This window comes from Ipomoea triloba, chromosome 1, assembly GCF_003576645.1.
Source record: "Ipomoea triloba cultivar NCNSP0323 chromosome 1, ASM357664v1".
Lineage (NCBI taxonomy): Eukaryota > Viridiplantae > Streptophyta > Magnoliopsida > Solanales > Convolvulaceae > Ipomoea > Ipomoea triloba.
The window spans coordinates 19,307,154-19,379,242 of NC_044916.1; the positions used below are offsets into that span (position 1 = coordinate 19,307,154).

The 72,089-nt window shown below is 37.8% G+C and overlaps 1 protein-coding gene, 3 long non-coding RNA genes and 1 pseudogene across 4 annotated transcripts; 3 read left to right on the forward strand and 2 right to left on the reverse strand.

Moving 5' to 3' along the window:
* Positions 1-36,649: 36,649 nt before the first annotated feature.
* Positions 36,650-37,287, reverse strand: LOC115999740. Its single transcript, XR_004094025.1, has 2 exons — positions 37,197-37,287; positions 36,650-36,804 (listed from the first exon to the last, which is right to left on the reverse strand). It is a non-coding gene; the product is annotated as an uncharacterized LOC115999740 (long non-coding RNA).
* Positions 37,288-43,560: 6,273 nt separating this feature from the next.
* On the reverse strand, positions 43,561-46,065 carry LOC116032861 (protein BUD31 homolog 2-like). Its single transcript, XM_031275607.1, has 4 exons — positions 45,922-46,065; positions 44,370-44,471; positions 44,088-44,275; positions 43,561-43,953 (listed from the first exon to the last, which is right to left on the reverse strand). Exons 2-4 carry the CDS (start codon positions 44,461-44,463, stop codon positions 43,798-43,800), a joined length of 438 nt encoding a protein of 145 aa, XP_031131467.1. The 5' UTR covers positions 44,464-44,471; positions 45,922-46,065; the 3' UTR covers positions 43,561-43,797.
* A 10,395-nt stretch (positions 46,066-56,460) lies between these two features.
* LOC116014928 lies at positions 56,461-58,932 on the forward strand. Its single transcript, XR_004097514.1, has 2 exons — positions 56,461-56,625; positions 58,658-58,932. It is a non-coding gene; the product is annotated as an uncharacterized LOC116014928 (long non-coding RNA).
* Positions 58,933-70,416: 11,484 nt separating this feature from the next.
* On the forward strand, positions 70,417-71,456 carry LOC116009944 (annotated as a pseudogene).
* A 20-nt stretch (positions 71,457-71,476) lies between these two features.
* LOC116014107 lies at positions 71,477-71,744 on the forward strand. Its single transcript, XR_004097343.1, has 2 exons — positions 71,477-71,578; positions 71,679-71,744. It is a non-coding gene; the product is annotated as an uncharacterized LOC116014107 (long non-coding RNA).
* Positions 71,745-72,089: the final 345 nt, after the last annotated feature.

Below are 72,089 nucleotides of genomic sequence, written 5' to 3' on the forward strand. Positions count from 1 at the left end.
TCTATTCCTGCTCGAATGTGTGGGGGATTGTTGGGTTTCCATTCAACCAGAATAATTGTTGAACCTTTTTTCTCAACCAAATAATTATTTTTGGAGTCCTAATTAAGCTCTTCAATTTGTGGCCTACAATAATTCCACCTCCACTATTTTTGCTCAAACTTGTGGCTGGAATTGGGAAGGCAGTTATTTCAGAAGCTATAAATACCTGTCTTCCCAGAGCATTCAAATCATCCAATTCAATTTCTTCTCTTCTCCTCTTCACTCTCATTTCTCTTTGGGTCTGAGCGCATTGAGTACGAAGTAATTGAGAATTATTTTGTAGCAATCCTGTGTTAGCCCGTCGAAAGTGACCGGTTCCCGGCAAATCACTTTTAAGGCAGTGCTTCGTACACGTCACAGTATTTCCTTTCTAGTCTCTTTCAAAGCCAGTCTACAGCAAACGTAGTATACACTACAACATTTTCTACGCCCAATTCCCAAGATAATCCACAAAATCTACTTCAAAATGATTTTAAATTAGTCTATTGTACGGGGGATTGGAGGTGCTGAATTTTGACTTCAATTTGGATAAAAATTCATATGTTTTCATTCCCATCCTAGATCCTCATGTTTTCTTCACTAATGGTTTATTCACTGGAATTGAAGTTGTAACCTGACTTTTCCATGATATCTAAACTCTCAAGGAGGTGATGTTATGGACTTTTTTTCTTTTTTTTTTCGTTTCTTTTCCTTTTTTTTTCTTTGGGTGAAGGTGTAGCAATAAATTCATCATATCGGTTGTGTTCTATCATCTACCATTTTATGAAGTAGACTTATGCAGTGGCTGAGATACTTTTACTTGACCCCACACTCAAATTTGGATGTTTATTGCATATACATATACTCCCTCTGTCCCATTTTACCTGTCCTATTTACTATTCATTGGTCAAACCAACTCTTTCTTCTTTGCTTATTTTCTTTAGTAATTTTTTATTATTTTTAAATTTAATTTGTGTTTAATAGTACTTTTAATGTAGTTTCTAAATACATAAATTTTATATATTAATGCTAAACTTAATATTATGAAAAATTGGATTAAAAATTACTTCAGTCAAGCATCGTTAAATGAACCAGACAACCATTTTGGGACGGAGGTAGTATATACTTTCAGAAATTTTCAAATTGATCCCACTAAAATAAATCTAATGGGTTCAACATATGTGTGCGTCTGTGTATGTATGTATGTATGTATGTATGTATATATATATATATATATATATATATATATATATATAAATTTTAATTCTTAAAACATAATAATAATAATAATAATAATAATAATAAATTAATTAATTACTCTTTTTTCACTTCATTGTGTGGCATGTCTCAATTCAACGAACTCATTTGCAGCCTTGTAGGTTTTCGATCATAATGGAAAGTTGATTCGTTTGGCTCAATTTTATCTCTTTGAATTTTCACCAATGGATATTTTGACACTTGATAGTCAACTTTAGATTACATCATTGATATATGCGCTAACTGGCCATTTTTTAATATCCAAAGGGGTTTGGTTCTCTTTATGAAAAACTAGTTGAGATAAAGAAAAATAATAGTGTATGTCCTTTACTTTTTTTTTTTTTTACTTGTGAAATTAACTTTAAAATTTCTGGCGGCGACTGTAACAGGGCGTTTGGTTGGGAGGAGGGAATTAGGGGGGAAAGAATTGTAATTCGGTGGAATTGCAATTTAGGGTGTGTTTGGTTCGCACATGGGAATCGGAATCGGAATGGGTATCAAATAATTGGTAATGGTAATGGGTTTTTGTGAAAGTATTTAACATGTTTGGTAGTTAGGTGGAATGGGAATGATTATTAATAGTTGAGGAAGAAAGTAGGAAGGGAGATGAAACCCTTATATAATAAGGGTATGGGTTTTATCATTAATGGGGTATTCCAAACCCATAGTAGCATTTACAAAACCTATAAACCAAACACAAGCAATCACTTTCATACCCATTACTTATGCCTAAACCCACCAACCAAACACACCCTCGATGAATAAAGTAGGAATTGAAATTACAGTGTTTGGTATGCAGAAATAGGAGTACAGTGGATTGAAAAGGTATGGGAGGAGGGGCAAAATTGTCTTTACACTAACGAATTGCCCCTCCTCTCCACCGAATTGCAATTTTGCAGAATTGCAATTCCCCTCCAACCAAACACTGTAGTTTGGGAATTCACTGAATCAATGATTGCAATTCCCCCCAAACTACGTCCAACCAAACAGGCCATAGGTGTTGAAAAAGCTTTTTCAACAATGAAAATAGTGAAGAATAGATAAAACAATCTAGTGGGAGATAATTTGATGAATGATTGTTTGGTTATTTTTATTAAAGAGATGTGTTTGATAGCGTTGATAGAGAAAAAATTATACAACATTTTCAAAGTATGAAAATGTGTCCTGAATTTACCCAAAAAAAAAAGAAGAAAGAAAACGTGTCGTGAATAATTGTAAAACGAAAATATTTATTTATAAATGTAACTTATACTTATATTTGTATATCATTGAGAGTAATATTAAATTTAGTATATTGACACAATTGAATTTGAATCCTGGCTTCGCCATTGGACTTATGCACTAGACTTAAGGTTTGTGATGATGAAGTACACTTGTGATTTTTTTGCTGCAATTGTACTTTTTTTTTTTTTAGTTTTGCAGTAGACTTATGTATTACTAACAACTTTTGCTCCACTATGCTATGAATGAATTATGGATTATTTATGCTATAAATGAATGTATGATGAGTGTATATGATTTTTTGAAGATGTAGAAGAAAAATAGATTTTATCTTTGTATTGTTCTATTAACAAGAAGAAAAAAGGAGGATTTTTAGTGGTTTATTAAATAATATGTTTTAAGGTTACTTTTAACATCATTTAAACATATTTGTTGACAGAAGACCAAAATAGTCATCATGTAATAATAATACTAAGACCAAAGGAACTGAGATTTAAAAAAAAAATAATAACACCTATAAATTTAAAAAAAAATATAAATTAACTCTCAATTAAAGAAAGCATCTAATCGCATCCAATTAGATACGGACTATATTATAGAAATATATAAACTGGTACAATTATTCAATCTTGCATCACGTACATGCACTTTCAATATTATAATATATATCATATATATACGCACACGTCACGGTTCATTATATATTCGGTGTAGTTGTAAGATAATGATAGACATGAAATATTTTATCAAAATTCAGAATTTCAGATATAGATTGAATGCTTAAATAAATATACTTGTCAACGGGAATGGATACATTTGGGGCTATGAGCTACTCCATCATATCCTCTTTTTTTTTTCTTTTGCAATTTATTATCAATTTACATGCATGTTAAATTTTATCCATAATATCACATGGAAAGTAAATATTAATGGATCATTTTAAAATATGAGTTGTTGATGGTTGATACCAAGCCTATTCTTTGTTAATTAAACTTATAAAAAACTTAATACTGATGAAAGGACCTCAAAGGATGATAAAACGCCCTCTCATGAGTTTTACGGTGACTGCATTTTTAGGGTTATCTCAAACTCGAGACTCCTGATTAAACTAGAAGAGATCAATGGCGGCATCTCATTCAAACTCCCATGGGTATATGGTGAAGATTATTAGAGATTTGTTAATTGGGATTGTATGTGCTACATCCATAAATAAACAAATACTTGCACTCATAATGACTAGCAGCAAACCTTGCATGAATCTTTATATCATCACCTTTCTTTTGATATGTATTTGTTTGACACCCCTCCTAAGGACATTTTAACTAGACTTTTTTTTTAATTATGTTAGATGCATGTTTGATTTAAATTTATTTAGCTTTTACCTCTTGTTGTCTTCTTCTATATGCAGTAAGAGAGAGAGAGAGAATGAATTTAAAGGGAAAAACAATATAATACGAATAGCAATGTCGTAGCATATTTATTTTTCATCATGTAAAATAGACAAATATATATATGGATGAAGTAGTTCTACTTTATGTTGGGATGAACACTATGAGGCGGTGATGATTCTTGTCCAAAACACTTCTTTGTCTTATGTTTGACATTGTGGTTTGGTTCCATTCTAATTTACCACTAAAACACAAAGTAGAGAAGATATGTGTCTGATTTGCAATTCAAAACAATATAGGCCGGACGTACAATGATTGGATCCATCAATTTGATATTTGAAACATATAACCATTTATGGGGCAAATTATTGTGTGAACCATGGTCCACATAGTGCTGTGTGAACCATAACAAAAAGTATATTTTTAATATAATAAGTGTATATTATTTGTGTACTAAATGTACATTATATTATACAATATAATGTACATTCAGTACACAAATAATGTACATTCTCTAAATACAATGTACATTATTTTTATATTGAATGTACATTATTTTTATACTGAATATACATTTTTTTAATAGTATAATCCACAGAACTGGGTGGACCATGATCCACACAATAATAATTGCATTTATGGCGACTGTAAAAGCTGAGATACATATACATATACATATATATATATATATATATATAAAATTTTGTGGGGAATCGTCTGTTTATCCCAACACACACACTCACACACACACACCCACACACACACACACACACGTTTGTATGTCTATATACTACTTTCATTTTATCACCATTAACATCTCTTCGTTTTAACTTTCCTTTTTCATCCCAATTCACCACGGAAAAATACAACTTTCATTTTATCACCATTAACATCTGAAGACACCACATTTGCAGATCGATTTCCCTGATTTCTATTATGAAGCTTTCGGAAATCCTTCTTCATGTGCCCCGGTCTTTGACAATAATGGCAAATAACTGTATTTGATTGCTATCCATGAGGGTCCCTACTGTGATAAGACAGTTTCACAGACTCCCCCTTAGATTTCTGGCTAACAAGGACGCTACTCGACTGGGGAGTATGAAAGGTCTCTGTGCGTAGTACTCTAGAGAACACATCATAAAGGGATTTGAGCTCCTCACTGGACAATACCTAGGACTTGGCTGGTTCTAGCCGAGGATGGAAACCAGCCAAAAAGCTCATGATAGCCATACGTTCTCTTTGTTTCTACTGTTCTTGTATATCCGATGTGATTGGCATTAACTCATTAAGGGCTTCATAAGTTTTTGTTGGTCCCGGTTAGTAAGGTGTGAGTTTAGAAGGGAGGGGGGCTTGAATAGACTCACAAGGATTTTGAAAACTTTTTCAAGAACGAACACTTGATAAGGTTGAACTTGACCAAAGATAAACGCAACGGAAAGAATAAGCTTTTTCATATTTTAATATGACTTTGCACGATTTTGTGATTATGAAAAGCTAGGTTTGCTTGAGTATGCAATGCAGTATGTAAGATAATAAGTAAAGAGAGAGAGAGATGTTTATAGTGGTTCAGCTGTTAACGAAGTCTACTCCCCTCTTCTTCACAACTTGTGAAGGTTTGCACTACTATCTCCTTTGGGAGTACAAAATCCTCTCCAAAATGTGTTCGTTTGATCACAAAGCCCGGCAACCACGCTTCAATAGGTTTTTCAACTCCTTCAAAGTTTACTCCGCCTCTTTCTACTTCTCCTAAGTAGAGATTGATTGAAAATGATTGAAGAGTTTCTCCAACTTGGAAATCTTGTCTTGAGCTTCTTGATTCAAAATTTGAGTAGCACAAGATCTCCTTTGAAAACTAGATTGAGAGTTTTAGCGTATGGATATTTTTCACACTATTTTTGAGCTTGTAATTGCTTTTTTCGTATATCAACCAACAGCTTCAAATGAAGAGAGCTTGGGTATTTATAGGCTGGAATTTTGATTTCGTTGGAAGGAAACCAAAATTCAAAACCTTTAACCAGTGTGTAATATCCGCTGGGTAAACTATGACCATTTGTGAATGTTAGTACTATCTAGTCGTTTGTCTACTTTAGTGTAGAGACATTTTGTCTTTTGTCTAACACAAAAGAATATATCATTTAATGCTCCTTGGGATCACAGCCTAGGATCCGTTTTGACATTCTAATCATCCCCAACCTCAAGGCTATGGACACGACAAAATTCCAGAGAATGTCCTTAGAGTCCTTGGGCCTTGGGTACTTGTTAGAGTGATTGACCTTATCATTATCTCATCATCTCCTCGAATTAATCATCTTGATTATTCGGTTTTAAGAGTTCGGCCCTTCCATTATTCGGCCTTGTACATCTTCAGTCTCCATGTCTTCGGTCTTCACGTCTTTGATCTTCAAGTCTTCGGCCTTGAGGGCATCTTACATCTTTGTCAAAAGGTTACTCTTGATCTTGTATGGACTTGTAAGAATGAATTCTTGATCAGGTCTTACTAAGAAGACAAGATAAAAGAAAAAGTTTGGGGGGGTCTCCTCTGACCTTTGGTTATCATCAAAATCAATGACCCGAACCATTTGGCTACTTGTATCCAAAAATGGATTTTATTAACATAGCCGAATAGTAGAGTTAAACAATACATAGTACGAGGAGTTATAATAACTGGATAAAAACTCACACACGCATAGGCCCCAAAAAATTGTCTTTTATTAATCATAATAAGCAAGAGTGCCTGATATAGAGAATTCAAAAACGAAAACTTAAGATCATATCTTCTCTTTGTCCTTGCTAGTCTTCTTGCGCTCGAGTCTTTCCTCTTCTTCAGCATCCCACAAATCAAGCATGTTGTTTATCTCCCTTCTGGCTTGAACCACATCCAATCCCTCGATCTTATATGCATACTTGTTTTTCTCATGAAGTATGAGATAGTTTTGGGTGGCTTTGCCAAGGTTTTTGCCTTTTATGATTCGTCTTTTCCACCACTTTATTTGCTCGGGTGTAGTCATTTCATCATAAAAGCTTTGACCGGTTGCTCCCATGATTCGTGTTATTAGCTGCATTTTCAAGTCATCTCTTTCAGTTATGCCTACACGGTTTCCATTTTCAATTTTCTTCTTGAACTATTCAAAGAGTTTCTGTCCATCTTGATGTTCTTTGAAAATTCTTTCATGGTCTTTTCTTTTCTCATGGATGCGCTCATTTTGATTCCTCAGGTACTAAGCTTTATCTCTGTCCGGTTTTTTTTTTCCAGAATGGTGGAATGTTGCATTCTTGAAATCATTTTCCACTCCCTTCTTCATACGGGACATAGTTAATCAATTTTCCATCAAGTACTCTTGTTGTTTCTGTCTTCGACCTTTTATGTCCTCGACCTTGACTAGTGGATCGTCCATGTCCTCGCTTCGAGGTTGATGGTGAAGAAGATGGGGCAGGCTTAAGTGCTAAGAACTCTTCTCTTTCAATAGTACGCTCACCACTTCCTAGTTCATGATCATCATACTCATCATCCCGATCTCTTCGACCTTGTCGTTCTTTGCAAGTACTCTTTTCCGCCTTGTTGGCTTCATAAGCGTCCATCAACAGATCAATCTTGTTGCTCAGTCGATTGATGCATATTTGAAGTTCTTTGAGGGTCCACTGTTGTTCAAGGATGTAAGAGCCCGTCTGATTTGAGTTATCGGTCACAATCTCCAACTTAACACAAGACATGTCGAGTCGTTCTTTGATAAAAGCATGCTTGAGTACCAAGTCTTGTTGAACTTTCTTGACCTCGGATAGTGTGTCTCGCAAAAATTCAAGGGAGGCCGAGTTCTCAAAGAGTGCTTTGTCAATTTTCTCTTCAAGGTTCGTGGTTTGTGCTACCACATGAGATTTAGAAGATCGTTTCCTCTGCTTCTTTAAGTCCTTCTTAATTTTAGCAATGGACTCGTTGCTAGATTGGAATTGTGTTGCCTAAGTCATCGCTATTCCCTGTATAGCAGTCATGAGTGTAGATAAAGCAGAAGCAGAATCAACAATTACCTTAGTTGAGTGGCTTGAGGCTTCGACAGGTTCAGTATGGCTATCACTGGGAGGTTGCTTGTAGCTTTTAGGGACAAGCAAATACCCGGAGTATTCCGAGGTTATCGATCCACAGGGAATGGTTGGTCAAGCACTAAATTACCCGGTGCCACTCTCGTGATCTACCCGAGTGTACCAACCCGCAAGTTATCTACACTCGTAGTCTACAAGCAAGGCTAGCCATAAAGATCCTAAGCAAATCAACATGCCCAAACTCAAGTTAATCCTACAAGTTGTGAAGAGGTAGCCTAAACTAACCTCTAGATTCCAACCCGCTCTCGCCAGTGAAGGAACCGTTTTGGCTAACCTCTATATTCCAACCCGCTCTCGCCAGTGAAGGAACCGAAGATTAGCCAAGAAATCCCCCTACAATTTATCAAGCTCTCGCATTGTATAAATCAATAGGTGTGGCAAGAGTGTTTTACCCATGCCCGATTCTCACCGTGACACAACAAACAGACAAGCATGCAATTGGATCAATTAATCACACACTTTCAATAACAAGTCTTGCACACAACAACTCATAGAAGCTAAACTAACAATTCATAATAAATGAAGAACGAACAATAATCTAGACATAAACATAATCCATAATCCAAATATAAATAAATTAAGAACAAGCATCTAGATATAAGACTTATTCAAGATAAATTAAGGAAAGGAGGGAAAGAAATTCTCATCGCTTTCTCCTCGATCCAACGCTTGAAGCTCGAAGTCTTGCATCATCCCTCTTCTTATTACAAAATAAATCATATTCTACTCCTACACTACTAAACAATCCTCACTTGGAGGTCTACATTTTTAAGGAGAAGAAAAGGATTTAAGAGGGAAATGGACTAAAACTAATATGAAAATTGGATGCTTGAAGAATGGAGAAATGAGGGGTATTTATAGTTGGGCAAAGGAAGGATAAAACTGGAATTTTGGAGTGCAGAATTCTTGCGCCTAGGCAATTTTTGCTCACTGGAAACTTTCGACGCGTCAAGCCCACCTCTCGACGTGTCGAAAGTGTGCACAATAATAGATTCAGAAATTCCACTACTTTTCCTTGATTTTGGCCAGAATGTGCTCCATGTTTCTTCCCATTTCTTTTCATTATTTTTGTCCCCTAAAATAATGCATGTGTTTGTCTTTTATGTTCCACTAACACCACTATCATTTCCTTTTGAATAATCCATCATTTCCATCTTTTGGTGCCTTCATCATGCTCTCCAATACCAATTGTTTTAACTTGTTTTGTCTTCATACAAATCAGCCCATCACCACGCCTAATTACATAAGATATGGCTTAATTATCATTAAATATAAGACAAAACTTCAAAACACTAATATTATGCTCCATTATGTATTCTTCGTCGACTTTGATCAATTATGAACATAATATTAATATTAAGTGGTAAATAATAATTTAAATATGGGGTATAAATATGATCAAATACGTGTTTATCAGAGGTGCTTTCATGTTTTCACCTCGGATCAATGTGAGATCGTTGTGGACAGCGGTGCCAATCAGGTTGTCTTCGCTCAAAGCCTTCCTTAAGGGCGAGTTCTTATGACTTGCACTGCAAGATGCTTCCAGATTTACATCTCGAGTGAAGCCAGAACTCATCCTTACATCAACATTAATAAGGTTCGTGGAAGAGATAATCAAATTTTCATCAATCATTAGAGCCAAGTCGTCGTGATTCGCACCGCGAGACGCTACCATGTCTTCGTCTCAGGCTGAACTCTGACTTATCTCATCAGTGACGTCCAATGGTTCGGTCATAATGACATCAATATCTTGTTCTTCAACTCCTCGGGATTCAGCATGAGCATCAGTTCTTTCATCCTTAGGACTTTCCTCGCTCTCATCGTGAGGATGATTGGGATCAGCTTCCTGATTAGCATCACTACTATCATCAGAGTTGCTAGAGCTCGAGGGATCAGAAGAATCATTAGGATTATCTTCTTTGGGTACATCTACTGGTGGATGAGTGGGATTGCCCGAAGGGTCATCATCGTCATCATCATCACTTCGGCTTCGAGGACTTGGATCATCACCACACTTCGAATCAGTCTCCACGAGTGTCTTGTCCTCGGCCACAACATTTAAATCTTCATGTTTCTGACTCGGGCCAACTCCAGGACGTTCTTCCCTGACGGAGGATTGAACTCTAGAGAGATTGCGAATCTTCGCAATACGTATGTCTTCGTACATTCTGTTCTCTCGAGGAGTTCAATGGCCAATATTCATATCCACATTTTTACCATATCTGAAGTTTCTTCCTTGTAACTTCTCAACATAGACTTAGTTTATTTCTTCTGGTCGAGTCGCTTTGAAGACAGATTTTGTGCCCATCCAGTCCAGTGCCCATTCTCCTTCTTCTTCGGCTATTTTGCTGATAGTTTCACCAATGACTCGTAGGCTAGACATGCGTCATTCTTGCCAATTATACATTCGCGCAAGTTCTCGGCGAAGAATTTCGTCATGAAAGGGAATATCTTCAAAGACTTCGTTGTGAGTAGGCATGTTTTCAAACAACTCTTCTTGAGCTAATTACTGAGCTAATGCGGCATCAGCATTAACTTGAAGTGCTATAGCATCAGCTGAAGCAGATGGTGCCTCGGGTGCCTCTGATGCCTCGGGCGTAGGAACTTGAGTTCCTTTAGTATTTGATTCTTGAATTTCCTCAATACGAGGAGTAGAGGATGGCAAAATCATTTGAAGTGGTTGAAAGTCAAATCTGCCAACAGAAGAGATTAACACCTGTGCCACACGAGGAGGTGCCATTGCATAAGCCCATCGTTGGATGTGTTCGGGCACTGCTTTGACGATGGCATTGCCCCAACCAACTTCATCTTCCCCCTCAGATGATTCCTCTATCATTGTGGAACTAGAATCCAAATCAACATAAACTGGAGGAGTTGGGGATTGTATCACAAGAGGTAGGGAGCCTTGAGAACTTGAGGTAGAGGGCTCAGGTATTGATGGCTCAACAGTTACTGGCTCGGGTACAAGAGGTTCAGGTGCAGATGGTTTCGGCTTCATGAACTGTGTGAGAGGTAGTTGATCATCCTCATCACTATCCTCTTGATTAATATTCACAAGGGGAGGAGGTAGAACTCTTGAGTGAGCATCGGTAAGAATTTGTCCTTGTTCCTCGACTGCTTGTAAGACAACAATTGGTTCATCAGATGAAGTCTTCTAGGTTTGAATCTTCTTGGACTTCTTCTTTGGCTTTTTCAACTACTTGGCATTTCTCTTCTTGGATTCTATTCTCTTCACCTCTGGTTCGTCTTCCTTTTCTGTTGATGGCTCGGGTGCTTTAGATGACGAAGCATCTTTAGAGACTATTGCCTTCGAGGACTTCCTTCTCTTTTTCTCAGGACTCTTTGAAGATTCAGAGTCATGAGACTTAGATGTTTCAACACTGTCTTTCTCAACAGAGTCCTTGGTGGATTTGGAGTCAGTTCTCTTCCCTTCAACCTTCTTGACTGCTTCAATCTCTTCAGCTTTTCTTTTGACATATCTTGGTGGGTTAGAACGCATGTGGTAATGGGTTCTATGGGTCGGTGTTCCAGAACGAAGCTTTACACCTTTGTTTCTCAAGATCTTGCTGATCATAAAGCCAAAGCCTAAGTCTTTAATGATCCAACCAGAGTCCTCATCTACTCCGGGCTTCACATTTTCCCTAAGGAAATTAAAATTGACTCTGGACCAATCCACTGGGTACTTTTCAATCAACGAACACAACATTTTCAGCTTTTTTGGGATATGTCATCGGTGCTAGATTGTTTGCTCTCAACTATTTTGTTCAGTATATCAATGGTGAACTCATAGTCCATTTTGAGAATCTTCTTTAAGGTACCATTGAGGGTTGAGCATGACCCTTAATGTCTTTAAGGTACCATTGAGGGTTGAGCATGACCCTTAATGTCCTTCCACAATCTCTTTTTGTTGTCCATGTGATAATCCTCTCCTCGAATCGAAAAATTGAAAGCTCTTCGAACATCTTCATGTGTAACCATCACATTGGTTCCATGAACCACTGACCTTATTCCATCAATGCCATTGTGTTAGGAACATCATGTAATAGGTTTTGATGATACCAACTGTTAAGTAAGAATCCCCAAGTCTCGATACATAGGCAAAACAATGTAAGTTCGATAAGTAAACTAAGAGCGAAAATACAACCGGGTAATTTGAGCTCAACTCGGGAAATATTTAAGCTTAAGGTAAACTTGTTTGAACAACTTAGAAGTTTTCGTGTTGTAAGCAAACAGATAGATCAGAAGCAGGCACGAGACAACTCTGGAGGAATAAGGGTCTACGAGACATCAACTAAGTCTCGAGACACAAGCCAAGTTCGAGAGGTAAGGACCTCTCGATATACCTATCGAGTTCGAGACGTAAAGAATATTCGAGAGATAGACCTCTCGATACATGGGATTGAAACATCAAGTGATCGAGACATCTTATATGGTCTCGATAAACCGGCACTTCTCCAAGAGGCTGAATGTTAGTCAACATGTGCAGACAAATACTCTAAGTTTGGAGAAGAAGAATATCATGGAGATAAAATATTGAAGAGGTGCTGAGCGGGAGGTTTCAAAATGGACGGAAGTGGATGACACGTCAGACCTCCACCACAAACGGTCAAGAAGTGCACCAATCCTGAAGTGGTCAGATTCCCCAAACAAGGAATGATGGGAACATAAAAAGAGTAACTTTATCCAAAAGAAGCAAGTGAAGCATGAGCTCAAGAAAGTGGAATATGGAATATTCACTACAAAACAAAAGGCTCAAGTTACAAGACCACTACTCCATGAAAAATGCTGAAATTGTGCAAAGACCCATGTTCGGCGTGGGAGACCAATTTCAAACGGAATAGTTTTCCCTCCAACGGAACTATTCTTCTACTCTCATATATAAGGACGTAAAGACACAGAAGAAAAAAGGGGTTGTGAAAGAGGTCAAGAGGTTAACAAGAGGTGTCTGATAAAAACGTTCCAGTGCAAAGTGCTTAACTTGGAATATCATCCTGATATTCAATACAGCGAGAGAACACATCTTAGTGTTCGAAGAGAGTTACAAAGCTAAACTGTCATACATCCAGAAGGTGACCAAAGCTGCTCTACATCAAAGTTGATTCAACGATAGCTTGTGGTCAGATTGGAGATTGTTACATTCAACTGTGACTATCAACAACGTCTTGCTTTGGATTAAGCAAGGGAGGTGGAGTATCCTGGCTGCTGTCCGAGCGAAAGAAACCTGAGGCTTGACGCGGGCTTGGTGATCAAAGGTCAAGCGCTCGAGAGGTGGAGTAACTGGAAGCGGGGAGAAAAACCTGAGGAGAGGCGGAGTAACCTGGCTGCTGTCCGAGCGAAAGAAACCTGAGGCTTGACGCGGGCTTGGTGATCAAAGGTCAAGTGCTCGAGAGGTGGAGTAACTGGAAGCGGGGCGAAAAACCTGAGGCTTGAGGCGGGCTTGGTGATCAAAGCTCAAGCGCTCGTTATTGTACTAGAAAGGGAAGTTTTTAGTGCAATCCTTCCAGGGAGTTTCTGGAAGAAGAGTGGAAGTAGGCGGGTTGGCCGAACCACTTAAAAATCTCTCTTGCATTTACTTTCTGTTTTTATCTCTCGCTAACTTCTCGATTGCACTGCATATAATCATACCTCTCGAACTAACCCAAACTCGTGCTAACTAAAAGGGGATAACATTTCCGCTGCGCATAAAACTTTGTCTTCACCTCGTGAGGTATCGAACCTAAACATCCTAAGTTCAATACACACGAGAGGTCGAAAAGATTTGCAAAATCTTATACAAGTCTATTCACCCCCCCTCTAGACTTGTACCCCATCCCCTTGGGACCAACAATTGGTATCAGAGCAAGTTCTCTGATCGATATAAACCTTTGTTTATATTGCCTAGAGATCCTTCTTTGAAAAATCTTCTTAAATATTTTCAAAGCACGAGATAATTTTTCAATATGGACAGCATGTTGTCGAGACATCTTCTTTTTGATCTTAGCAGGTTTGACGACTGGAAAACACGCATGCTTGCGTACTTATCAGCCCTCCATGATGAGATGGCCGAGGTTATAACTTCTGGACCAGTCAAGATCCTAATGGTTAATACTGCTGCAGTTCAAACCCAAGAAACACCAAAGTACATCCCAAAGCCTAGGGAAGAATGGACCAGTGATGATAGGAAGAGAAACAACCTGGACAATATTGCCAAGGATATTCTCTTCAGAGCTATAGACGAAACCATCTTCCCAAAAGTGAGGAAGTGCAAAACGGCAAAAGAGGTATGGGATACTTTGATGTTAATTGGTGAAGGTGACGAACAGGAAAAGGAAAACAAGCTCACCGTGGCCATGAAGAAGTTCGAAGACTTCAAGATGAAGCCAGGAGAGAGCATCGACAGCATGGAGTCTCGGTTCATGAAGCTCACAACCGAGATCAGTGACCTTGAAAAGGAGATCCCACAAAAGGAGCTGAACCTGAAGGTCTTACGTGGCCTCACTAAGGAGTGGGAAGTAAAGGTGATCACGATGAGAGATCACCGAGATCTGAAGGAAACCACAACAGACAAACTCTTCCGGGATCTCAAAGCCTTCGAGTTCGAGATGTTCCCAAGAGATGAGGACATTGTGGATCGACGAAACGTAGCACTTGTTGCTGAGCAACCATCCACATCTTCAAGGTTAGACTCTAATCCTATGAATGTTATGTCTGACGAACAGTTTGCTCTCTTTGTGAGAAAGTTCAGGAAATACATGAAGATGAATCAGGAGAGCAACAAAAGTTCACCTTCCTCCTCAAGAAGGAAAAATGAGAGATATCCATCCAGAAGGACGGAGGAGGAAAATCAGGGTCTATGCTACAACTGTAGAAGACCGGGACATTTCAAGGCCGAATGCCCTTACCCACTAGTAAGCAAGCATCAGGGCCAAGAAGGCAAGGATTCCAAGAGAATAGAGGAATCCAGGGAGAAGCCAACACAAGGTGGCTTCAAAGGATCATCAAAGACGTATCAGCGCAGGAAGGCGCTTGTTGCTGAAGAATTCGAGAGGACAATCGAGGAGTCCGAGACGTCGAGCTCCAGCGAAAGCAGCAGCAGCTCAGAGGATGAGAGGGGGCTCATCTGCTTATACACCGAGGAAGAGGAGAATCAATGCCTAATGGCCATTGACAACGAGGTAACCTCTACTCCTACATCTCGCTGCTCTACTTCTACCTCTCGTTGTTCTTCATTTAAAAGCGATGAGGACCCCTTCGAGATGTTGGAATCGCTCAGAAGGAACCTTAACATCGCCAATAGCACTCATGCTAGAGTGATGGATGAAAACAGCAAGCTAACTGCTGAAAGAGATATGCTTAAGAACGTCTCGAAAGAGAATTTGGAGCTGACTCTCAAAGTAAGTGAGTTAGAAGCCAAAGTAATCCTACTATCTGAAGAGTGCAAAGCTCGAGAGACGAGAGAGCTTAATCTTCGAAAGGTCATAGCATCATACACTAATTCCTCCAAAGCTATGGAGAAAATGGTGGTTGATCACAGACCTACAAGTGATAGAACCGGTCTAGGGTTCCATCAAGACCATCTCTCGAGAGATAAACAGACCAATGGTTTGGGAACTTCAAGAAATGGAGGATCTCAACCCAAACCAAATAAAGGTCATAAAGGACCAACAGAAAAGACCAGAGTAGCTATTCATAAACCGTCCCTATACACCAGCAATGGAAAGTATAGGAAAGCTACGAAGAATGGCCGGGTAAACAATATCGAGAGATCACCTTGCTATCTCTCGCAAGGCCATTCCAAGTACAAAAAGAGCTACACTCCATATAATGCACCTCAAGGCAAATATGGAAGGTCTGAGATCCACATAGTTAGGAACTCACGGATGGAGAAAGGAAGACTCTATCCATCTAGTGAGAATTGGTCATCAAATCACAAGTTCTGGAAGAAACCTCACTTTCAGCAATTTCACATGACCAAACAGCGTATGAAAGGCATGGTGCATAAGCCGGTCGAAAAGTCTCTACCTAAGTTGATTTATGCACCAAAGAGGCCTAAAACCTTTGCTAGCATTCCTTATAATTATCAAACGTACAATGGCTACATTGCGCCTAGGCCTGGAATAATGGGCACAAGGTATAAATGGATGCCTAAACTCACTAACCCACCAGGATCCAAAGTTTGGGTACCTAAACTTGCTTGATTTCCTTGCAGGACACCAGGGACGTGTGGTTCATTGACAGTGGATGTTCGAGACATATGACTGGAAATCTAACACTGCTTGAGAACATCCAACCTATCGAAGGTCCCTTGGTGACATTTGGCGACAACGAGAAGAAGGGACGCACAAAAGCTGTTGGTGAAATTCAAAAGAATGAGCTGGTTATTAAGGGAGTATCCTACGTTGAAGGGCTCAAGTTCAATCTCCTTAGTACAAGCCAGTTCTGTGACAAAGGCTACAAGGTTGTCTTCACCAAAAGCAAATGTCAGATTATGAACGAGGAATCTCTCGAAGTCGTCTTGGAAGCAGCAAGGAAAGGAAACATGTACATAGTGGATTGGAGGTCTGCAAAACCATCCCTATGTATGCTAGCAAGGAGCAAGGAAGACTTATGCTGGGATTGGCATAGTAAGCTTAGTCATCTGAACTTCAAGACTATCAACAAGCTTACTAAGAGGAACCTAGTGGAAGGACTGCCCAAAGTGACGTTTCGAAAGGATAAAATTTGTGAGGCATGTCAACGTTGCAAACAGATCAAATCCTCCTTCAAGAGCAAAGCCGAGACATCATCCACTAGACCATTAAGTCTTCTTCACATGGACTTATTTGGCCCAGTGGATCCACCCAGCATAAAGGGAAAGAAGTACACTCTTGTGGTAGTGGATGACTACACAAGATTCACTTGGACCGTGTTCTTAACCAAGAAAAGCGAGACAAAAATTGCCCTACCAAATCTCTTGAAACAAGTTCAAGTTGAAAAGGAAGTCTCGATACTAAAGATCCGGTCAGATCAAGGTGGAGAGTTCGTTAATCAAGTAATCGAGAGCTACTGCAACGAGAACGGAATTCATCATCAACTATCAGCTGCTCGAACACCTCAACAAAACGGGGTTGCTGAAAGAAGGAACAGAACTCTCAAAGAAGCCGCAAGGACCATGCTCTCGCAAGCCAACATATCACAAGGATTTTGGGCAGAAGCAATCAACACAGCGTGCTACACCCAAAATCGGTCCTTGATAGTAAAAGGAGTTGGAAAGACTCTATATGAGTTGTGGAATGGAAGAAAACCGAATGTAAGCCACTTCCACTCATTCGGGTGCAAATGCTATATTCACAACAATGGGAAGACTCAACGAAGAACTTTTGAAGAAAAGGCAGATGATGGAGTATTTCTGGGATACTCATCGACAAGCAAAGCACTCAGAGTCTTCAACAAGCGGAGTTTGGTGGTTGAAGAGTCCATACATGTTACCTTTGATGAAAGGGCATCAACAGATCAACCATCAAAGACAACGGAAGCTGCTGAGGAAGATCAGCCAGAGTCTATCGAGAGATCAAACTTACCTCTCGAAGACAAGCAGTCGATAGTTCGAGACGTAGCAGAACTCCAGTCAGAATCAGATGATGAAGAGTCTACCAAGAAGAAAGCGCCTGACTCAGTTGATCAAAACCAGATCATAGATGTTCAACCCATATCTCAACCTTCAATGGAAGTATCAACTGAGGAGCCGCAACCCGACCTAAGATGGCTGAGAAATCACCCTGCTGATCAAGTGATCGGAGATGTACGTGACAGAGTTCGAACCAGATCAGCTTACAGAGAAAGCATGTTTGCTTGTTTTCTATCTCAAATAGAGCCTAAGGTGATCGATGAGGCTCTAAGCGACGCAGATTGGGTGCAAGCAATGCAAGAGGAACTTCATCAGTTCGAGAGGAACGACGTTTGGGAACTAGTTCCGAGACCTCATCATCAGAATGTCATTGGTACAAAGTGGGTTTTCAGAAACAAGATGAATGAGGATGGAGTTATTGTTAGGAACAAGGCCAGACTTGTTGCCAAAGGCTACTGTCAGGAGGAAGGAATAGATTTTGATGAAACCTTCGCTCCAGTGGCACGTCTCGAAGCCATACGCATCTTTCTCGCATATGCCGCCTTCAAAGACTTTAAGGTATATCAAATGGATGTCAAGAGCGCTTTTCTGAACGGACTTCTCGAAGAAGAGGTGTACGTTGAACAACCTCCGGGTTTCTTGAAGGACGTGGGAGCTGACAAAGTATACAAATTAAAGAAGGCACTTTACGGCTTAAAACAAGCTCCGAGAGCTTGGTACGATACCTTATCCTCTTTTCTACTTCAGTGTGGGTTCACCAAAGGCCTAGTGGACAAAACATTGTTTAGAATTAAGGATGGGGATCACATCTTATTGGTGCAAATCTATGTGGACGATATCATTTTTGGTAGCACCAATCCAGACTTGTGCGAGAAATTCTCCAGTTTGATGAAAGGAAAGTTCGAGATGAGCATGATGGGAGAGCTCAACTACTTCCTTGGACTACAAGTAAGACAGCTTAAGGAAGGTATCTTCATCAACCAGGAGAAATACACCAAGGATCTGCTCAGGAAATACAACATAGAAGGGAAATCCTCAGTCAAAGTACCTATGGGAACCTCTCTACGTATCGATGTCGACAGCGAAGGTCGAGAGGTCGATCAAACCACTTATCGAGGTATCATCGGATCCCTTCTTTATTTAACTGCAAGTAGACCAGACATATCCTTTGCAGTAGGTGTATGTGCTAGATTTCAGGCAAGTCCTAAGGAAAGTCACCTAAATGCATCCAAAAAGATTCTTAGATATCTAAAGGGTACGCAGAGTGTTGGGCTCTGGTATTCGAAAGGTGGATCCTTCGAACTTATGGGTTACTCAGATGCGGACTTTGCCGGTTGTAAGATAGATCGAAAGAGCACATCAGGGACATGTCAGTTTCTAGGTGGAATACTTGTCTCATGGTTTAGCAAGAAACAGCATTCAATAGCTACAAGCACTGCTGAGGCAGAATATGTAGCAGCTGGAAGTTGTTGTGCTCAGATCTTATGGATGAAGCAACAGCTAATGGATTATGGTGTTGAGTGTAAGGAGGTTAAAATTATGTGTGACAATACAAGTGCTATTGCCATCACCCACAACCCAGTGTTACACTCCAGAACAAAGCATATTGATATTAAGTATCACTTCATCCGAGACCACGTTGAGAAAAAGGACATCACTTTGGAATATGTTGCAACGGAGGAGCAACTAGCAGATATTTTCACAAAAGCGTTATGTGAAAATAGATTCTCTCAACTAAGGTTAGAATTGGGAATGATAGAGTTGGGTTGAATGGTCAAATCTTATCTTCTTGTATTTAGTGCCATGAACTGTTTCGCATGTGAGGGGCGGTTTCATCAACTTTATGGCAGCTTTGGAGTTACACAAGCATTGAATGGTCATTCATATTGCATCCCGTGACTCAACAGTGGTAACCCTATTGGGCTATAAATAAGAGGGTTTCTTTCAGAAGTTCATACCATCAACTTCCCATGGAGAAAAAGAAAGGAAAAGATGATGTTCCATTCTTTTATAGAGGAAAGAAACCGGCAGTCAAGTCCAAAGATTTTCAAGGAGAAAACTATCCAGAATCAACGAAGGGTGAACAGATTACGGAGCTTCCTGATAATCCAAGCAAGAATCCTATTCCCATCCAAGGTGAATGGATCCCCAAATACGAGGAGATCCACAACGATGGGATACTGGAATCGGGAGAAGAGTCCTGCACAAGAGGGACTCCTACTGCTGCACATTCTGGAAAAGGGCCTTCCTCAACCAAATGGAGAACCAAGGGAAACAGAGAGGAAGACCAGTTGGGACTTTCTGAGGTCTGCAGCAGCCAAAGGGATGATCATACCTAATCCAAAGACATTAAGAGGATTAGCGATGAAGATGGTCACTCCCAACTATAGTAAGCAGCTCCGGAGAGAAGAACAAGAAAAGGGAATAGCCACCCCCAGTTCTGTTATTAGACAAATAGGACTTTAGATGGCTAGTTCCTGCCTTAACGATAGATTCCTATTAGGCTGACCAAGGCCAAACAAAAGTTTCTAGGGAATTTAATAGGATATTGATTCATATGTAATGTATCTGGAAATCACTAAATGAACTTAAGGATATGTTCCAAGTGATATCTTTTAAATGAATCAAACTTGTTTCTCTCGCAATCTGTGTTCGAAAGGTAGTTCGAGAGGTCACCCGATCAGTTTGTCTACATACATTATGTCTCGAAGAAGGGTAGTTCGAGAGGTCACTTCGAAAGATAACAAACTGATATCTCTGAAAGGAGGAATAAGGAGGGTTAGGGATCAAAGGGAAGATCCCTAACCAGATCAAGATGGAGGAATAAGGAGGGTTAGGGATCAATCACTCAGGGGGAAGATCCTTAACCAGATCAAGACGGAAGAATAAGGAGGTTTAGGGATCAATCACTCAGGGGGAAGATCCTTAAACTCATGAGGAAGATCATTCACCTTCGAAAGGTGAATTTGATAAGCTCAACGGATATATGAGGTGGAACGGCTATCTTTGGACATAAATGCTAGCCACGTGGTCATCGGTTACTGACGGTTTTTCGCACTTAAGGGCATTATCTTGATTAGTGGGAGCATGCTTATTTTTAAAATATCAATACTCCACTGTCTCAAAGCTTAAACCGTTCTATACTTTACCGAAATACCCTTACCAAAATACCTTATAAGCTGACCGTTATCAGGGGTATTTCTGACTTCTTACATCTTTTAAATCAACCGGGATCCTTCCACGGGTCAAACTCTCAACCCTACCCATATATCCAACCCGAATCCGCCTAATATAAAAGCAAAATCCTTCTTCTTTACCCGGATTCAAACTCAAAACCATATACCCAAAATCCCCAAATCCTTAGACGCTGTACACATTCCCTCCAAAACACACAAACTTTCTTCAATGGCGTCTGAATCATCATCTTCTTCATCTTCATCATCATCCTCCAGTGCATACCAGAGAGAGCTAGACCACATACGCTCTCAGATTAAACAAGTCAAGGCGGGAAGCATCCTTGACAAAGATGGCTTCATCACCCACTCGCCAAATCCAACAATGGCGGAGAGAGTCCTGAAGAAATTTGAGAAGGCAGGACTAATGCGGTACATGACGCATGACTACCGAACCATTCATGACCTCGACTACACAGAATGGTTCGCTCATACCAAGGTCACGAAGGGCAAGATTGAAAGCCACTTCAACGAAATAGCCATAACAATCTCTGTGGGTGATTTACGAGCAGCATTCGACTTTGCTACGTCGGAGGAGGCAGTCAAGCACCTATCGGACTACAACATGGATAAGCAGGAGTTTTGGGACAAAATCCGATTGGAGACTGCACCACCCAGAGCATCCTCTGCCCTCCGCAGATTTCATTTGAAGGAGAGGTTTGCCCTAGCCGCCGAGCTCATCATAAAATTCATCCTCGGCAAGGTGTCCGGAACAGACGAAGTCAATCTGGACACTCTGAAAATCCTCCACGCCATCTGGAACAACAACAAGTTGGACTGGGCTCACATCATCTTCGACTGCCTCAAACACCAAGTGCAGAGCTCAGTTTCCAACTCCGACCTGACAATCTACAAAAAGGTTGGTTTTGGCTTTGTTGTTCAATTTCTATTGAGACTGAAGGGCTTCGAACTGAGGGAAGGGCGAGAGGTTCATCGGAATACCTATATGGGTAGAACGAAACCTCAAGCTAAGGCAAAAGGTGCTAAGGATGCATCTTCACCCTCAAAGCCTAAGGGAAGGGGCAAAAGGAAAGCCCCAGCTAAGGAGAAGCGCTCTGATGACGAGCTTTTGGACACCCCAGTCAAGAGGGTTGAATTGAAAAGGAAGGCCAAGAGGACCAAGACTGCTGCTGTCACCCAGGTTCGAGAGGTGACACCGTCCGTTATACAAGTACCATTTGAGGACAGGGCACAAGCCCAGGGGGAACCTCAGGCTACACTGGCCACTGAGGTTGAGAGAGTGCCCCCTACCAAGTCCCTGTCAGGAACTTTAAATGTTGATATACTTGCTGTTGATGGTGCTGAGGACGGTGATGAATCTGTTGGTTTGCCTCAAGAGGAGGCTCGAGAAGTTGAAGGTACTGGGATCAGTGATCCAGTACAGGGTATTGTTGAGGAACCACGACAGGTGGTTCGAGAGGTAGATATTCCAGCAGCTGAAGATCTAGATTGTGTGGTGGCTGCTGATGGTCAGGGCACTGTGGTCAGGAACCCAGTGCAAGCTTTTCTGAATGACGGGTTGACACATGATCTCTCGGTTGTTCGAGAGATAACTGAACAAGCTGTGGAGTGTGCATCAGCAACAGAAATCCTACCTGCTGACTCTGATGAGCTGAATGCTGAAATCACATCTCGACTGAATCAAAGTGTTGAGAATGTATCGAGTTTGGACGACTTCTCCAGAGTACTTCGTTGGATCAACTGGAGAACAGGTCCCTTTGATCAATTGATCTCAAGAGCAGCAGAGATGGAGGCTGAGGAACGATTTGCACTAAACTGGTTAGATCTCACTGAAATCCCAGCCGACGAGCTTCAAAACCGTGCCCATGAGATGCAAGTAATCAGGAGTAATCTTGGTCGATCTGACAAAGGAAAGGGCATAGCTGTTGATGCACAAGAAGATGAAGCCGAGCCTGAAGAAGATCCTGAACTAGATGCTCAATTTCGAGAGGATATCAGGTTTGCCACAGCACTATCCTTGGGACAAAGTGTAGAACACACGAGAGGTCCAGGAGAGACCTCTGGGGTTGCCCGAAATGATGCTGACACTCCTACTCCAACTGCAGCAATCCCCTTGTCCCAAGTGAGTGAATCTGCTCTAGAAGACCAGGTAGCTTCGAGAGGTGAATCCGAGACCTCTGAGGCACAAGAGGTGGCACCTAACTCTGTATTACTACTGCCACCACCTGAGTCCACACCCTCGAATGCAACAGATGAAGCTCAGACAGTTCGAGAGGGTGAAATTCTGTTGCTCCAACTCCCAGGCTTTCCCATCGATATGGTTAATAGGGAAAGGTGGAGTGCACCAATTGCTCCTGAAATAATAGATATTCCAGATTCACCAGAGCATACTGAAGTGCAAACAAGTGAGCAACAAGAGCAGAATGAGGAGAACCCTGCTGGTTCGAGAGTTGAGGTTCAAGAAGGTGGAAACCAGGAAGCACCTGCCGATGAATCAACTCCTCCAGTAGATGATCACGTTCCCAGTACTGGTTCGAGAGGTAGTGTTGAGGGGGAACCTCAATCAGATGGAAACCGGGAAGCATCTGATACAGAGACTCCCACCTTGGCCATTCCTATCTTACCAGCAGCTGAAGCTGAGGCTCCAGGTTCGAGAGGTGAAGAGCAAGAAGTGATCCATCCCTCAGGTGGAAACCGGGAAGCACCTGATATGGAGCTACCTTCGAGCTCTGATCCCAGTGTCCCTGCTGAACCTCAGGAAGTCAGTCGAGAGGTGGAATCACGAATGCAAGTCATGGGTGGAAATCTGGAAGCACCCAAGTCCCCTGCAACGAAAGGTACATCTCGATCCTCATCTCCTACTTCTGACTATGATCAACAGGCCGAAGAAGTCTTCATTGGCGAAGTGCGTCAATTCATGGCTGATCAATCTCAGAAGATGGCTCAGCTCGAAAGAATACTCGCTGTGGTCCGCAATGCTGCAATGCCTGCTGATGGCACAAGTGAATCCCAAGGCCGTCATGCCGAACTTCTCGAACAGGCGATATGGGCTGAGGATGCAGCACGGAAAGCTACTGATGAAGCCGCTGTAGCTCGAGCAGAGGCTGCAAGTGCGAGGGCTGAATTAGCCGAGATGCGAGCAGAGCTGCGAGCCTTCCAATATTCCAGTGAACTTCGACAGGATGTGATGAAGGCCATACTCGATGACCTGTCGAACCAAGTCCCTGCCCAACTTCAAGCTATTTTCGAAGGTATGTCCACCCTCCTCTCCCGTACTGATGATGCCAACAAGGGGGAAAATAAAGAGAAAAAGAAGGGGGATACAACGGGCAGGAAAAGGGCAGCAAGTGAACCAGCTGGACCACCTCCAAAAATACCAAGAATCATGAGCAAAGCAGTGGAGGGTGCCAAACAGGCAGAAAACCTAAGGGTCCAGCGTACACTGGAAATGGAGAGAAGGAGAGAAGAGGACAGAGAAAGAAGAAGAAAAAGACAAGAACGACAGTCAGAAGAAGAAAGGAAGATAGATCTTCTCATGACAAACTTTAAGTTTGGGAACAGAGAAGACACTGAACAAATTCTGACTCTGGAGATATTCAAGCTTCTGAAAATCACTGGAATATCAACACACAGCAACATGTCTCCAGAAGAATGCATTGCTTGGTGGAAAGATGGAGTAATTGATGGTGAGTTCGTGGGGGAAGACTCCAGGAACTACAGGCATCTAGATGTCACAGATGAATACTTAAGCCTGGTAAATCCGAAAGACCCCATCAAGACACGAGAAGCCATTAACAAGAAAAGGAAAGGCAACAAGAAGTAAGCTCTCGTGGTCCAAACTCCATCTTATTTCAATGTATTGATACTTATGTTGTTCTTGGTCTTATTTCTTTAAATCTTTTCCACTAAACTCTGTTATGTAAACATTCCCTTAATCTTAATACATATATCTTCTGCTGGGGGTGTTGCGTGAGTTTACTTATTCATGTTTAGTAGAATTGTTGTCAAACTTACCATATGCGCTGAAAATAAAATCAATGCTTTTTCTTTTTCAAATCAGCCATATAAGTAAGTATAAGTGTTGGCATCATCAAAAAGGGGGAAATTGTTAGGAACATCATGTAATAGGTTTTGATGATACCAACTGTTAAGTAAGAATCCCCAAGTCTCGATACATAGGCAAAACAATGTAAGTTCGATAAGTAAGCTAAGAGCGAAAATACAACCGCGTAATTTGAGCTCAACTCGGGAAATATTTAAGCTTAAGGTAAACTTGTTTGAACAACTTAGAAGTTTTCGTGTTGTAAGCAAACAGATAGATCAGAAGCAGGCACGAGACAACTCTGGAGGAATAAGGGTCTACGAGACATCAACTAAGTCTCGAGAGACAAGCCAAGTTCGAGAGGTAAGGACCTCTCGATATACCTATCGAGTTCGAGACGTAAAGAATATTCGAGAGATAGCCCTCTCGATACATGCGATTGAAACATCAAGTGATCGAGACATCTTATATGGTCTCGATAAACCGGCACTTCTCCAAGAGGCTGAATGTTAGTCAACATGTGCAGACAAATACTCTAAGTTTGGAGAAGAAGAATATCATGGAGATAAAATATTGAAGAGGTGCTGAGCGGGAGGTTTCAAAATGGACGGAAGTGGATGACACGTCAGACCTCCACCACAAACGGTCAAGAAGTGCACCAATCCTGAAGTGGTCAGATTCCCCAAACAAGGAATGATGGGAACATAAAAAGAGTAACTTTATCCAAAAGAAGCAAGTGAAGCATGAGCTCAAGAAAGTGGAATATGGAATATTCACTACAAAACAAAAGGCTCAAGTTACAAGACCACTACTCCATGAAATATGCTGAAAATATGCAAGACCCATGATCAGCATGGGAGACAAATTTCAAACGGAATAATTTTCCCTCCAACGGAATTATTCCTCTACTCTCATATATAAGGACGTAAAGACACAGAAGAAACAGGGGTTTGTGTGAAAGAGGTCAAGAGGTTAACAAGAGGTGTCTGATAAAAACGTTCCAGTGCAAAGTGCTTAACTTGGGATATCATCCTGATATTCAATACAGCGAGAGAACACATCTTAGTGTTCGAAGAGAGTTACAAAGCTAAACTGTTATACATCCAGAAGGTGACCAAAGCTGCTCTACATCAAGGCTGATTCAACGATAGCTTGTGGTCAGATTGGAGATTGTTACATTCAACAGTGACTATCAACAACATCTTGCTTTGGATTAAGCGAGGGAGGCGGAGTATCCTGGCAGCTGTCCGAGCGAAAGAAACCTGAGGCTTGACGCCGGCTTGGTGATCAAAGGTCAAGCGCTCGAGAGGCGGAGTAACTGGAAGCGGGGTGAAAAACCTGAGGAGAGGTGGAGTATCCTGGCTGCTGTCCGAGCGAAAGAAACCTGAGGCTTGACGCGGGCTTGGTGATCAAAGGTCAAGTGCTCGAGAGGTGGAGTAACTGGAAGCGGGGTGAAAAACCTGAGGCTTGAGGCGGGCTTGGTGATCAAAGCTCAAGCGCTCGTTATTGTACTAGAAAGGGAAGTTTTTAGTGCAATCCTTCCAGGGAGTTTCTGGAAGAAGAGTGGAAGTAGGCGGGTTGGCCGAACCACTTAAAAATCTCTCTTGCACTTACTTTCTGCTTTTATCTCTCGCTAACTTCTCGATTGCACTGCATATAATCATACCTCTCGAACTAACCCAAACTCGTGCTAACTAAAAGGGGATAACATTTCCGCTGCGCATAAAACTTTGTCTTCACCTCGTGAGGTATCGAACCTAAACATCCTAAGTTCAATACACACGAGAGGTCGAAAAGATTTGCAAAATCTTATACAAGTCTATTCACCCCCCCTCTAGACTTGTACCCCATCCCCTTGGGACCAACACATTGGTGGAATGCAGACTGGCATTTATGTAAAACTGGGTAACATCTATAGAATACCAAGCTTTGTGTGGAAATGTCACAAACTTATACAAGTTTTCATCCTTGAGACATTGTACTATCATCTCTCCAAACTTTCTGTTAACAACCTTTGCCAAAAATCCATTAGCATCAAGAATAGAACTTGCTTTTACCATCCTATTCTTGGGATTTTGTCCTTCTAACCAGTGTAGAAAAAAGTTAAAGATTTTGACGTCACTACATGGACGAACGATCACACGAGGTGGCACATAGGTTGGTTTCTTTGGTGGTGCCACTGGTTTTTCAAACTCCGGAACTTTAGGGGTATCATCGGATGAAGAATCTAATTTTCCTTCAATGTCCACCATTGATGGTTATGGAAGATGTTTGGGTTGGGATGGAAACTTTGGGAGGAAGAAAGGGTTTGAGAGGATATGAGGGATGTGAGAGTTGTGAGGGTAAAAGTGAAAAGGTTATGGTACGATGAGGGTTTTATATGACTGAGTGTGGGTCGGGTTACCTTAACGGGTTCGGGTAGAGTTAATATATAAGGGACAAACTCCATTAATGCCCCTAATAAAAAGGGCAAATAAGGTATGAGTCCTTATTGACCGGCATGACCCCAAATGACACTTCTTCTATATTGTGAAAATGACATTTAATGCGGAGAGAGAGTGTACTCATTACTTCACCTTTTCCATAAATGCACGTCCTTTCATCTCTGACGGTTCGTTAGTTCAAGGTGATAGTAGAGCGCATGCTTCGATCTTCACACGAATTAAAAGACGACACGTGTTAGCACACGATCCCACTTTCACTTGTGATAAACAGTCACCAACTCTTCATTCATCAACTCGATGTATTACACAAGTCAGTCTTCGGGTAAAGATAGCCTGAGTTGATAATTAACTCTTCGTTGAAATGTTAAGGCTTCGGTCATAGTAAGAGCTCGACCTAGCCTTTGTGACATATATGATTTGACAAAGATCATCTCCTCTTCCTTTCTTCATAAAATCAATCCTTGATATCATTCATCCATAAGTCTTCGTGCCGTTTTCAGTACTCGATTAAGAGGTAATACATTATGAGTCCTCGTGAATATTAGGGTTCATATTTCACGTCTTGTGATCCGAAAACTCTATTGCACTGAAAATAGGCGTTTTCACTGAGATATAGATTTAAGGGTTTGGTATATCTCTAGGATATCAAATGAAGATATAAGACACAGACAAAGAGAACTTTCATTTCATTGACGAACGGTGACGAGACACAAGATACAAATATCATTCAGAAAGAAACCTAAAACACCCAGGCTGACTTCCACCTCGAGGAGTAAAATTATTCCCTCGCCCTGGCCCTTGCCTTAGCATGCTTGCTGTTTGCAGTAGAGATCAAGCTTTGGCCTTGACTGCTCTCCGGTGTAGGAGGGCTTTCAACAGGTCTAGCACTGAGGGTGATGTCCTCGTGGAAGCGATACCACTCCCTGGTATCTTGATCGCAGTTGGGAGGCCTTAGGGCGTATCCGGGTTAGTTCTCCTGGACAGAAGAGTCACTGAGAATCTCATAAGGCTATTCCTCAGGCATATCTTCAAGATACCTCAAATAGTCCTCATCGTAGTCTTCAACGCGAGGTTGATCTTGTCTTGGGGGAGAGGGGAGTCCCTGAGCACCTGCATGGTTCTCTTGGTACCAGCGCTGGATTTCAGACCATTTTCCCTCACTTGAAAGATTTGAGAGCGTGGGAGAGCGCAGTGGTACTAAGTCTTGGTCATGCCATTGTTCAGTTGTGACTTGAGCCGGAGCATGTGACTCATCTGGTGGTGGAACAAGTCTAGTGGAATAAAATCCTGGTACTGAAAAGGTAGGTTGCCGTGGGGTTTCTTCAGAGTCAGACATATCCATCGGAAAGTCTGAGGTGTCTCCTTTAAGGGGTTGGCTCCTCGAAGCTCTCAGCTTGTTGAGCTTTTCCTCTCATGCCTTCATCATTAGGCAAAAAGAGAGCCTTTTCTTGACTGGTTTCTCGTCAGAGCTGGTTTTCTTACCCTTGCCTTTGTCCATACCTGCAATAGAAAACGACACAAGAAAGAAAGGAGTTAGGGATACATCCTTCCTCCTTGGACGTGATCTATTTATAGAGGAGTTTGAGGAGTTCTGATTGGTTGCTTTGAATTTGATAAGACTATTCAATGCACAAGCATCCAAAACGCTTTGATCTTATCACAATCAATATCTGTGATCTCTGAAATTTATAATATGATTTATTGCTTCACGCAACTGAGATAATGAAACGTCTCTTCAGTGCATAAGGATTCGTCCTTAATTCATTTCTAGAGAAAGGGGGGGGGGGGTTTAATAGACTCACAAGGATTCTGAAAACTTTTTCAAGAATGAACCCTTGATAAGGTTGAACTTGACCAAAGATAAACGCAGCGGAAAGAATAAGCTTTTTTCATATTTTAATATTACTTTGCACGATTTTGTGATTATGAAAAGTTAGGTTTGGTTGAGTATGCAATGCAGTACGTAAGATAATAAGTAAAGAGAGAGAGAGATTTTTATAGTGGTTCGGCTATTAACTAAGCCTACTCCACTCTTCTTCACAACTTGTGAAGGTATGCACTATTATCTCCTTTGATAGTACAAAATCCTCTCCAAAACGTGCTCCTTTGATCACAAAGCCCGGCAGCCATGCTTCAATAGGTTTTTCAACTCCTTCAAAGTTTACTCCGCCTCTTTCTACTTCTCCTAAGTAGAGATTGGTTGAAAATGGTTGAAAAGTTTCTCCAACTTGAAAATCTTGTCTTGAGCTTCTTGATTCAAAACTTGAGTAGCACACGATCTCCTTTGAAAACTAGATTGAGAGTTTTAGCGTATGGATATTTTTCACACTATTTTTGAGCTTGTAATTGCTTTTTCGTATATCAACCAACAGCTTCAAATGAAAAGAGCTTGGGTATTTATAGGCATGAATTTTGATTCCGTTGGAAGGAAACCAAAATTCAAAACCTTTAACCAGTGTGTAATATCCGTTGGGTAAACTATGACCATTTGTGAATGTTAGTACGTTCTAGCCGTTTGTCTACTTTAGTGTAGAGACATTTTGTCTTTTGTCTAACACAAAAGAATATATCATTTAATGCTCCTTGGGATCACAGCCTAGGATCCGTTTTGACATTCTAATCATCCCCAACCTCAAGGCTATGGACAAGACAAAATTCCAGAGAATGTCGTTAGAGTCCTTGGGCCTTGGGTACTTGTGAGAGTGATTGACCTTATCATTATCTCATCATCTCCTCGAATTAATCATCTTGATTATTCGGTTTTAAGAGTTCGGCCCTTCCATTATTCAGCCTTGTACATCTTCAGTCTCCATGTCTTCGGTCTTCACGTCTTTGATCTTCAAGTCTTCGGCCTTGTGGGCATCTTACATCTTTGTCAAAAGGTTACTCTTGATCTTGTATGGACTCGTAAGAATGAATTCTTGATCAGGTCTTACTAAGAAGACAAGATAAAAGAAAAAGTTTGGGGGGTTTCCTCTGACCTTTGGTATGATCAAAATCAATGACCCGGGGTTCCTAAAAGTTTTTTTGAATTCCATAAAATAAGTCTGAGAGATTTGTCAAGCATTTCAATTCGACAAAACGCCTTATAAGCATCATAAATTCGAATAATGTTGTCTTTACCCGAATACAAAAACTTGAGATAATCTAATAGCTCTTTGACAGTTTCACAGTGACTAACAAAACCAAAAATCTCATAATCAGTTGAGTTCCGTATTTAAAATAAATAACTTAGCATCATCACGCAACCAAATTTATTTTTCCTTTTCATCCTAAGGTGGGTTGTCAGTCTTATGAACATCTTTGTCAATACTAAGCAGATATATTTTAATGGTTCGTTTCCATTCCGAGTGATTTGAGTTGATTTGTTTGTGTTCTGTGATTCTTGCATTAACTGGAAGAATATCATATATACACAACTATAGACTTATTCTCAATCATTATGCAACGCAAAAAATCAAACAGCCTAAATAGTAACCACACAGATCAAACAAACTGTAGGCAGTAAACAACCACACTGTCAACCCAAAAATAATACAGAGAGATATTACTGGGACCTCTAATACCAAAATCGAGTCTAGAAACGTGTTGAGGATGGTCGGACGAAGCTGGGAAAGAGAGCCGGAATCGATATCAGCGTCGAAGCAACGTTCACGCGCAGGCGGGTGGGATTCCGGCGAGGTATGGTCGCAGTACGTGAGAGCTACGCTCCGGGCAAACGTCCTTCAAACTTCGCAGACCGGCCAAATGGCGGCCGGCGACTCCAATGGTGCGGAAGGTGATGACAAGCGGCCAATGAAACCTCCGACCCAAGCTTCTGCCGTGTGCGCGCAGAAGAAGAAGAAAGAAACAAAAAGAAAACAAAAAAACTGATTTTTTTTCCTTCAAACCTAGAGCTCTTGATACCATGTTAAATGGAGAACTCCATATTTTCATATATTGCAAACACAAGAGTACACTTATACACTAAGATATATACTAACTAAGGATCAGAATTAAATCCTTAAGAATATGCACAGTAATCTCCTAATATTATGATGAATATACTCCTACCATATATAATGTCTAACAAGATATAAGAGTAGCTTTTATCGCACAATTTTCTCCCATGCATAAATAGGACTGGTTATATAATTTTCCGAAGAAAAAGAAAAAAAAAACCAAAAAAAGTCATATTCCTGATTTATATCACGTTAGTGATGATTCTGCAGGCTGTTGAGGTGCACCTAGTGAAGGATATGCATGCTTCAATTCTTTTGTGCAGCTATGTACCTTAGTGAGGCTGTCTGTCATCAACAAGATAGCAAGAAAGGTTATCTGATACTCCTTTTTCTTGACTGACTGACTGTCTTGTTGCCATGCATCTTCCTTAGCTTTTCCAAAGTTTTAGTTGGAACCATCATTAATTATATTATCCATCATTTTACTGCTTTAATATAAAGTAATCCATCAAATAACACATACATATATTATTATTATTACTAGTATTTTTGCCCGTGCGTTGCACGGAATGGGTTTGCTATAATATTTTAATAATATTTGGATCGATATACAATTATATAAATTATAACATCAAATATTATATAGCGCAATTGGTGAAATTTGTTGGACCAATTATGTTTTCTGATGCTTTCCTTACTTGAATTAGAGCAAATAATTGTCCAATTACCCGTTCGATGCACATATAATTTTTTATTATATATTTAGATAATAAAAATAAAGATAAAATTATAAAAAAAATTAATAATGAACATGTACATTTATTTGATTATAAGATTAGTGCAAAAATATTACTCAATTAATTGAATAATATATGACTTGTTTGTCTACAATTATCTTAAAAAGATCAATATGTAAAATGACTTATGTAATTATATTATTACTAAAATAAATATGGGAAAAATTAGAAATAATTTAATTATAATTATTATAAAAATAAATTCAACGACCAATGTTTAGTTTAATTAACATAATAATTATTAGGCAATTATTAATAGTCAATTACGCTAATATATGTGTAATTATACTTTTAAAACTTAAGTATATTCATGTTCACTATATCACATTTAGTTTTTTCTTCCTCCTTAATATTTGAATGAATTAATTGTAATTATTATAAATAATCTAACAACCCATGTTTAATTAATTTTTTTAAGTTTAAATAATTTAAAGTTTTCAAAAGGAAAATGTAATTAACTTTTTTAAAAGTTTTTTAAAAATAATTTTCAGTCAATTAGTAATGTCCTTTTCCTTTTCAATTTGCCTAATTTTCATTTCTTTTTTCTTTAGAATCTTTTTATATTTTCAATCAATTAGTAAAATCAGTTTTCTTTTTCATTTTATCTTTACTATTGTTTGGGCGGGAATTTCACAAAGGATTATTTTATATTTATTAATAGTAGTATAGATAAGTATTTCAATTATTATTATTAGAGTAAATAATAATTAATAAATTATTCTTTCTTATAAAATTAGGCCAAATTTGTTTTCATTATTCTCACAATTATGATGGTTTAATTATTTTCATAATTTGGTAAATAAAATTTTGTTACCAATTAAAATTTATTAATTTTTTTACCAATTAATCAATAATATTAGTTTGTGTAGTATATAACAGCTCCAGTATAGAACAAAATTTTAAGAAGAATTTACCAATTAGCTTATTGCTATCCACTCCTCCAGGAGCATTTAACGATCCAAAATCTTTGAATTTGAACATGTGTTTGTAAATGGATGCAAGTTCTCTAAGGAAGATCATGAGATTTAAAAAAAACAAAAAAAAAAAAAACCCAAGCAAAAAGCTGAAAAAACTTTTTTTTTTTTTTTAAAAAGGCAGCATACTAACAACATAAAAAATGCATAACAATAAATACAAAATTAAAAAAAATATGACCAAACATGACCATGATTTTATTCCTATTAAATAAAACAATATACAATTGAACAATATTACATAATAAAACAATATCTTCACCGCAGCAACAGAATTTGCAGATTTGAAAGTAGAGAAGTCTAGAATAATTGCACTGCGTTCTGCGTTTCTCTTCTAAAGTTCACAATATAGGATTAGGGGTTTATATAAGGTTTATCTTATTACGATATAGAATTGTAGTATGATAGGAATTGTAATGTAGAATTGTGAATAGAATTGTAGTATGATAGGAATTGTAATGTAGAATTGTGATTAGAATTGTAGTATGATAGGAATTGTAATGTAGAATTGTGATACAATAGGAATTGTAATGTAGAATTGTACAACGAATAGGAAAATAGGAAATAATCACATCCTAAATATTGTAGGACTGTTTTGGGCAGGCAACTTAAAGTGAGAATTTTGTTCTTATATATAGTAGTCTTATTACGATAAAATTGTACTATGATAGGAATTGTAATGTAGAATTGTGATACAATAGGAATTGTAAGGTAGAATTGTACAACGAATAGGAAAATAGGAAATAATCGCATCCTAAATATTGTAGGACTGTTTTGGGCGGGAAGCTTAAAGTGATGATTTTGTTTTTATATGTAGTATAGATTATAACAATGTACTAATCCTAATGCATAATAATGGTATGATGTTATAGGATTTCGTGATTTAATATTATTGTACTTTTAATATTATTTGATTGTTTTAATTGTTTTAATGTACAATATTTTGGACGAGAAAAAGGATTTCGTTTTGGAGGATTTTGTTTATATATATATATATATATATATATATATATATGTAGATTATAACAATGTAATAATCCTAATGCATAACAATGTTTTGATGTTATAGGATTTCGTGTTTTAATATTATTGTACTTTTAATATTATTTTATTGTTTTTATTGTTTTAATGTACAATATTTTGGGCGGGAAATAGGATTTCTTTTTGGAGGATTTTTTATATATATATATATATATATATATATATATATATATATATATATATATATATATATATATATATATTATAACAATGTACTAATCCTAATGTATAACAATGTTTTGATGTTATAGAATTTCTTGTTTTAATATTATTGTACTTTTAATATTATTTTATTGTTTCAATTTCTTTAATGTACAATATTTTGGGCGGGAAATAGGATTTGGTTTTGGAGGATTTTGTTTTTATAAGTACTAGTATTTACACCCGTGCGATGCACGGAATGGGTTTGTTATAATATATTAAGAATATTTGAATGGATATACAATTATTTAAATTATAACATCAAAATATTATATAGTGCAAGTGAAGATATGAGTTGGGTCATTTATGTTTGTTGATGTTACCATTGCTTGAATTCGAGTAAATAATTGCTCAAATTAATAGCTAATGTGTAGATGTAGGCATGCGGTGTTGTAACTTTAGAGATTTTATATATCATTGNTACTAGTATTTACACCCGTGCGATGCACGGAATGGGTTTGTTATAATATATTAAGAATATTTGAATGGATATACAATTATTTAAATTATAACATCAAAATATTATATAGTGCAAGTGAAGATATGAGTTGGGTCATTTATGTTTGTTGATGTTACCATTGCTTGAATTCGAGTAAATAATTGCTCAAATTAATAGCTAATGTGTAGATGTAGGCATGCGGTGTTGTAACTTTAGAGATTTTATATATCATTGTTAGGAATTTTTAGAAATTGGCCCAATTATATAAATTATAACATCGAATATGAGTATGAATAAGTGTATAAATGCAATTATAGTATGAGTCTTCCTTGCATGCAACAATTATCACAAAAATTTAGTGTTCTAAAATAAGTGTATAAATGCAATAGGTAGATAATTTACATTGCATCATATTCATTAATTTAATTACTTTTTGGTTAGTTATTGCAAGATCTTGAGGTACACTTATATTTTGATATTCAGTAAGTATAACTATATTAGAGAAAAATTTACATGGGAATAATGGGATAATCAGTTGAGTAATTGTTGGTTGACCGTAGAGCGTTGTGTTGCAAGTTAAAACTGAGGATATTGTTTTTATTAATTGTATAGATTGCATTGCAAAGAAATATATATACTGAATTATTATCATTAGTAATTCTAGTCTAGAATTGTATTACGAATAGGAACGTAGGGAAGAATATATTTTATTAGGAATTCTATTTTAATTTACAATTATATTAGGGATAGGGATTGTATTACCATATTTTACAATATTACGCAAACCATAATATTATAGCATTATCTAGTCAAAATAATATACATAAATAAGTAAGTAGCTTGAATTTAGGATTACCTTTGTTCTAACACAATACTCCCTCTCTCCCATTTTACCTGTCATATTTACTATTCATTGGTCAAACCAACTACTTATTGTTTGCTTATTTTGTTTAATATTTTTTAAATTTAATTTTTTGTGTTTAATGGTATTTTTAATGTACTTTCTTAATATATAAATTTTATATACTAATACTAAACTTAACATTATGAAAAATTGATTTAAAAATAACTTCAGTCAAGTCTCGTTAACCGAATCAGACACATAAAAAGGTATCATAACATTACAACAATACTTATAAACTTTTATCTATCTAGTAAGTTGCTCGTGCGTTGCACAGTATAAATTTTGGTAAAGATTTGTTAATGGTAAAGAATAAACATTGAAATTGGGAATGGAACAAAAGTCAAAAAGATTTGTTAATGGTAAAGAATAAACATTGAAATATAAGTTACATTTATTATTAAAAACAAACAATTGGAAAATTACAAATTATTAAAGATCTCATGATATAGAACATTAGTGGTTGTTGAAAAAGTTGTCATTGAGTCATTTACAATTAATATTTTTAAGCCATTGGAATTGTTAATCCGAGATGCAGCAACGTACAACTGGTCATGCACAAAAACAAATTTCTTTAGTAACAATCCTACATGTGACAATGTTTGACCCTGACTTTTGTTAATGGTCATTGCATATGATAACACCAAACGAAATTGTTTTCGTTGAAACTTGAAGGGCAACCTTGGGTATGAAGGTGACTTGACATTTGTGGAATTAAAACTTTTGTTCCTTTGTTAGCACCAGTCATTATCTCGGCCTCTATAATTGATTAATCTAACTTTCACCAAAACTTAAACACCTCTATAAAATAAATAAGAAATTCAAATATAATCAAACTATTCTAACATAATACAAATAATTAAATTCAATATTTATTTAAATTTAAACTATTAAAGATGGTTTAAAAGATAATTTAAACACATATTATTTCCAAAAAATTATTAATCTAAATTAAATGTATAATAATAATCTAAATTAAAAAAAATGCTATACATTCACCCAAATACAGCATAGCCCTACCCATCTTCTCTGCTGCCCACACCCCTTCTCCTCACTCGGGGTCTCCGCCCCTCCTTCGGCGTCTCCGACTCTCAGCCTCGGCGGACTCATCTTCTCTCTCTACCTCGCAGCCTCTCCGGTTACGGTTGTCCACCAAGGCGCCTTCGGCTCTCTGCTCTAAGCGCTTTCAAGTTCGAAGCTCCTCTCTCATCACACCTCTGTGGCAATCCATCGAACAGGTTCTTCTCTTCCAGTTTAGCAAATTCCTTTACCAATGTCAGAAAATAAGTTTAAATTTATATGGCGTCTTTCTTCCCTTCTGGTTTTCAATTCTTTGTGTTGGCAGTTTTCAGGTTAATCACAGAATATATATTAAAAAATTAATTATAAAATATAGGACTTTGATATTTTATTAATCCCATTTGTATAAATTTCGTAATAATGTTTGCTAAATTGCTACTCACTATACTGCATACTAATTATTTCCGGGAATCTTGGAATTTCTCAATTTTGATTGCGTTTGGGTGTCTATATATGACTATGAATATGAATATATATAATAATATAAATATACATAATTTGTAACTCAAATTTTAAAACATTTTAATCTGAATGCAAACACAGTATAAAAATAAGGTTGGGTTTATGTGAAACATACCAATGGTTTTTCAGACGTGATTGTTAGAGCCTCCTCTACATTCTACGCCTTCTCCTCTGCCGCCGCCGCGAAAATACACGAATGGTTCTTCTACATCTCTGAGCCATGAGCCATTTTTTCTGATCATGAACTCCAACTGGTAGCTATCTTGTGAATTATGAGGGCTTATTTATAGTGTTGTGTAGTATTATAGAAGCTTTATGTATATTTAATGTTAGTCTTGAAAATTGTATAAGTCATTTCAAATTTAAATTTATTGTCTTGTAATTATGGTTTAAGTATACGAAAAGCCAACTTGATTGAGATTGTAAATAAAAAATCTGATATTCAAATAATCTTTCAAATTTCAATATATTTAAATCTCAATGTAATTAATGAGATAGTAAATAAAATCTGATTGTTTTGTTTGTTGCAGTAAATGTGAACACAATAAATTATACAAATCTATCAAATTGCTTCTTCATTTTGCTTTCACACTTTGGAGGAAAAATTTGTGGCTAGGATTTTGCTTTATTATAGTTAAGATTATTGAAAACATCTTTGTAGACGACATTGGAAGTCGCAACACAATCTTGTCCATCCTCGTCTACCGCTAACACCTTTAGGCCATTAGGATGACTGACTCGGGAGAAAGCCACATACAATTGACCGTGACTAAACACCGGTTTTTTTAGCAATAACCCAACGTGAGTTAGTGTTTGGCATTGGCTTTTGTTTATAGTCATGGCATATGCAAGCATCAACGGGAATTGTTTACGTTGGAACTTGAAGGGCAATCGCGTATCAGAAGGACTAAGAGACATTCGGGGGATAAGAACTTTGGTCCCTCCATGTGTCCCATTAACTATTCTTGCTTCGACAATGTGATCTGCCAATCTTGTGATAATGAGTCGCGTTCCGTTACAAAGACCAAGAGAGTGGTCTATGTTCCGCAATAACATAACAGGTGCACCGACCTTTAATGTCAATGAATGATTAGGAAGACCCGACAATCTCAAACTATTTAAGTATTCAGGAGTGTGCACTTCTGATAGATTTTCACCGCCTGATTCTGCCTTACACAAAGAGTCACAACTTAAATATGTTCGTTCTTCTGCAGTATTCATGTCGCGCATGTACTAATTAATTTGATCACCGACATCTAAAGTCGGCGAGAGGATCGCTCGGCCTTCTAGCTGCGACTCATCAAGCATGTCATATCTCGAGCTTGGGAATGTGCTCTCAACTATAGTTGTTATGGGATCGTGTCCACACTTCAACAAAAACCTTGCCGGAATATCGATATCAGATGAACCATTGTTTACAACCCCTGCAATCCCATCTCCGATGTCTGCAATCCATTTTGAAAACCAATCAACTGTATGTCTATCTTCCTCTGAAGCTAAGGTCCGTAGTCTCAAGTTCTTGGTCAGCCTTAATACCTTGCAATTTGTCCACAGGTATGAAGAATTAATAGTTACTCCGACAACTTTTGGTCTTGTTGCTTTCAGAATAACAGGTATGATCTGTCTAAAATCGCCGCCCAAAACTACTGTCTTTCCACCAAAAGTCTTTTCAACACTACCCGGTATGGCGAACCTCAATATGTCCCTCATGGTTTTGTCCAAAGCCTCAAAACAGTATTTATGCGTCATCGGTGTTTCATCCCATATTATCAATTTGCTCCTTATTATAAGCTCAGCAAGGTCACTACCTTGAGATATATTGCACGTGGAATCTTCGTTCAAAGAAAGTGGTATAGCAAATCTGGAATGCTCCGTTCTGCCTCCCGGCAACAATAAAGATGTTATTCCATTGGAAGCAACATTTAAAACAATATCAACGCGGCTCTTTATCTTTGATGATAACGTTCTCCACACGAACATCTTGTCTGTTCCTCCGTAACCATACACAAAGAATAATCCACCTCCATTCGAATCAATATCATTCATCACAGAGTCGTAAACATTCTTTTGTTCATCGGTCAATTGTGTTACCAATGTCCCATGCTTTGTCTTCAAAGATTCCTTGTCATACGGCAACTCTTCGGCTATCAACATGTTTTCACTCAAACTCATGCTACTTTCGTCTGGAATTGACATTTCTAGAAAGTCTTTCAAGCTTTTTACCCACGAAGATAGCAAATTCTCCAACTCTATCATAGCAAACTGTTTTTTTATCTAAATCCGATAACATCAACTCTTAAAAGGCAAAAAAATAAAAGAAACAAAAACAAATAACAAATTAGTTTATTTATAAATAATGAAAAGAAAATAACAAAGTCGAATAAATAGATTGGAGCTCGATATACCTGGATTTTGCAAGACACGTTGACGTTGAACATGTGCATCCTCGGCAAGAAAGTCCCAAACGGCATTCCAAACTACTTCTGGCTTACTGAGTGAACTTGAAGTGAGAATCGTAACAAATAACCTTCGCAAAGCATACGTGGATGCCCAGTAACTCGAATCAATAATGTCATCAATGTACTCCTTGTCATCATCTAATAATCCATATTCATAACACGCAACCCTAAACAAATTATGAATGACTCCTGCAACAGTGCGAATATCTTCATGGCTAAAAGGTCCGCGTACCAAATTTAAAAGACATCTAAGATAGTATAACTCTCCACACCCTGGCGGAACATAGAACAATCGTCGTATGGAGGATCTTAAACCGACTTCATGACAGAAATGAGACATTGTACTACCGAGTAAGTTTGGTTACATATGGTGGTTGTAAATAGTAAGCAGTTATCAAATTAATGTCACCTTACAATTGCTTCATTTTCTTCTTTTTTAGTATTTATTGTTTTAATATTACTGTACTTTTAATATTATTTTATTGTTTTAATTGTTTTAATGTACAATATTTTGGGCGAGAAATAGGATTTCGTTTTAGAGGATTTTGTTTTTATAAGTATTATTATTATAACAATGTACTAATCCTAATGTATAACAATGTTTTGATATTATAGGATTTCGTGTTTTAATATTATTGTACTTTTAATATTATTTTATTGCTTTAATTGTTTTAATGTACAATATTTTGGGCGGGAAATATGATTTCATTTTAGAGGATTTTGTTTTTATAAGTATTATAACAATGTACAAATCCTAATGTATAACAATGTTTTTATGTTATAGGATTTCGTGTTTTAATATTATTGTACTTTTAATATTATTTTATTGTTTTAATTGTTTTAATGTACAATATTTTGGGCGGGAAATAGGATTTCGTTTTGGAGAATTTTGTTTATATATATATTTTTAGATTATTATAACAATGTACTAATCCTAATGCATAACAATGTTTTGATGTTATAGGATTTTGTGTTTTAATATTATTGTACTTTTAATATTATTTTATTGTTTGAATTGTTTTAATGTACAATATTTTGGGCGGGAAATAGGATTTCGTTTTGGAAGATTTTGTTTTTATATATATTATATTATATATAAATTAATATTATTTTATTGTTTTAATTGTTTTAATGTCCAATATTTTGAGCGGGAAATAAGATTTCGTTTTGAAAGATTTTGTTTATATATATATATATAGATTATTATCACTGCTCGTGCATAATTGATTCTGTTGTGTAAATTAGGGGTTCAAGTGTGCTTATTATTTTTGTAAGGTCCTGAATATGATCGATATATACAGACATACAGTAGTATAAGTTTGATTTATCATATTGATCGGTCTCCTCAATCTAGCTTTTCATAATCCTTGGTATATATTGAGTGTAAAATAAGTGAGGTTTTTGGCCGGCGGGAAGATGAGTGCGCGGTTGTTATGCCATTTACCGACCCGGGTCCATGTTAACCATTTTAGAATTTTATATTCACAATTTCATAACTCTATATTTAACCGTATAAAACAATTTTTTAATCTATATAACAAAATTGTGAATATTAAGTAATGTAATTTTGTATATTAAGATCTAAAATTGTGAATATAGAGTATAAAAGTGTGAACATAAAGTTTTAAAATTGTAAACATAGAATTCTAAAATTGTGAACATAGACCCGAATCCATAGCATAATTTTCCATGAGCCCGTGAAAATAAATAAATACTACGTAATTGTTTTATGAAAATAATTAAATAGCAATAGTATAGTAGGCGACAACAATTAGCTAATTAAGGGTATGCATATACGACATTTGTTTCGTGCTCTACTTGTCTTGCCACAGTAAGTTCCACTATATATATATATATATATATATATATATATATATATATATATATATATATATATATATATATATATATATATATATATATATATACACACAGAGAAAATTACACTTTTGATTCTATGATTATAGAGGTCTTGTTAATTTGTTAATTGCAAGACTTTAAAAACTAACAAATTAATTCCCTAACTATGCATTTTAACAAATTTGGTCCTCCGGTCAAATTACCGGCCAGATTTGACCGAAAAACGTAACTCATTTTAAATTACTTATAGGAATAAGGTTTAAATTGGTCACTGAACGTAACTTGAAAATTCAATTAGGCTACTGAACCAAAAAAAAGTGTAATTAAGTCACTGAATCATCCAAATGTCCATCCATTTAACCAGGTTACTTGCTTACATGGACGGTGAATTGACATTTTAAAATAATTTTTAATAATAAATTATTAAAATAAAAAAATTAAAATAATTTAAAATTTTAAAATAAGAAAAAAAAAACACACACACACCACAATAAAGCAAAAGTTTTTTTGTGAAAGAAGTTGAGTTTCGGTAGTAGTAGTAGTAGTAATAATAATAATAATAATAATAAATTAAATTAAATTTGATCCATGCACAGGTTTCCTATCAAGGTGGTAAGGGTATTATTAAAGGGGGAGGGGGTGGCCGCAGGTGTGTTTTTTTTAATTATTTTAATTTTTATTTTAATAGTTTATTATTAAAATTTATTTTAGAATAACAACTCACCGTCCACGTAAGCAAGTAACCTGAGAAAATGCATGGTAACTTGCTATCCGGTGAAATTGCATACATTTAGAGTGTTCATGGACCTAATTACACTTTTTTTTGGTTCAATGGCCTAATTACACTTTCAATTTACGTTTCGTGATCAATTTGAGCCTTATTCCTTACTTATATGTGAGCGCAAAACGGTCCTTTTACGAGTTCTTCTTCCTTGTGAATGAGGAATTGATCCAGTGACGCTGATTTGGTTTTAAAAACCATGAATTATGAGGAGCAGAAGTGGCAGGAGGGATCAGTAATGTCGACTTTCGAGATGCTTCAAGAAATCTCCCCGTACATAAAATTCGCGCATTTCATCGCGAACCAAGCCATCCTGGAAGCACCCAGAACCGCAAAGAGGTTCATATAATTGATTTCAACATCATGGAAGGGATCCAATGGCCGCGGGATCACCGCCACGGTTGTAGAGAGCCAGAGCTGGGCTCATACTCAACAAACAGGGAAGAGGCGTAAAGAATTATTGGGATGCATTAATTAAGTAGTTGAGAATGGTCTAACATAATTTGCAGGAAATTAAGCACTGATAATGGGAAGGAGATGGGGAATTGGAGCAAGTTGCAAATCAGAATTGGAACATCTTTATCAAAAGGCTTGGTGTCACGGTGGAACTGTACTGTTCCCATGTCTCCGGAGCAGAACACCGGTTCCATGGTTTCTTCCGTTTTCTCGAATTCATTCGCAAACTCCATTAGGTGTACAATTTTTTCGTAACAGGGAATTCCCCATTCACAAGGAAGAAGAAGACCTCGTAAATGACAATTTTACCCTCACATATAAGTAATTTTTAAATAGGTTTCGTTTTTCCGGCCAAATCTGACCGGACCGGACCGGAGGACCAAATGTGTTAATAAATGCATAGTTAGGAGACTAATTTGTTAGTTTTTAAAATCAAGTGTTGCAATTAACAAAACCCCTATAGTTATAGGACCAAAAGTACAATTTATGATAGACTTTGAATTAGTAGTGGCATCTATCGATCATTATTATATTGTGTTGATCAGATCGAGTTGATCTTATTGTTAAGCCTCGATCAGCTCAAGCAGAAGCTAGCCTAGCTAGCTAGCTTGCTTGTGCTTCCATTGATGATGATGATGATGATAATAATAATAATAATAATAATAATAATAATAATAATAATAATAATAATAATAATAACTACTGCAGCACCACCGAGAGTGTATCATTGTGTTTGCATTGATATCGATCTCAACTTGTGGTTTCTTAAAAATGCAAATGCAAATGCATATATGGTGATATATTTTAAATTACTCAATCCTCGATCTCTTTCACACAAATAAATTAAAGTGCGGACATACGTTTCAAGACTACTTTGGAGATATGAATAACGAACGGCCTTCAATATCAATTGATATCTCATGTGAGACAGAAGGCCGGCTACTTGAAGGGCCTAAAGTGGAATTAACACTTCCCATATTTTCATAAGTTATACTCCGTAATAAACATCTTTAGACACAGAAATACAGTAATATAATAGTGCAGATCGAGTTGCAATAAACAAGTTACAGTTTCAACATTGGCTTAACTGAAGGTTGGCATAGTCAGGTAGCAGATAAAGAAGCACTGGATTACTCACTCAATAAGAAAGAAGCACTCAATCAATCTCCACTAGCACAACCTTTGCAACCGCAATGCACACATTCTATAACCTTCTCTTCCCTTAGATGCTTAGGGACTCTGCAAACACATGTGGTTTGGAAGTTGTGATCCCGAGGTTGCATGCACCTCAAACAACACAGCCTTTCATAGCCAGGCTGCAATAAGCAAACAAAAAACCAGTTAGAAGAAGAATTCATCATCTTTCCCCCTGTATGTATCATCTTTAGCCCAAAATTTTAATATATTATTCACATAACCACATAGCAAATGCAGTCTGATCCAACCACACCTTTTTCCACTTCGCGATTAAATTACGGTCTGCATAACCCTGATCCAAGCAGAACTCAAATAATTCCTTAGAGATCTCCTTCCTCCTGTGGTAAAGGTCGAAAATGTAGCGGCTCTTCTGATGACAAATTTTAAAGATAGGCCACAAAGCCTCACACTTTCTTTTCCCATCATGCGGGTCATTCTCCGCTGTTCCCAAAAAATTACAAATAAATTAATAATACTGCTTTTCAAACTTTAAAAGATCAATGTCAAACACAATAGGAAAATTCAAAGATCAAACCTTCTCTCATCTTGGCTTGTAGTTCATTTAGAGTAGGCTCAATCAATTCCCATCCCTCTGGGTACCTGACACGGTTTGTCTTCACCTTTGGCATGCTTTTATCTGCAATTTTTAAGTGCCTGAGCATTAGAGAACATGGCATATTTACATGCAAGCTAAGATCTGTATTCTGTGTCATTTGAGAGTATTTATTTTATTTTGTCTTTAAAATAATAAAAGGCTTTGCATGACTGAGTAGCAAAGAATAATTCATGACACAAGTATCATATCCAAGAGAAGATCCTTCTGAGATCAATAAGGCACGCCTTGAAGATGTCACATTCACCACATTAAGTATAAGCAATCACCCAATACACAACAATGCAACTGAGTTACAATGCTACATTTTCAAAATTGGCAATAAAGAAAAACTGAAAGTTGGCAAAGCTATTGTAAAATCAACTGATTCAATAGGAAAGTTCCTAAGGGAGAAAGGCATGAGGCTCCACTGTTTTTCTGTATCTATATTAGATTGACTGGTTAAGTCTAGATCAGGTTTTGAATATCAATATGAAGGAAGAAGACTAAGAATACATGCCATCCCAATGGAGATTATAAACTTTGAACCATGATGGAGGAAGTTGGCAGGTCAAAAATGCAAAGCACATGCATCATTGAAGGGAAGTGTGCATGAAGGATAGTTTAACAAATATATGCAACTAACACCGCATTGATTAACATAGCATCTCTGACTTCAAAAAAATTGTCCTTATTTTTCAAGTTTCTTGATAGCATTAAGGAGCAGAGAATTAACCCAAAGAGTGATTTTATTTTCAAAAAAATTTCATTAACTATTGGAAAGCAATGGAAGCTAGGACATAAACATTCAAAAAAGCATCAGTGAATTAGCAATATCCATTAGTAAATTACATGCTATTTCAACCCCATGGAGAAAACTACACAGTTTTTCAGAGAGAGAGAGCTCAATATGGCACTAAAAAGGACTCCAAATCCACAGCACACAAATATATACACTACATACTGTATAATAATTGCTAGACAAGGCCATATTCAATGCAATCTTTAAGCAAACAAACAAGAACCACTAACCTATCCACAAATACAGAGTGGACATAAGGAAAGAAAGAAAAAAGGATTAATCAGAACAAAGCATGTATGATATAAACTTCATTTCAGTGAAACATTAACATTCCAAATTCTGCTCACCTAATGATTTGACTCAATAATCATCAAATTCTTCACCTAAAGAGCAGTATCCTCTACATAAATGTTCAAAACCTCAAACCCAATAAAGAAAGCAAAATTGCTATTCAAAGTCTTGAAAATTGCATAAAGTAAAAGCATGAAAATTCCAGCCTTCACGATGTAGAAAACTAGAAATACCAGATGTAGAAAAATCCCAATGCCAATGATACGGTCAATCACAGATATTAGAATAATTAGAAGTAGAATTTGGAAGCTTCTTTTCAAGCTCATAAATCCCATCTTTTCAAGAATCAAGAACATGAATACTGATAAATCATAGGTGCTAAGAGCCTAAGAAACACCCTACCTTGAATTTGGAAGTAAGACCTTATCGGCAGTCGCAGGGGAGGAGGAATCTTCCGTCTTCGTCGTCGGCTGAAGCTGCTCGCAGATTCGCAGGGGAGGGAGGGACTGCGAGAGGCGGTGTGATTTTTGAAATTAGAACTTTAGGTTTTAGATTTTGGGGATTTGAATGTTACTCCGTAATATACTACTCCGTAACATATTATTATTATTATTATTATTATTATTATTATTATTATTATTATTATACTAATATTTCCACCCGTGCGTTGCACGGAATGAATTTGTTATAATATGTGAATAATATTTATATTGTAATACAATTGTGTAAACCGTAATATAAAATATATATAATGTAATTGGAGAATTGAGTTTAATTCATTGTGTTTTGTGATGTTATTATTGCTTGAATATGAACAAATTTTTTTTTTTCAAATAACTTGAATATGAACAAATAATTACCAATTAATAACAAACATGTAGATATACACATTAGGTGTTGATACATTAAACAATTTGCATATCAATGTTTAGGATTTGTATTAATTGGTTTAATTACTTCGTTGTGTAGCAACTCAATTATAGAAATTATATGTACGCAAGATATATGTTTTATATAGATATATATAGCATATGTACCGACAATGTATAGCATACCCAAAAAGCCTTCACGTTGCTTCACATGCTGATATGTACCGACAATCATAGTACATGTTAATTTCATCAACCACATCACCATTGCGTCCATTTGTAGAACTACTCATGAACTCTGCCGTGACCCTATCATTTCCCTTGTTCACGTATTTGAACAAATATTTAATAGATCTGGATTGGTTGCACCATTCAACGTTAATATGTGCGCGATATTTTAGGAGCATATGTTTATTATGCGCAACAACATAACGATTATCAAGTTCGATTCCATTCCCAACGATTATACGCCCATTATCACGCCTTCTGTAGATCGGGTAACTATCTTTATCCAAACACGTATGAGTAACATATTTTTTTTGGAAAAAACTTTGAACATTTACCATTTATCATACAGGGCGAATCCTTCCGAAGTTGTCCACACGGTCCGTGCAACATGAATTCGTCGACTACATCATGGTACTCAGTGTCAGCATCTGGGTTAGGAATTTCAGCTGAAATAATAGCATCAATCTCGGCTGCGAAATTAGCCCTATTTATTGTTTTGGCAAATAGCAATATGTGTGCGTGGGGAAGTCCTCTCTTTTGGAATTCAATAGTGTAGATAACTGAAAATAAAATAAATAAAAATGAAGATTAAAGTTTATACATTTAACTTAGATTTAATTAAGACAAATGCAAATATGTATGATAATGAAATACCTCCACATATGTCGCCAAACAGCTTTTGTGTTTTGATGTCTTCAATCATAGTATCAAGTTTCATTTTAAACACGCGACAAATAATATCTGGTCTATCCTCTGGTTTAAGGCCACGATGGGCAACATACCGCTCAATCTCAGGCCACTTCGGGTTGCAAGTGAATGTTATGTACAAATGTGGATAACCGATTTGTCTGCATATTGCCATTGCATCTTGATAGTTCTAAATCATATACTTGGCTCCACCTCTGAATGATGATGGTAGTATAATTCTTTTACCCCGACCGATAGGATCTAATTCTCCCCTTGTTAATGCATCGCTCAATCCTTGATAAGCTTCACAACGCAAAGCCTTCTGATGAGTTCTAATGTAGATCAATCGTGCAGATTCAATCATTGTATATGCATCAACAAAGTATTGTTGAAATAACCTCCTAGAATATAATAATGTATGGTTTTCATTTACTCTCTCATATATATAGAATGAGAAATACTCTTTAGGACTAATTCTTTTCCTACCACCATGAAGTCCTTAGTGTCATGCATTAGAGAATGAAATATCTTCACGGTAACCATCTTCACCGTATGGGAACAACAAAGGATACTGTAGCGGCAGATACGCAGGGTTTAATTGGTTTATTCTCTTCAACTGCCCAGTCTTGCTCTGTATCAATATGTCTAGATCACCCATTGATGGGTCCAGATCCCCGACAATAAGTGCAGCTACCTCATTAGCACTTGGTAAATTATATGTCCTTCCATCTTTGCTCCGTCTGCCAATTAAATTCATCTTAACCTCAACAACTGGGTTAGATTGGATCTCGGTTCTTGCCATTCTGAAACATTTAACCAAAACATTATTTTGGTCCAACATGTTTTTTAATTTTTCCACAATATCTTCGCGGATATCACCTGAGTTATTATCTCGTCTGCATAAGAAAAAAACAGGACTAAATAAATAATATTTGAATATCTTTATGGATAACGAATGAAAGTTAAAATGAATTTCTTAAGAAAACATACCTGACAGAATTGATGCGCATGTTAACCTCATTATTTGTGTCGTAAATATATAGTTGCGCAAATTTTGGGGTAGACCCTTCTCCTGGAACTAAACTTCCAATGCAGTGATAATTTTAACCACTAATTCTAAATACCGGAGGTGCGTTACCAGTGTTGATTGACCTATCCACTCTACCACCTACAGATGTGAAGCAAAACATGTTGTTATACCTTCGAATATTATTGAGGAAGTGTGTGCTCTGTTTAGTATGACCAAAGTATAAGTTCTGTAGCACAGGAGGAGGATCCTTCATGCGAGGTAATTGTATCTTGCCCTCGTAACAACACTTTGTGTATTTCGGCAATCCGCGTGTAACATTTTGATTTGAGCGCTCTTGGCGCCAAAATAAGGCACCACAATAATTACATGAATGAGAAACATCTCCAAGGTCGAAATACGAATCTAGTAACATAAATAATTTATAATTAACATATATTATTTGTGTTGCGTAAAAAATTAACAGAAGGAAGTTTTGTAATTTAAAATAAATAATTATCATATCCATTATTGTGAGATGCAACTTGTTCGTAATCCGAGTTTAAATTCCTGACATCTGTTCTTGATGACACCTTATTGGAATTTCTCACAGTTGACAACAAAGCGCGATTACATTGAGGATCCAATGTTCTTTCCACTTTTAAAAAACATAATGAATTGTTAATTTAGTGTTAATTAATGGAAAAAGTTGTTAACACAGGCTACGAATACTGAAAAGAAAAAAATTATTGAACAATGAAGTTTAAATTACCATTTGATACATCAGCTAATGGTTGGCGTGATGAAGATGTTGAAGTTGACATATTTGAAATGTTAAATGAACATTGAGTGAACGGTGAAGATATGTCACGCATATTAACTGCAAAATTTTATAATGAAATATATATAACATGAAAGTGACAATATATATTTTACTTTTATTTAAACATATATAACAAAACATTTAGCATAGACAACAGATGAAGAAATAAGTAGTCAATTAATATATGAAAGTGTTACCATCTATGATGACAGATAAATGTGTGACAGGTGGAATTTCAACGTTCAATGCATATGAATTTGGGTTGCTTGCAACTGCAATAGTTTTTTTTAAAAAAATAATAGAAACAAATAAACACTAAAATAATGTTAACACGTAAAATTTAAACAATGATTAAATGACTAAATACATTAAAAGAAATTAACAAATTACTTTAGTCATGATGAGATATATAATAAATTGAATATAATATATACCATTTGTGGATGCACTTAATGATGTTCTTCTGGTGGCCACATAATTATCTTCGAATGGAGTTGGATGAACATTAACTGCAACAATTTAATATAATACATGAATAAAAGTTTGAGTATCTTTTAACAAATTATGTTTTATTTTATTTTTGAGTAATAGTACCGTTGCTTGGTCTGTTAATAGGTGTTAATGAAGAGCATCCATTAAATCCACCGTACAATCGTTAATTTAAAAAAAACAATTAAATGGAAATGTGTTTATAATAAAATAAAATGTAGAAATTATTAAAATTAAATTGAATGAGAGTTTAATTACCATTGGTAGACATGTTAATAGGTTTCCTCGGAGAGCACATCATAAATCCACCGTACAATCGTTCACTACCGACCACTGCAATTATTTATATAAACGAAGAAAATTTTAAAATGATTAAGTAAAAGAGCTAGCTAGGGTTTTGATATAACATATTTGCTTACCGTTCACTATGGGATTAACTGGTGTAAATGCAGGTGAACCAACAACTGATTGTAACGATGATTGAGCATTATCAAACAAAATATTCGATTGCAATAACGATGCTTGTGTATTATTATCATTACACAACGGCTCGTTTTCTAAAAAAAAAAAAAAGACAGTTAAAATGATTGTTAAATAATGACTCGTGATTTAAATATAGAGCAATGAGCACAATAAAAAATTAAATATTATATCTTATTTCGATATGTATTTTTATTGTATATTTTTTTTTTCAATTTTGAATTACATATTGTATTTAAAATGGCATAACCCAGTGCAACAGAGTCCCAAATTGTTAAAGAAAAAAACATTTTTTATGAATTCGGTACAATTACACATTTACGTTCAATTAAATACATTATCTTTAATATTACAGAGTAGGAAAAATTATACTGTATATAATAATACATTTAATTAAAATAATGCATATAATAATAAATTTAATTAAAAATAAAATATTAAAAAAATAATTATAATAATAAGTCCTTTACAGCCCGTTTGGTTGGATGGAAAAGATTTGAAGGAAACGGAATTCAAATTCCATGGAAAACAAATTACCAGGAAAATAGATTCTATTGTTTGGTTAGTGGAAAAGAAATTACTGGGAATCTGAATTCCATTGTTTGGTTGAGTTTGGATTAGTGATGAATAATGCGTATAAAGACCTATATGCCCTTATTATTATTATTATTATTATTATTATTATTATTATTATTAAATACCTAAACCCACAACCATCATCATCATCATCATCATTATTATTATTATTATTATTATTATTATTATTAAATAATTAATTAATTAATTAATTAATGTTAATGTTAAGCTGCAGCCCATAACCCATTTCTAATCCCACCAGTCCATAACCCATTTCTAATCACAGCAGCCCATAACCCATTAGATATAACAAATCCCTTCCCACTGGACACTGCTGCGATCCCACTATTGCAACAAATCGGCATCGGCATCGCAGAAGGCAAGAGAGGAGAAGAAAATGGAGGATCGAAGATGACGATCTGGTGGTCAGAGATGGTAATCGTGGGTTCACTCGTTGCTTGACTCTAGTTGGCAGTTTTCGTTGTTGTTTTTTGTTTTGTTTTTTTTTCCATTTTAATTTGTGAATTAAAAAATTATAGGTTTGTTTGTGTTTTTAGTTTTGAAGAGGAAGATGAGTTCCTTGTTTGATTAGCTTGTTGACTTGGATTGATAGTACTTTCTCTTTTTTTTTTCAGTATTTTTTTTGTTAATAAAAGTATGTGGATTTTGGGGATGAAGATGAACTGGTTGTTGTGCAAAGTCTCACAGGGGTAATCAAGGAGAAGCAAGCATAAGGGTAGAATAGTCCAATCATTTCAATCTTTCTTCCCATCTACAACGGAAAACAAAATACCAGGTCCATGTTCGGATTTTGTTTTCCGCATGTTTGAGGAATTAGTTTTCCATTGGAAAACAATTTCCTATGAACCGAACACCATAAAGTACACTTTTCCTCAAACTTTAGGAAAAGATTTTCCTTGGAACTCTCGTCGGTGAATGAAGAAAACGGATTTTTTTAAGTTTTGAATTTGTTTATTTATTTGATTTTATTTTTTGGTTGATGATATAGGAGAAGCGGCATTTTATCGATGTAGTCGAAATTTGGTTGGTAAGCCGTGGTTCTCCAAATCGTCAGGTAAGGTTCGTAACGATTTTGTGATTGTTTTCGATTATTTGCATTTCTGATTCGTGGTTTTTGTGTGAAAATCTAATTTTTGGTTTCATGAAGGAGTAATTAGAGATGAGGTTGTTAAAATTTATAATTTACGTTTTTGTGATTTTATTACTTCGCATATTCCTAATTTCTAGGAAGTGAGAATTAGAATCAAAGTTAAAAAAAACTGAAATTTTCAGAAATGTGCCAAGTAAACATATTCTTTGTTTTATTCTGAAATTTTAAACAACTCAAAGCAAAAATAATAAGTCCGTGAATATTATATATGTTCATAACTCACTGTATATGTTCATGTTTGTGTTTCAAAATATATGGTTTGATCAATTTCATTAATCTAAAATAGGGTTCTAACATTTTATATCTTGATTTGTGTGGCTCTAAAAATATAGATAACATATAGATAATAAGTAAAACAATGATTCAAACACTATATATTTGAGATTGAATTTGGGACTTACCTTTGTCTGTGGTTTTTTGTTTCTTGCTGCCCCTAAGAATTGTTGACCCTGTGAGTTTCTTCATTATGTTATTTGTTTGAATTGTGAGAAACTGATGCAAGAAAAAAAATAGTTAAAACTAATATTTAGTTGTTTATTGATATGATCAATAGTATTGAATTTGGAGTGAATAATTATAATATTATTATTTCTTTCCTTTATTAGATGTCTAAAATTATTACAATCAATAGTCATAATAGGTAATTTGGAGTATAATTGTAGTTTTGATTTATTTCCTTAATTGAATTAAAAAAAATAGCATTCTGTTCTGAACTTTCTTTTGTAGTTGGGTCATTAGTTCTTGCATATCTGGAAGATATATGATATCGAATTGAATGAACATTTCCTCTTGCAGCTCAGGTTGAAAATGGTATCGTATGCGTTTAGATCCTTACTCCTGAAACTAACACCCAACAGTCTTCCATGGCTTCCACTCTAATGAAAGAGGCTCCTCCCCACTCTCCAAGGCCATCTCAGGAGAAAAAGCCTCGGGTTTCTGCTTCACCTAGCCATGGTGTTGCCCCTGCAGCAAAGTAATTTGTAGCATTGTTAAGAGGTTGCCTTTTTTGTATTCTTTTGTTTGGTTTAAGTTTCAATTTGTACCATTGTTTAGAGGCTGCCAATTTTGTATTGTTTTATTTTTGGTTTCGTTTATTTTTTTTAATACCTTAGCTTGTTATAAACTATATTTTGTTTAAAAGGTGAGGCATCCCCATCTTTTGCTTTGGATATATAAATCTGGATTTGTGAACTGATGCTGTTGACTGATGTTCCGCATCTTCTTTATCCATTTTAATTTCTTCAACATCACATATCTCTGAGGATACTGAGAAAGCAAATCAGTTAACTGTTTATGTTGGTCCCAAGGGGATGGGGTACAAGTCTAGAAGGGGGGGGGGGNCCCGCCTCAAGCCTCAGGTTTTTCGCAAGACAGCTGCCAGGTTACTCCATCTCTTCTTGCCTTATCCAAAGCAAGGACCTTTAGATGTCACGGTTGAGTGTAACAATCTCCAATATGATCAAGAGCTTTCGTTGAATGATAATCCTTGTTGAGCAGCTTTGATCACCTTCTGGATATGTATATCTTTGAAGCTATGTAACTCTCTCAAACACTAATATGTGTTTTCTCGCACTTGTGAATATCAAAGTGATATTCTGGATTTAGCACTTGCACTTTTGGACGTTTGAAAAGAAACACCTCTTAAAATTTTCGAACCAACCTTTCTCAAAAACTTCGTAACTTTTTTCTCTTGTGCCTTCACGTCCTTATATATGAGAGTTGAGGAATAATTCCGTTGGAGGGAAAATTATTCCGTTTGAAATCTGTCTCTCATGCTGATCATGGGACTTGCATAGTTTTAGCATGTTTCATGGAGTGGTGGTCTTGTAACTTGAACCTTTTGTCTTGTAGTGAATATCCCATAATCCACTTTCTTGAGTCCATGCTCCACTTACTACTTTTGGTAAAAGTTACTCTTTTATATTCCCATTGATCCTCGTTTTAGGGAATTAAGACCATGCCTTATTTCGGTGTACCTTTAGACCGTTTGTGGTGGAAGTCTGACGTGGCATCCACTTTCGGTAGTTTCCATAAAGTTCTTTCGACACCTCCTTAATATTTTATCTCCATGATATTCTTCTTCTCCAGACTTGGATTATTTTATCCATGCTTTTCAACTGCCATTTTAATCAATTGGAGAAGTATCAGTTTATCGAGACCAAGGTTGATGTCTCGATCCCATGTCTCGAACTGGATTATTGTATCGAGAGATCCTATCTCTCGAACTCTGCTTATGTCTCGAGACTTAGTTGATGTCTCGCAGACCCTTATTCCTCCAGTGTTGTCCTGTGCCTTCTTCTGATCTATCTATAAGATTACAACACGAGACTTCTAAGGTGTTCACACAAGTTTACCTTAAGCTTAAATATTTTCCGAGTTAAGCTCAAGTTACCCGGTTGTATTTTCGCTCTTAGTTTACTTGTCGAACTTTACAAGAATTTCTTATCTTTCGAGACTTAGGGGATTTAAAATTACATTTGGTATCATCAAAACCTATTACATTATGTTCCTAACAATTTCCCCCTTTTTGATGATGCCAACACTATACTTACTTATATGACTGATTTTCAAGAGAATAAACTTTGTATTTTATTTTCAGCTCATACGGTAAGTTTGACAAACAAGCTTAATCTGCTAAGACATAAAGAAAACTCACACAACACCCCAGCAAAAGATATATATATTGAGATTAAGGGAGAGTTTTACATAGTACTTAGCAGAAAGGTTGAAAGAAGATAAAGAACAACATAAAGTTTAGAATGCATGTAGACATCGAGAGCTTACTGCTTGTTAGCTTTCCTCTTCTCGTTTATGGCTGCTCGTGTCTTGATGGGGTCTTTGGAGTTCACCTGCTCGAGATATTCATCTGATACTTCAAGGTGAAGGTAGTTGATGAAGGCTTCACCTATGAAGTTACCTTCAATTACCCCATCTTTCCACCATTCGATGCATTCCAGAGGAGTAAGGCCGCTGTGAAGAGATAAGTCAATTTTGGCAAGAAGACTTACTATTGTTCCATTGAGATATTCTGTTGTGTCCTCTTTGAACCCTGACTTGTAGTATTTCATGAATTGCTCATCTTTCTTCTCTTTGGCCGTTTGTTGTTCTTGCCTCTTTCTTCTTCTTTCTCGGTCTTCTTCTCTCCTTTTCTCCATTTCCAGTGTGCGCTGAACCCTTAGATCCTGTTGCCTCTTGGCTTCTTCCATAGCTTTACTCATTATTCGTGGAATTTTCGGAAGAGATCCAGTGGTTAAGGATTCACTTGCTGCCCATCCTGTTGACTCTTCTTCTCTCCTTTTCTCCATTTCCAGTGTGCGCTGAACCCTTAGATCCTGTTGCCTCTTGGCTTCTTCCATAGCTTTACTCATTATTCGTGGAATTTTCGGAAGAGATCCAGTGGTTAAGGATTCACTTGCTGCCCATCCTGTTGCCTCTTGGCTTCTTCCATAGCTTTACTCATTATTCGTGGAATTTTCGGAAGAGATCCAGTGGTTAAGGATTCACTTGCTGCCCTTTTCTTGCTCGTGGAGGATGTCCCTCTTGACCCTTGATTTCCCCCTTGTTGGCATCAGCTATATGGGAAAGTAGGGTGGACATACCTTCGAAAAGTGATTGCAGCTGGGCAGGCACTTGGTTCGATAGGTCATCGAGTGGGAAAGTAGGGTGGACATACCTTCGAAAAGTGATTGCAGCTGGGCAGGCACTTGGTTCGATAGGTCATCGAGTAGTGCTGTGATCACGTCCTGTCGAAGCTGTCGAAGCTCGAAGCTCGTCGTAGTTCGGCCACTTCAGCCTTTGCTTTTTCAGCTTCTGCTTGAGCTACTGCAGTTTAACACCTCGTTTTTTGGCGTTAGTTTTAAGATAGGGCTGCTTCGGGGACGAAGTTTTCTTTTAAGGAGGGTAGATTGTAATACCCTGATTTTTCACCAAGTTAAATAATTATTCAATTGGGAAATAGTGTTCATCTTTATGAGAGAAAAAGAAAATATTTATTTATATTGTTGAGATTTGAACCCTATACCTCTACTATTGAACACTACAATCTTAACCTTCAAGCCATCACAATTCTTTATTCCTCAAAGTCCATTTGAAACCTTATTCTCATCATCATTATTACTAGTAATATTATTATTATTAGTATGATTATCATTATGAGTACTATTATTAATATTGTTATTAAACTATATAATTAAATATAATTATGCACTTTGGTAATGTATATTATATATGTATATGTAGTATACGTATGTATATATTACTTTTAAATATAAACATTTTTACATACATATATATGTAAGTGTGTATATATATTACTATTATATATATGGAATACTATGTGTACGTATATATATGTAAACATGTATATATGTATGTGTATCTATCCAATACATTTTCTTCTATTAATCATAAAAAAAAATATTTATTTAAATGTGATTGGATATGATTAGGAGGTTACATGAGTTACAATTTCTAATTTATTATATTTATTATTATGTTTAATGATGAATGGATGAGGATGAGTGGATGTCTTCTACCACTCCTCCTTTTTCTCCTCCCCTTTTACCGAAAAAAAAATTAGAAGTGGAGAATTAATCTTCTTCTTCCTCCTTCTCCCCCATATGCCGTCAACTTCATCCTAAAAGAAAAAGAAATTTATCATCTTCTTGTTTCTTCAAGAGTTGGAATATATATCCCTAAGCCTATGATGTGGGTGATAGAAGAAGAGACCTTGAATATTTGAAGGTGTAGAGAAACTTGGAAGAAATCAAACTCTCAAGTAAGTGGATTTATGGTTTTATGTCTTGCCCTTATGCGTTTTAGTCTATGACTAAAACATGATTTTCTTTTGTGTGGATTGATCGAGTCATGGTTGTCTTACATAAATTCTTGAAGCATGTATTACCTTTATAGTACAAGTTATCTCTTGTGGTAGAGATTATGGTATTTGAAAGTATTGATGAATAATTGTACTTAAAATCTTGTATATATACATATATATTAATTCTTGTGTGTAGCAGTATGTATATATTCATATATTATAATCATATTCCTTATAAATTAGTGTACTAAAAGTAGTGTACATAAATATATGTTCTTTTGTGTTTCCAAAAAAAAAAATGTATATTTTATACGTATATATTGCTATTATGTACGTAAGTACATATATTAAAAAAAATTATTTTTATATTGATTATGTACGTATGTGGATATATAAGTATATATTATATATATAAAGTATATGTGTAGTACGTACGTAGGTTTTATATAAAAAAATAACAATAAATATATGATTATATGTAAAGAACTTTACGTAAGTACGTATGCTTATGATTATTATTATTATTTTATGGGTATATATTTAATTATTTATGTACAAGCATTACATTTAATTTCTTATTGAATGTACACAATTTATTACTCGAGTTATTATTGTCAATTAGTATGAATTTTCTATGTATCACAATTAGTATATGAATATGTTTGATTAGTAAGGTTATGTTATGTACGTACGTTATTTTATTAGTAATAATAATACTAATAATAATAACAAAATTTATTATTTTGTTCCACTGTTAAATGCCGTACGAAGTTTTATAAAAAATATATATATATATAATAATAATAATCATTATTTGTTTTCTTGAATAAGTGGCGTACGAATTATGTATGCATATGTACATTCCTTACAAATTTAAATTTTACTTATATGTTGTGTGTACATTGGACTCCTCATTATGTAGAATGCATGTTAGTGACAAATGGAATAAATTGACCAAAATGTAGATTTTGGACTCTTGGTTGCGAAATGAGTTTTATTGAGCTTTTCAAGGGAAAGAATTAGCCTAATTGTATTTTGGAAGAAAACCTCATTTTGAGAGATCGGATGTACAACGCAAGTAATGATTAATTTTACAAATATTATTTTTTCTATGAAATTTATGAACAAGCTTTTATGCTACGTCTTGATTTCAAAACTTATGGAAATATAATGAGGTATAATCTATATTAAGAACTCAAGTTTGAGATTTTTGATAAATTGATTTTGGTCAAGAGATTTTGAGAGCCTAAGGGCTATATTTCATTACATAAAATATTTTGAAAACTTATGGAAGATATGTGACTTGGAAATTGTGGAGTATTTAGTTGTATGCTGAATACTAGGGCTATGCCCTGTTGAGGAGTGGTTAGGATAATCCAACCACTAGGGTTCATACCTTGTTTGAGGAGTATCCGGTAGGAACAATCCCCGGATACTAGGACATTTATTGTCCTGTTGATTTGAGGAGTGGTTAGGTTTTTGCCTACCACTAGGGTCTATGTACCCTGTTTTGTGGAGTATTCGGTAGGAAAAATCCCCGAATACTAGAACTAGTAATTTCCCGGTGAGGCTTGGAATCCTCACTCGGGGGTGTGCACACTTAAGGTTAGAGTCCTGTTTCCATTGGCATGGGAATTTTGCGGAGTGTTCAGCGTGGAGCTGTTCACTAGGGCCTAAGTATAAAGGACCCTGTCCCATTTATGTGTGATTGATGTGCTTCCATATGTATTTTGTGGTGTGCAAGTATGGCACAAAATAAAGTTTTAAGAAAATCTTTAAAGTGATGATATTATGAAACGTTTATATGTATATCTATAAATCGCTTTACTGAATTAAAGTGCAGTGCATCCGAGTTTTTGAAAGAAGGGGTAAAGTAAAGTAAATTCTTATTTTCTAAAATTGTTTTCTTTAGGGGCAAGTAGTCCCTTACTTAGCAAGTGTTGCTAACCCGTTACTTTCTTGTTGTGTTTTGAAATCCCTATTTGAGTAGCAGGTGATGTTTGACATGGTTTGCTGTGAGAGTGCGGTAGACCGAGATTCTGAGGACTATCAAGGCTTAAGAAGAAATTGATGTAATAGTGGATTATTATTTTTACTTTTAGAAAGACTTGTGAACTAAGGATTTTATTTTGGTATTGTTTAAGGTTAGCCTTGCATCTAATCAAGTAAGGATTAGGTGTGGCGGTAGCATCCCTATTCAATTAAGTATGTAAAGCTTCCTCAATATTGTTAGTGAATTATTAAGAAAGAAAAAATTAGGGAAAATCGATCTAATTTTTGGTTTGAAAAATGGGGGTGTTACATGCAGCTTCATTTGCAGCTCGCTGTGTTGCATCCTCAGCCCATACTGCTTGTTCGAGTAGTTCTGCATGGTTGGCTTGGGAGTCACTTGTGCCAGCAGCAGGTATTGATGCGTTACGAACGATGAGCAGTATACGTTCAAGGTGAGCCATCTTTTGAGATTGATCGGCCATGAACGTGCGCACTTCGCCAATGAAGGCTTCTTCAGCCTGTCGATCATAGTTAGAAGTAGGAGAAGAAGGTCGAGTAGTACCTTTAGTCGGAGGGGACTTGGGTGCTTCCAGATTTCCACCCATGACTTGCAATTGCGAGTCCACCTCTCGATTGAGTGTCTGAGGAACAGTAGGGACACTGGGTTTAGAGCGCGAAGGTAGCTCCATGTCAGGTGCTTCCCGGTTTCCACCTGAGGGATGGATCACTTCTTGCTCATCACCTCTCGAACTTGGAACCTCAGCTTCAGCAACTGGTGGGATTGGATCAGCTAAGGGAGATACCTCTGTATTGGATGCTTCAGCAACTGGTGGGATTGGATCAGCTAAGGGAGATACCTCTGTATTGGATGCTTCCCGATTTCCATCCAATTGAAGATCATCCTCAGCATCACCTCTCGAACCAGAGCTGGGAACATGGTCATCTGCTGGTGGGATTGGAGTTGAAGACGGAGATTGTGCATCGACAGGTGCTTCCCGGTTTCCACCATTGATGGGCACATCTTCCTCCTCAGTACCTCTCGAACCAGCAGGACTTGAAGTATTCTGCTCTCGTTGCTCATCAGGGTGCATCTCAGACTGCTCAGGTGAATCTGGAATGACTATTGTTTCAGGAGCAGCTGATGCACTCCACCTTTGTCTATCGACCATCCTGGCTGCAAAGGTTGATGCGGTATCATCTGGTAGCAGGAATGGTGATGGCAGTTCCATGTCAATAGGAAAGCCTGGTAGTTGGAGCAACGGAATTTCACCCTCTCGAACTGTTTGAGCTTCATCGGTGCCATTCGAGGGTGTGGACTCAGGTGCTGGCAGCAGTAGAACGGAGTTGGGTGCTACCTCAAGTGCTTCAGAGATCTCGGATTCATCTCTCGAAGCTGCTACCTGTATGTCCAGAGCAGAATTACTCACTTGGGACAGAGGGATTGCGGTTGTTGCAATAGGATTTTCAAGTTTATCTCGTGCAACCCCTGAGGTTTCTCCTGGACCTCTCGTATGTTCTACAGTCTGTCCCAAGGATAGAGCAGTGGCGAGCCTGATATCTTCTTGAAATTTGGCTTCTACTTCAGGATCTATTTCAGGCTCGGCTTCTTGTTCATCAGCAGCTATGCCCTTTCCTTTGTCAGAACGACCAAGATTCATCCTGGTCACGTGCATCTCATGGGCTAGGTTCAGAAGTTCATTGGCTGGGATCTCGGTGAGGTTTAACCAACTTAAAGCAAAGACCTCCTCAGCCTGCATATCTGCTGCTCTTGAAATCAGTTGATCAAACGGACCTGTTCTCCAGTTGATCCATCGAAGTACTCTGGAGAAATCGTCTAGACTAGACATGTTTTCAACACGTTGATCTAATTGAGAAGTAACATCATTGTTCAGATCATGAGAATCAGCAGATAGGATCTCTGTTGCTGATGCTGCTTCCACTGCTTGTTCATTGATCTCTCGATTATCGTCCGAGAGATCACGATCCAACCCAACATCTGCTACGGTTCTTGCGATTGACCTTTCGATTTGAGCAGACTCATTAGGTGTCAAAATCACATTTTGAGCACTTTGCACTAGGTCCCTGACCACAGTGCCCTGATCATCAGCAGTATATACCACTTGGTCTGGAACTTCAACTGCTGGATCTGCTATCTCTCGAACCACTACCAGTGGTTCCACAACATCCCCTTGCACTGGATCACTGATCCCAGTGCCTTCAACCTCTCGAGCCTCCTCTCGAGGCATATCCACACAGTCATCAGCCTCACCAGCACCATCAATACGCAGATCAACAACAATATCACCTGAGATGGACCTGGTAGGGGGTACTCTCTCAACCTCAGCGGCCAATGTAACCTGAGGTTCCCCCTGGGCTTGTGCCCTGTTCTCAAACGGTACTTGGATAACAGAGGGTGTCACCTCTCGAATCTGGGTGACAGCAACAGATTTAGCTTTCTTAGCCCTCGTTGGCAAGGCAACCCTCTTGATCAGTGTACCCAGAGGCTCATCATCAGAGTTCTCCTCAACTGCTTGGGCTTTCCTTTTGCCCTTTCCCTTAGGCTTTGAGGGAGAGGGTGCAATCTTGACACCCTTAGCCTTTGGAGCTTGAGATTTCGTCCTACCCATATAGGTATTTCGATGAATCTCTCGCCCTTCCCTCAACTGTAAGCCCTTCAGACTTAATAAGTACTGGACAACGAAACCGAAACCAACCTTTTTACTGATCAACAGGTTGGAGCTTGAGACTGAGCCCTGCACTTGCTGCTTGAGGAAGTTGAAGATGATGTGCGCCCAGTCCATTTGGTTGTTGGTCCAGATGGCATGAAGGATTTTGAGGATGTCCAGATTAATTTCATCGGTTCCGGTCACCTTGCCAAGAATGAATTTCATGATTAAGTCGGCGGCCATTGCAAACCTCTCCTTCAAATGGAACTTGCGGAGGGCAGAGGTTGCTCTGGGCGGTGCAGTCTCCAATCGGATTCTGTCCCAAAAAGCTTGCTTGTCCAGATTGTAATCCGAGAGATGCTTGACTGCCTCTTCTGACGCGGCAAAGTCAAATGCTGCCCTTAGGTCACCAACAGATGTTGTGATGTCAAGTTCGTTGAAGCGGCTTTCAATCTTGCCCTTTGTGACCTTAGCATTCGCGAACCATTCGGTGAAGTCGAGGTCGTGGATGGTTCGATAGTCGTGCGTCATGTACTTCATCAGTCCTGCCTTCTCGAACTTCTTCAGGACCTTCTCTGCCATTTTCGGGTTCGTCGAGTGAGTAACGAAACCATTTCTGTCAAGGATACTCCCCGCCTTGACTTGTTTGATTTGAGTGCGTATGTGTTCCAGCTCTCTCTGGTATGCGTCGGAAGATGAGGTGGAAGATTCGGACGCCATTGATGCAAGCTTTGATGTTTTGGAGGGAATGTGTACAGTGTATGTATTTTGGGGATTTTGGATATTCGGTTTGAGCTTGAATTCGGGTGAGGATGATGGATTTGGCTTTTATATCTTGTGTATTTGGGTCGGATATGTGGGTAGGGTCGAGAGATTAACCCGACTAACGAATCCTGGTTAATTTGAACAAAATGAAAGGTCAGAAATACCCCTGATAATGGTCAGCGTATAAAATATGGTAAGGGTATTATTGAAAAGAGTATGGGACGGTTTAGGTGGGTTTTATAAGATAAAATATCTTTATGAGCATGCTCCCACTCATCAAGATAGTGCCCTTAAATACGGAAAACCGTTAGTAACCGAAGACCACGTGGCTAACATTAATGTCCAAAGTTAGCCGTTCCACATATATCCGTTGAGCCCGTCAGTTTCACCTCTCGAAGGTGAACTGTCTTCCAAATGAGTTTAAGGATCTTCCCCCTGAGTGATTGATCCCTAAACATCCTTATTCCTCCGTCTTGATCTGATATATTAGCATTCCTGTGGTTAAGAATCTTCCCCCTGAGTGATTAATCCTTAACCCTCCTTATTCCTCCACTTAGAGATACTTATAAATTCAGTTTGCTATTTTTCGAAGTGATCTCTTGAACTCCCTTACTTCGAGACATAACGTATATAGCCAAACTGAGTGGGTATCTCTCGAACTACCTTTCGAACACAGATTGCGATAAAAGGAACAAGATTGATTCATCTAAAAGATATCACTTGGAACATTTCCTTAAGTTCATTTAGTGATTTCCGAACACATTACATATGAATCAATATTCTATTAGATTCCTTAGAAACTTTTGTTTGGCCTTGGAGAGCCATATAGGAATCTATTGTTAGAACAAGAACTAGCCATCTATAATCCTATTTAGTTGAGTAACAAAACTAGAGGTGGCTAATTCTTCTTATTCTTCTCTTTCTCTCCGCTGCTGCCTTCCTCACAGGCCCCGTCTCCCTTTCCCTTGGTTCTCCATTTGGTTGAGGGAGATCCTTTTCCGGAATGTGCAGCTGTAGGAGTCCCACTTATACGGGACTCTTCCCCTGACTCCAGTATCCCACCATTGTGGACCTCCACGCATTTGGGGATCCATTCACCTTGGATGGGAATAGGATACTTGCTTGGATTATCAGGAAGCTCCGCAATCTGTTCACCCTTCGTTGATTCTGGATAGTTTTCTCCTTGAAAGTCTTTGGACTTGGTTGCTGATTTCCTTCCTCTATACCAGAATGGTACATCGTCTTTTCCTTTCTTCTTCTCCATGAAGAAGTCGATGTCATAAACTGCTGAAGAGAACCCTCTATTTATAGCTCAAAACTTTGCACTGTACAGTCACGAGATGTTATATGAATGACCATTCAATGCTGTGTAGCTCCAAGGCTGCCATAAAGTTGATGAAACTGCTCCTCACATGCGAAACAGTTCATGACACTAAATACAAGAAGATAAGATTTGACCATTCAACCCAATTCTATCATTCCCAATTCTAACCTTAGTTGAGAGAATCTATTTTCACATAATGCTTTTGTGAAAATATCTGCTAGTTGCTCCTCTGTTGCAACATATTCCAAGGTTATATCCTTTTTCTCAACATGATCACGGATGAAATGATACTTTATATCAATATGCTTTGTCCTTGAGTGTAACACTGGATTCTGAGTGATAGCTATAGCACTAGTGTTGTCACACATGATCTTAACCTCTTTACATTCAACGCCATAATCCAGCAACTGCTGCTTCATCCATAAAACCTGAGCACAACAACTTCCAGCTGCTACAGATTCTGCCTCAGCGGTGCTTGTAGCTATTGAATGCTGTTTCTTGCTAAACCATGAGACAAGTCTTCCACTCAGAAACTGACATGTCCCAGATGTGCTCTTTCGATCTATTTTACAACCGGCAAAGTCCGCATCTGAATATCCCATTAGTTCGAAAGATCCACCTCTCGAGTACCAAAGTCCAACACTTTGCGTACCCTTGAGATATCTAAGAATCTTCTTAGATGCATTTAAGTGACTTTCCTTAGGACTTGCCTGAAATCTAGCACATACACCTACTGCAAAGGATATATCTGGTCTACTAGCAGTTAAGTAAAGAAGAGATCCGATGATACCTCTATATGTAGTTTGATCAACCTCTCGACCCTCACTGTCGACATCGATGCGTAGAGAGGTTCCCATGGGTACTTTGACTGAAGATTTCCCTTCTATATTGTATTTCCTGAGCAGATCTTTGGTGTATTTCTCCTGGTTGATGAAGATACCCTCCTTAAGTTGTCTCACTTGTAGTCCAAGGAAGTAATTGAGCTCTCCCATCATGCTCATCTCGAACTTCCCTTTCATCAAACTGGAGAATTTCTCGCATAAGTCTGGATTGGTGCTTCCAGATGATATCGTCCACATAGATTTGCACCAATAAAATATGATCTTCATCCTTAATTCTAAACAATGTTTTGTCCACTAGGCCTTTGGTGAACCCACATTGAAGTAGAAAAGAGGATAACGTATCATACCAAGCTCTCGGAGCTTGTTTTAAGCCGTAAAGTGCCTTCTTCAACTTGTATACTTTGTCAGCTCCCACGTCCTTCAAGAAACCCGGAGGTTGTTCAACGTACCCCTCTTCCTCGAGAAGTCCATTCAGAAAAGCGCTCTTGACATCCATTTGATACACTTTGAAGTCTTTGAAGGCGGCATATGCGAGAAAGATGCGTATGGCTTCGAGACGTGCCACCGGAGCGAAGGTTTCATCAAAATCTATCCCTTCCTCCTGGCAATATCCTTTAGCAACAAGTCTAGCTTTGTTCCTAACAATGACTCCATCCTCATTCATCTTGTTTCTGAAAACCCACTTCGTGCCAATGACATTTTGATGATGAGGTCTCGGAACTAGTTCCCAAACGTCGTTTCTCTCAAACTGATGAAGTTCCTCTTGCATGGCTTGCACCCAATCTGGATCACTTAGAGCCTCATCAATCACTTTAGGCTCTATTTGAGATAGAAAGCAAGCAAGCATGCTTTCTCGATATGCTGATCTGGTTCGAACTTTGTCACGTACATTTCTAATTACTTGATGGAGTGACTTCTCAGCCATCTTAGATCTGGTTGCGGTTCCTCGATTGATGCCTCCGTTGTAGGTTGAGGGGAGGGTGGATCATTTGTGATCTGGGTTGGTTCAACTGAGCTAGAAGCTTTCTCCTTGGTAGTTTCTTCATCATCTGATTCTGACTGGAGTTCTGCTACGTCTCGAACTATTAACTGCTTCCTATCAAGAGGTAAGTTTGATCTCTCGATCGATTCCGGCTGAACTTCCTCAATACTTTCAGCTGCTTCCTTTGACTTTGATGGTTGATCTGTCGATGCTCTATCATCAAAAGAGACATGTATGGATTCTTTAACCACCAATCTCCGCTTGTTGAAGACTCTAAATGCTTTACTTGTCGATGAGTATCCCAGAAATACTCCATCATCTGCTTTCTCATCAAAGGCTCTTAGATGAGTCTTCCCATTGTTGTGGACATAACATTTGCATCCGAATGTGTGGAAGTAGCTTACATTCGGTTTCCTCCCATTCCACAACTCATATGGAGTCTTTCCAACTCCTTTCACGATCAAGGACCGATTTTGGGTATAGCAAGCTGTGTTAATTGCTTCTGCCCAAAATCCTTGTGATATGTTGGCTTGTGAGAGCATGGTCCTTGCTGCTTCCTTGAGAGTTCTGTTTCTCCTTTCAGCGACCCCGTTCTGTTGAGGTGTTCGAGCGGCTGACAGCTGATGATGAATCCCGTTCTCGTTGCAGTAGCTTTCGATTACTTGATTAACGAACTGTCCACCTTGGTCTGACCGAATTTTTAGTATCGAGACATCCTTTTCAACTTGAACTTGCTTCAAAAGATTTGGTAGGGCAACTTTCGTCTCGCTTTTCTTGGTTAAGAACACGGTCCAGGTGAATCTTGTGTAGTCATATACTACCACAAGAGTGTACTTCCTTCCTCTCATGCTGGGTGGATCCACCGGGCCAAATAAGTCCATATGAAGAAGACTTAATGGTCTAGTGGATGATGTCTCGGCTTTGTTTTTGAAAGAGGATTTGATCTGCTTGCACCGTTGACACGCCTCACAGATTTTGTCCTTTCGAAACGTAACTTTGGGCAGTCCTTCCACAAGGTTCCTCTTAGTAAGCTTGTTGATGGTTTTGAAGTTCAGGTGGCTCAGTTTACTATGCCAATCCCAGCATAAGTCCTCTTTGCTCCTTGCTAGCATACATAGGGATGATTTGGCAGATCTCTAATCCACTATGTACATGTTTCCTTTCCTTGCTGCTTCCAGGACGACTTCGAGAGATTCCTCTTGTATGATTCGGCACTTGCTTTTGGTGAAGATAACTTTGTAGCCCTTGTCACAGAATTGGCTCGTGCTAAGGAGGTTGAACTTGAGCCCCTCAACGTAGGATACCTCCTTGATCACCAATTCATTCTTATGGATCTCACCAACAGCCCTTGTTCGTCCTTTCTTCTCGTTGTCTCCAAATGTCACCAAGGGACCTTCGATAGGATGGATGTTCTCTAGCAGAGTTAGATTTCCCGTCATGTGTCTCGAACATCCACTGTCAATGAACCATACGTCCCTGGTGTCCTGTATGCAAATCAAGAAGATTTAGGTACCCAAACTTTGGGTCCTGGTTGGTTAGTAAGTTTAGGCATCCATTTATACCTCGGGCCCACTACTCCAGGCCTAGGTGCAATGTAGCCATTATACGATTTATAATCGTAAGGAATGCTAGCAAAGACTCTGGGCCTCTAAGGTGCATAGATCAGTTTTGGTTGAGGCCTGACTTCGAACTTATGCACCATGCCCTTCATAGCCTGTTTGGTCATGTGGTATCGTTGAAACTGGGGTTTGTTCCACGATTCATATACTTCTGACCAATCCTCACTAGATGGGTAGAGTCTGCCTTTCTCCATCCGTGAGGTCCTAACTCTATGGATCTCAGACCTTCCATATTTCCCTTGAGGCGCATTATATGGAATGTAACTTCTCTTGTACTTGGTATGGCCTTGCGAGAGATAGCTAGTGATCTCTCGATATTGTTAACCCGGCCATTCTTCGTAGCTTTCCTATACTTTCCAGTGCTGGTGTATAGGGACGGTTTGTGGATAGCTACTCTGGTCTTTTCTGTTGGTCCTTTATGACCCTTATTTGGTTTGGGTTGAGATCCTCCATTACTTGAAGTTCCCAAACCATTGGTCTGTTTATCTCTCGAGAGACAGTTCTGACGGAACCCTAGTCCGGTTCTGTCATTTGTGGGCCTATGATCATTTACCATTTTCTCCACTGCCTTGGAGGAATTAGTATATGATGCGATGACCTTTCTAAGATTAAGCTCTCTCGCCTCTCGAGCTTTGCACTCTTCCTTGAGTTGGATGATCTCAGCTTCTAAGTTGCTTACTTTGAGAGTTAGCTCTGAATTCTCTTTCGAGACATTCTTAAGCGTTTCTCTTTCAGCAATTAGTTTGCTGTTCTCCTCCAGAACTTTAGCATGAGTGCTATTAGCGATGTTGAGGTCCCTTCTGAGCAATTCCATGGTCTCAAAGGGATCCTCATCGCTTCTAAAATAAGAGCATTGAGAAGTAGAAATAGAGCAGCGAGATGTAGAAGTGGAGGTTACCTCATTGTTAATCGCCATTAAGCATTGATCCTCCCCTTCTGTAGTGTATAGACAGATGAGCCCCCTCTCATCCTCTGAGCTGCTGCTGCTATCGCTGGAGCTCGATGTCTCTGACTCCTCGATTTCCTTCTCAAGTTCCTCAGCAACAAGCGCCTTTCTGCGCAAATGTGTCTTTGGTTCTCCCTTGAAGCCACCTTGTGCTGGCTTCTCCTTGGATTCCTCCTTTCTTCTGGAATCCCTGCCTTCTTGGCCTTGATATTTGCTTACCATAGGGTAAGGACATTCGGCCTTGAAATGTCCTGGTATTCTGCAGTTGTAGCAGAGACCCTGATTTTCCTCTTCCGACCTCCTAGCTGAGTATCTCTCGGTTTTCCTTCTTGAGGAGGAAGGTGAACTGATGTTGCTCTCTGGATTCTTCTTTATGAACTTCCTGAACTTTCTCATAAAAAGAGCAAATTGTTCATCAGATAAAAGATTTGTGGGATTAGGGTCTGACCTTGAGGAGGTGGATGGTTGATCAGCAACCAGTGCCACATTCCGTCTGTCCACCACGTCCTCATCTCTTGGAAATCTCAAATTCGAAAGCTTTGAGATCTCTGAATAGTTGGTCAGTTGTGGTGTTCTTCAAATCCCTGTGATCGCGCATTGTGATCACCTTCATTTCCCACTCCTTGATAAGGCCTCGTAAGACCTTCAGGTTTAGCTCCTTTTGTGGAATCTCCTTCTCGAGATCACTGATCTCAATTGATAGCTTCATGAACCGAGATTCCATGCTGTCGATGCTCTCTCCTGGTTTCATCTTGAAGTCCTCGAACTTCTTCATAGCCACGGTGAGCTTGTTCTCCTTTTCTTGTTCGTCACCTTCACCAATTAACATCAAAGTATCCCATACCTCTTTTGCCGTTTTGCACTTTCTTACTTTGGGAAGATGGTTTCGTCTATAGCTCTGAAGAGAATATCCTTGGCAATGTTGTCCAGGTTGTTTCTCTTCCTATCATCACTTGTCCATTCTTCCCTAGGTTTTGGATACTTTGGTGTTTTGGTTTGCTGCAGCAGTTTGACCATTAGATCTTGACTGGTCCAGAGTTATAACTCGGCCATCTCATCATGGAGGGCTGATAGTACGCAAGCATGCGTGTTTTCCAGTCATCGAACCTGCTAAGATCAAAAAGAAGATGTCTCGACAACATGCTGTCCATTTGAAAATTATCTCGTGCTTTGAAAAATTTTAAAGATTTTTCAAAGAAGGATCTCTAGGCAATATAAACAAGGTTTATATCGATCAGAGAACTTGCTCTGATACCAATTGTTGGTCCCAAGGGGATGGGGTACAAGTCTAGAGGGGGGGGTGAATAGACTTGTATAAGATTTTGCAAATCTTTTCGACTCTCGTGTGTATTGGACTTAGGATGTTTAGGTCCGATACCTCACAAGATGAAGACAAAGTTTTATGCGCAGCGGAAAAGTTATCCCCTTTTAATTAGCACGAGGTTGGGTTAGTTCGAGAAGTGTGATTATATGTAGTGCAGTTCGAGAGATAGTTAGCGAGAGATAAAACAAGAAAGTAAATGCAAGAGAGATTTTTAAGTGGTTCTGCCAACCCGCCTACGTCCACTCTTCTTCCAGAAACTCCCTGGAAGGATTGCACTAAAAACTTCCCTTTTTAGTACAATATCGAGCGCTTGAGCTTTGATCACGAAGCCCGCCTCAAGCCTCAGGTTTTTCGCCCCGCTTCTTGTTACTCCACCTCTCGAGCACTTGAGCTTTGATCACCAAGCCCGCCTCAAGCCTCAGGATCTTCACAAGACAGCTCCCAGGTTACTCCGCCTCTCCTCAGGTTTTTCTCCCCGCTTCAAGTTACTCCACCTCTCGAGCACTTGAGCTTTGATCACCAAGCCCGCCTCAAGCCTCAGGTTTTTCGCAAGACAGCTGCCAGGTTACTCAACCTCTTCTTGCCTTATCCAAAGCAAGGACCTTTAGATGTCACGGTTGAGTGTAACAATCTCCAATCTGATCAAGAGCTTTCGTTGAATGATAATCCTTGTTGAGCAGCTTTGATCACCTTCTGGATATGTATATCTTTGAAGCTATGTAACTCTCTCAAACACTAATATGTGTTTTCTCGCACTTGTGAATATCAAAGTGATATTCTGGATTTAGCACTTGCACTTTTGGACGTTTGAAAAGAAACACCTCTTAAAATTTTCGAACCAACCTTTCTCAAAAACTTCGTAACTTTTTTCTCTTGTGCCTTCACGTCCTTATATATGAGAGTTGAGGAATAATTCCGTTGGAGGGAAAATTATTCCGTTTGAAATCTGTCTCTCATGCTGATCATGGGACTTGCATATTTTTAGCATGTTTCATGAAGTGGTGGTCTTGTAACTTGAACCTTTTGTCTTGTAGTGAATATCCCATAATCCACTTTCTTGAGTCCATGCTCCACTTACTACTTTTGGTAAAAGTTACTCTTTTATATTCTCATTGATCCTCGTTTTAGGGAATTAAGACCATGCCTTATTTCGGTGTACCTTTAGACCGTTTGTGGTGGAAGTCTGACGTGGCATCCACTTTCGGTAGTTTCCATAAAGTTCTTTCGACACCTCCTTAATATTTTATCTCCATGATATTCTTCTTCTCCAGACTTGGATTATTTTATCCATGCTTTTCAACTGCCATTTTAATCAATTGGAGAAGTATCAGTTTATCGAGACCAAGGTTGATGTCTCGATTGTCTGATGTCTCGATCCCATGTCTCGAACTGGATTGTTGTATCGAGAGATCCTATCTCTCGAACTCTGCTTATGTCTCGAGACTTAGTTGATGTCTCGCAGACCCTTATCCCTCTAGTGTTGTCCCGTGCCTTCTGCTGATCTATCTATAAGATTACAACACGAGACTTCTAAGGTGTTCACACAAGTTTACCTTAAGCTTAAATATTTTTCGAGTTGAGCTCAAGTTACCCGGTTGTATTTTCGCTCTTAGTTTACTTGTCGAACTTTACAAGAATTTCTTATCTTTCGAGACTTAGGGGATTTAAAATTATATTTGGTATCATCAAAACCTATTACATTATGTTCCTAACAGTTTATAGATTTACTGGTTTGGGTATGTGGCACCAGCAGGGGATATTTTTCTAATATCAACTGTGGAATTTGTTGTGTTGCATGTGCAACTTCTTTCCTTTTCACTGAATACCAATATGTTGGTATTTTCATGGTTGCTTTTGCTATTTTGATCTTCGTCTTTCTTGGCTCAGTTGAAGGTTTTAGCACAAACAGCCAGCCTTGCACATATGATGAGACCAAATTGTGCAAGCCTGCTCTTGCTACTGTTGTCTTTAGCACCATATCTTTCTTGCTTGGTGCTCTTACTTTTGTAGTTTCTGGTTTTCTTGGAATGAAAATAGCAACTTATGCAACTGCCAGAACAACTTTGGAAGCTAGAAAGGGTATGATAATTAATTACAATGGATAATGTCTATTACTGGTTATGGCCTTGGTGGATCTTCAATGGCCCTTTATGGCAGAGTTGGTGGTGGCATTTATACAAAAGTTGCAGATGTTGGTGCTGATCTTGTGGGCAAGGTGGAGCGAAATATTGCAGAGGATGATCCTAGATGTTGGTGGCATTTGTTGAAATTTGAGGTCTTAATATGTGTAGACATCTATTTTCTTAGATCGTCATTTTCCATTCATTGAAACACCTTGGGATGTCTATTATTTTTCTACCAGGTTAATGCCTGCAATGGTTTCTATTGTGACTGGTTTTCGCCAAATAAGGCTTATAAACCCAAGATGTGGACCGAAGCCTGGACTGCTTGGTAACTTGCATACTTTAGTCTTTTTCCGTTGTAAATATCTGTGCTCAATGCCAAATTCCATATTTGACCTTGCTAATAATCTCGTTGAATGCTATTGCAGGTTTACTGAATTTGGAGGTCCAGTACCTTACCGTCCAGCTGAGGATTTGGCTTATTCTGTTGCAAAGTTCATAATGAAAGGCGGCTCATTTATCAATTATTACATGGTATGTTCCTGGTTTTTTTATGTTCCATAGTGAAACTACCTCGGGATTCATCTAATTTTCTCTGCTTTTTCAGCATCTAATTGTTTTGTTATTTTTCTTTGGTTATAGATTCTCCATTTCGGTCTTGAATATGCCCCCATTAGTACTATCCTTAATAAGTGAAAATATATTAAATGCGTTATGGAAAGTTTGAAAATGAAATATTGTTAAGTTGTGCAAAACAGTGGCAGCATTTTGAAGATTGTTTAAAAGAATAATACAAAAACATAACATCAAATTATAGCATGTATTAAACAAAAGTGTAA

Excerpts from the sequence above, each read along its gene's own strand:
- LOC116032861 (XM_031275607.1), bottom strand. The coding sequence starts at position 44,463 with ATGCCAAAGGTGAAGACAAACCGTGTCAGGTACCCAGAGGGATGGGAA. Across the intron at positions 44,276-44,369 it reads ACAAGCCAAGATGAGAGAAG|CGGAGAATGACCCGCATGAT; the intron begins GTTTGATCTTTG and ends TTTTGGGAACAG. Across the intron at positions 43,954-44,087 it reads TAATCGCGAAGTGGAAAAAG|CCTGGCTATGAAAGGCTGTG; the intron begins GTGTGGTTGGAT and ends TGCTTATTGCAG.